The sequence below is a fragment of the Trichomycterus rosablanca genome, chromosome 4 (assembly GCF_030014385.1).
Source record: "Trichomycterus rosablanca isolate fTriRos1 chromosome 4, fTriRos1.hap1, whole genome shotgun sequence".
In the NCBI taxonomy this organism is placed as follows: Eukaryota; Metazoa; Chordata; class Actinopteri; order Siluriformes; family Trichomycteridae; genus Trichomycterus; species Trichomycterus rosablanca.
In genome coordinates, this window is record NC_085991.1 from 15355976 (window position 1) to 15426362 (window position 70387).

The 70387-nt window shown below is 38.9% G+C and overlaps 1 long non-coding RNA gene, 2 other non-coding genes and 2 gene segments (V, D, J or C); 3 read left to right on the forward strand and 2 right to left on the reverse strand.

The window, feature by feature from the left end:
• The first annotated feature begins 23389 nt into the window (after positions 1-23389).
• On the forward strand, positions 23390-23461 carry trnap-ugg (transfer RNA proline (anticodon UGG)). The gene has a single exon. It is a non-coding gene; the product is annotated as a tRNA-Pro (tRNA).
• An 8800-nt stretch (positions 23462-32261) lies between these two features.
• LOC134311418 (uncharacterized) lies at positions 32262-33440 on the forward strand. Its single transcript, XR_010011415.1, has 3 exons — positions 32262-32324; positions 32613-32661; positions 32819-33440. It is a non-coding gene; the product is annotated as an uncharacterized LOC134311418 (long non-coding RNA).
• A 13108-nt stretch (positions 33441-46548) lies between these two features.
• Positions 46549-47083, reverse strand: LOC134311844 (Ig kappa chain V region 3381-like). The segment is given in 2 exon segments: positions 46549-46871; positions 47017-47083. Coding segments are annotated over 2 exon segments (390 nt in total).
• A 1684-nt stretch (positions 47084-48767) lies between these two features.
• Positions 48768-51648, reverse strand: LOC134311845 (T cell receptor alpha variable 17-like). The segment is given in 2 exon segments: positions 48768-49120; positions 51570-51648. Coding segments are annotated over 2 exon segments (432 nt in total).
• trnap-cgg (transfer RNA proline (anticodon CGG)) lies at positions 50135-50206 on the forward strand. Its single transcript has one exon. It is a non-coding gene; the product is annotated as a tRNA-Pro (tRNA).
• Positions 51649-70387: the final 18739 nt, after the last annotated feature.

Here is a 70387-nt window from a genome sequence, read left to right on the forward strand (position 1 = left end):
TAAAGTATTTTGCAGACTAACTGTGCACTTTTCTTTTTTTTCCTCTTAAATAATGCATTGCATTTAAATATTCACCACAAATCTTTGTCCCCACAACAGGGCAGTGGTTGGCTGGTCACAATCCAAATTAATGTGACTGCACCTCTGGGGACCACTGGTACTCCGAGATCCCCTGCTGAATTAGCCTAGGTGCTAGTCACCCAGTTTCCATGAGCTGCCACGTGGAGGCACAGCAGGAGTCTTGATGATGGAGAGGCACTTAAAAATTGAATGACCTAAATGTCTATTAGTCTAGCCATAATAGAAGTGTGTAACATCTATGCTACATTTTATGGTGGATAAAAAGTGCTTCACATCACCCTGTGGTATAATTCCCACCAGCTCACAAAAAAAAAAAAAAAAAACGTGGGATAAATGAAAAAGAATATGGTGATGAATATTTAGATATGTGAACAAATCATGTCTCTATAATGAACTGCATCTTGGTTGTGAGGTTGAAGTGGATGCTGTTCATCATCCTCTTCATCCTGCACATCATCACCTTGGTCTCCTGGCTCCAAGCAAACATTGTGTAAAATGCAACAAGCTGACACTGCTGAGCTGATGGATTGGACATTTTTCATGTGCAGGCATTGGAGTCTCCTAAACTTTGCCTTTAGAATGCCAAAAGCATGCTCAATGACCACGCGGGCAGTGTTTAGTTTTCTATTAAAGCGCTTCTGCCTAGCTGTCAAGTGCCCATTGTCTCTGTAAGGCCTCATCAGTTGGGGCAACAGAGGGTAGGCCGAATCCCCAATTATATACATCCCGTGTGGGACCAGGGACAGGGGATCTTCTTCCAAAAGATGAGCAACCTCTGTGAGGCGAAAGGCTCTGGCATCATGCCAGCTACCAGGATGACCCACGCTGATGTGGGTGAACCGCCGGCGACTGTCACAAAATCCAGTGAGAATGATAGAATAGAACTGTTTCCTGTTAAAATATGCCAGGGGGTTTTCACAGTGTGGCTTCTGAATATGAATGTGGCATCCATCTACTGCACAAATAGTGTTTGGAAATCCAGCTGCTTGAAAGCCTAACAAAGAATTGTGCAGGGTTTGTCCTAAAGGCCAGGAAATGTGCTGTGCCATGTGTGTATTTACCAGAGTACAAAACTCATGGAGATGTTTGGCAAGAGTGGATTTTGTGATATTGAATCGGTCTGAAATACCCCTATATGACTCCTGGTTGGACAGTGTCCATAGACAGGCTAGGACACTCTTTGTCAGTGGCAATTTTGTTTGCTGTGGATTCATATAGACAGGGCCAAGGGTGTTTATAAGATCCTAAATAGTAAGTGAGAGAAAAGACAGTTATCATGATAACATTAAAACCATCTGAATGATTATGTGGCTTCCACATAGTCTACGTACCTCCACTTGTCCTTTGGAGAGTCTGAAATGACCTCTAAATTCTGAAAGACTGTAGAGGGGGACAACATCCTCTACAAAATGTTGTATTTTTGGAACATGCCTAAGGAAGGGTAAATGTGATTAAGTCCTTACATAGACAAAATAATTATGTAGACAGTTTGGACTTTGACACAATATAATTGCAGTCAATTTACCATATACACAACCACAATGATTAAGGTCTGATTGAGTGCACTTAATAATTTCCATCTAATTATTTCTAAAACACTTTTACATTGTTTATGATTATCATATTCACTGATTCTAACTTAAACAAATCGTATATTTGGAATTATGTATTCACACGTTTTCATGTGAAATGTTTCAATAGACAGTCTTGAAAAACAGACTACTTAGTTTAGATCTATTCATTTAAATTGTTGTAGACAAATATTTAATCTATTCAATAACATAAATATGTGTTTGATAACATGTTTGTTAGAACTTTTCTTTTTCACCAATCTACAAGATAAATGAATGATGAGTAAAACTATACTTATTTACAGATTTTACAGAAAATTAGTTTGACACTTTGTGGTCATTTAAAGTCACCACTGTGGATTTGGCAAACAAACGCGGAGCTTAATCTGCTCAGTGATCAAAAATGTTTAGTTTAGTTTATAGATGATTAAATAATCGCTGTTTCACCTTCGTTGTTCATCATATTCGATTTCACGCAAAAGCAAAGGGATTTCTATTGCATCCAGTTCATCAGCCGCGAAGAACGCAAACGCCGCGAGATCCGCCATAGCTCACGTTTGTTGCAGGTGGCGACTGTCCGACTTGACGGCTTTCTTTTAACCTCCTCCCCCAACTGCAACCTGCTGCTCTCGCTGACCACCAAGGCGAGGCGCAGTTCATCTCGAACAAGCCTAATGAAATGTGCTAAAAAGCCCAGGGCTCCGCCTCCCCCCCCCCCCCTCGGTAGGAGTCAGGAAGGGAGCATGGCCGGTGCCATTTTGAACAAAGGGGACATGGCCGGCGCCATTTTGAACAAAGGACCACGTGGGTGAATGCCGGGAAACTTCCCATATTAAATGTACGTTTTTTATGTTCCGAAAATCCTAACAAGCATCTTAATGCTTTCACATTAACTTTTAACTTTAGGTTAGGTGTTTCTAGATTCCAGGAGAAAAGGATAGCCGTCAGCAACCCCCAATTTAACCCCTTCTGACTTACATGGCCACTGGGCTGAATTTTTACAATAAAAGGTATCTAAAAATAAAAAGGCTACCAGTTAAACTAAAGGAACCGTACCTATCGCAACAGCTCCTAACCCTAAAACAAACAAACAAACAACAAAAAATAATAAAAACAGGAAATCAAAATAAAGTAATTTAAAAAATAGGAAATCAAAAAGAGAAGAAAAAATAAAAACAATGGGTGCGTAGCTTCTACAGGAAGTCCGCTCAGGTTGCCCTCCACCGGACGGAGCTGCAGATATTCAGAAGGGGCCCATAGCTCCTGTTTCTCTGCATAGCTTCTACTGTCTCATGGATTCTCCCCTGTCGGTCTTACCTGTTTCCGCAGCGGCACAAACATTTAAACGATGAAACACAGAGAATATCTTTTCTAAAAATAGCAGAGTACCAAACATATATACATCGTACACAATCCTGAGCTAACCCCTTGCGTTTTGTAGCTAAACTATGTGTGTTGTACTTAACTAGTGTTTTCAAAGATGATCTGCGTGTCTGCGAACTATATGTTTATGTTTTTCCCTCCTAGTCTAACCAAATCCTTTCTCTTCTTCTTGTTCCGGTGGCTCCTCTGGACTCTTCTTCCGCATGGTTGGTTTCGTCGGGCTTTCTGCTGTGTTTTGTTCCCTGTAGGCGGGTCCAGTTGGTGGCACTTCTGTCCCTCGGAGTGGGTCTTCCAATTCCCACGAAGTCTGTCTCTGCCAGTCCTTCCACGTCTCCTTCCTTCCTCACGGTGTATGATCCGTAGTGCTGGTCCTCTCTCCTCATTTTCTCTGGTCGGTTTTACCTTTAATTAAGCAGAGTTAGTAGCACTTATGCCGCTCGAAGTGGGTCTTCCGGCCCACCTTCAAGGGTATCCTCCTCATCATCATCTACATGATATCTAGACAAATCAGCCAACATCATCTGGATAACTGGTGGATCCTGCCCCCCTCTGCTTCCTCTACACACTACTTCTATCACAAATTTTTCTATTAATACCCTGATGCACGGGATACCACAACAACAACATATCACTAAAATTACCAATCCTACACATACTGACATCACCAAACTCGTAATAACTTCCTTCCATGGCCCAAACATCCCTTCTAGCCACTTAACCCATTCATTGTTTATCCCTGAATTTTCCTTCCATTCTCGTGACAAAGCCCTCAATCCTTCCAAAGCTCGTGTCACACTACCATCGGGTGCAGTATTATTGGGGATGAAGGTGCAACACGATGAACCCACAATCTGGCAAACTCCACCTTTCTCTGCCAACAGCATGTCCAACGCCATTCTATTCTGTATGGTCATAAGAGAAGTCTGGTCTAGCTGGTCTCTCAGTCCCTCAATGGCCTGAACACTGAAATTAACAAATCTCTGCTGATTGTAATAGAGATAGTTTATCCAGTCTACATTCTTATTGAAAGTTACCCACCAAAAGAGGGCACTTTCAAACCCTGCAGCAATCTGGTTCCTAGCCTTAAATTCATCTGGGACCCCCCTTGGGACCCCTATACCATCAATCCACACGGTCTTGTCGAAGGATCCGCCAGGTTTGACCTCTCGGGTGTCTCTTCGATGGTTGTGGTGATTGGTCAGGACGTCAGCGGCATCCTCCACTCCGTGCTGCTTGTAAATTCTGAAAGGCATAATCAGAAAGACCAACGCACACTCCCCAGACCAATTCCCATGCAACCTTCGCCGGATTCTCATATCTCCACACAACCATACTAAATCCGCCCTACTGAATTTTAGTGCATTCAGCTGGCTGCCTGTATAATTCCCATCACTATCCAGGATAATGGTTTCCTTACACCATCCTTCTGAAAAATGTCCCCTGTTTATCGGTCCTGGTTTGTTGCGCCTGAAACAGGTGTAATTGCCTTTATAGGCTTTGATGTTAGTTGGGGTTGGTTCCTGAGTTACTGGGTGGGACATGGACAAGTCCCCACACCCTACTGGCGCAATCTCATTGAACAATGAGATTAGGCATGTCCAATTACCTGAAATTACTGGATGAGTGGCCAAATTAGGTTTTGCAGCTGCACATACAAAACAATCTTTAACATCTATGCTCTTTACTGTAAATCTGACCCATTCTAACCACGTTAGGCTCCTCATACCCAGTTTCCACCGCTAACTGATCGCGCCAGGTCATTGTTCCTGTTGGCGCTATGGCAACCGGCTGTGGCTCCTGACTACTTTCCCCTAGGTCCTCTATCTTGTCAGTTATGTTGTTCGTAACTATGGTCGTCTTAGGTTTTATACACACTATGCCCAATGGGTCCTCGCCTTGTACATCTACTCCTAAGGTAAAATAGTAATTAAGTTGGGGACCCCACCCAAAGCTAGATAGCTTGGGTAGGGTTAGGAGAACTGTCTTTCCTCGCAACTGAAGTTTTGTGCCGAGATAGGCTCGGGGCTTGTCGTCCAAACCTAATGCATGCCCCCTTGATGAACGGGCCGTCGGGTCATAATGAAATTTATAGTTTGGGTTCGAATGTGTGAACACTGATCCCCAAGTGGGACAGTAGGGTTCTGGTGAGGGATAGGAGGCGCAGCCATAAATATGATGACCCCTCCACCTATTTTCTTTACCACAATCCACTACTCTGCACACATCAAACAACACATTGGTGGATCGGTTGTAATCTATCTCAATCTCGAAGCACTTGGTGGGGATTCTATGGTTTTGCTCAAGGGATCTTTTTGGTCTCGACCCCGGAGCAGTTATACTCGCAAAGTCGCACAATTCAAAAAGTCCCAGCAGGTGACACAGTCCTCTGAAAGTTAAACACCTCATGGTTATTACTGGGCTACTCCCGTATCTAAGGTCAAATCTCAATTTGCGTTATACTCACCACCTTGGTTAGCCTACCACTTTTCCCCTTTCTCTTGCTAGTCTGACCCGTCTTAAGCAGACTTAAGAATCACCCTCAAGGATGGGTGCCTGCAGATCCTGTCCAGTCTCTGCGAGGGTTCTGGTCGGAGGTTCAGCACGGACGCAGTGGCTCAGATGATACCAGTTGTTACCTTTCTTCCCTCTTACTCTGACTGCATGTGAAGTAGCTTCAGTCACTTCCCAAGGTCCGGTCCACCTCGGCTGATCCCACTTCCTTTTGTGTACCTTGATCCTGACCCACTGTCCTGGTTCCACCTCAGACAGCAATGGTACTCGTTCCTCTCCTTCTTTCGGTTTCTGGGGAGAGATACTGACAACAAACTTACTTAAAGCTTCCATGTAATTGTCCAACTCTTCATCCCACAAATCTAACATTTTGCCTACTGCTCTATCTCGTGGCGGACCTGACATGGGTCGACCAGTCAGCAGCTGGTGAGGTGAGTAATGAGAGTCCCCCCTAGGGGAGCTCCTCATGGACATGAGCACTAATGGTAATGCTTCAACCCAAGTCATCTTGGATTTATAGCAGGCTTTGGCCAATTTGGTCTTGATTGTTTGATTGGCTCTTTCTACAATACCCTGCGAACTCGGATGATACACTGAGCCAAATTTATGGGTTATTCCCAAGGCTTTTTCCACTTCTTGTAGTTGCTTGTTGCTGAAGTGGGTCCCATTATCCGACCTGATTGTTGTAGGTACACCATACCTTGGAATCAATTCGGTCTTAAGCCATTTCACTACAGTTTTGGCATCTTCACGCCTGGCGGGTATGGCTTCCACCCACCTTGTGTATCTGTCGATCATTACCAGTAGTTAACGATAACCCTTCACCACTCTGTCTGGACCCATGTCAGTGTAATCAATACAAATTTCCTTAAAAGGTGCGTCTGGTACTGTTTCCGATAGGTAACCTGTAGGTTGGTTTCGGATTATTTTCCTGGCACGCCCCACACTCTCTCACATGCAACTGAACCATGTCTGCTAGATTTGGATGCCACCAATTGGCCCTAGGGTGGTGCAGCATGGTTTTTGTCCCTACATGGGTGGGACCATGGGCTTCGATTAAGAGCAGCTTTAATACGGCCCCTGGTGCCACTATCTTCCCTTCGTGATTCCTCCAGATTCCGTCTACCTCTTTTGCCCCTTTCTGTAACCAACTATTCTTTTCATACGCTCCTGCCCTCTCTTGTATCTGTCTAAGATGAGTGTCTGTAAGTTCCGGCAGACTCAGTGTCGTCAGTGCTACCAGCTGTCTTACATAACCCCCAGCTGCTTTAGCTGCTAAGTCGGCTGCATTGTTTCCCTGGGCTACCTTCGTTTTCAAATTGGAATGTCCCTTACACTTTATTACGGCTACATGCTTTGGTAGGTGTACTGCTGTTAACAGTTCCTGTAACTCAGTCATGTGTTTAATAGGGGTGCCCTGTGAGGTGACTAGGCCACGTCGGAGCCACTGAGGTCCATCTACATGTATGGCTGAGTGTGCATAGGCTGAATCAGTGTAGATGTTAACCCTTTTACCAGCTGACAGCTTCAATGCCTTAGTTACAGCAGTGATTTCTGCCAGCTGGGCGGAAGCTGGTTGTGGTATGATTCCATCCTCTAAGGTCTCAAACTGTCCCTGTTTTTCACTTACCACCGCATATGAGGCCACCAACCCCTCATTGCTCTTGTAGCAGCATCCATCACAGTACAGGTCCATGTCTCTTTCTCCTAGAGGTTCGGTGCTCAGTTCCTCCCTAACCCTTAGCGCTTTACTAGCTACTAATTCACAGATGTGTAACTCATCTTCGTCTACTCTACCAGGAAGTGTGCTGGTCATATTAACCGTTTTTTGCAGGTGCAAAGGTGATGCTTGGCTGAAGCAGGGTGTCACTAATCTTTGAACGCCTAGCATTAGATAGTGTAAACGCAGCTGAGGTCAGGAATGCTACCACTCCATGCGATGTGTTGATTACCAAAGGATGACACATAACAATGTGGGCTGTTTTGTCCACTGCTGTGGCTAATGCTGCCAAATGTTTAGTACATTGTGGCTGTCCCTGTACTACGGGATCCAATTTTGAGCTATGGTATTGGAGAATTTGTCTTTCCCCATTGCTCCCCCCTCTCTGAAAAAGAACAGCATTTACAATGCCCTCTTTTTCAGAGACATCCAGATAAAAAGGTTTAGTGTAGTCAGGGGGCTGCAAATGTTCTGCAAGTGCGAGTGCCTGTTTTACTTCTACAAAACTGGCTTCCAGGTTGGTATTCCACTCAATTAGAGCAGTGAGGTTACGTTGACCCAATCTGGTCATTTCAGACCTCAGTGGTGAGGTTAGGCCAGTGTAATTTGGGATGTAATTTCTACTATAGCCTGTCAGACCTAAAAAAGATAGCATCTGGCTGACTGTTTTAGGTTTAGGGAAGGCTCGGATAGTTTGTACAGCTTTCAAAGTCAATGTGTGTCCCTTTGGAGAAATGCAACGACCTAAGAAGGTGACAACGGGTCGGCAAACCTGTAATTTGGATTTGTTGACTTTATATCCTGTTTGTGCTAGCCTACAAAGGACTGTCTGGGTGTCTGTCAGGCAGGTGCGTGAGTCAGTGCAGGCAATAAGTAGGTCGTCTACGTACTGAATTAGTGCTGTGTCAGTGTCCAGCAATTGGTCAGTCAGCAGCTGGGAAAGATCTTGTTTCAGACACTTGTTAAAAATACCGGGACTGTCCTTGTAACCTTGTGGTAATCTAGTGTAGGTGTATTGTTGTCCCCGATATGTGAAAGCAAAAATATTTGCTAAATGCGATGGTACTGGTATGCAGAAGAAAGCATTGGCTAAGTCAATAACTGTGAAGAACTTGTGTTCAGGGGTCAAGTTCTGTAGTGATCTGTAGGGGTCCGGGACCGGTATGTTTTCAGTGACCGTCACCTGATTGATCAGTCTCAAGTCGTGTACCATCCTGTATTCGTCCTTGTCCGGCTTTTTGACTGGAAGTATGGGTGTGTTCCAATTTGATTGGGTCGGGACTAAGACCCCAGTATCCAATAGGCCTTGTATAGTGGGGGCAATGCCAGTCTCTGCCTCAGCAGAGAGTGGGTATTGCCTTTTATACACGACCTCCGCCTCAGGTTTCAGAGAAATAGGGGCGACATGATGTTTTACATGCCCTACGTCTATCTTGGAGGTGGTCCATAAAGAAGTAGGGACAGTCTTTAGCATCTGATCAGCCAGGTGGTGATCTGTGTGTTCTCGTCCATGGTGACGTGGGAGGGAAACCTGCTCATAATGTACATTGTCCACACACTTACAGTCAATTTTCCAATACTTACTGTCCTGAGTTCGTGACAGATATGGAACGTCCGTCGGTGCATATGTCAGGGTCTGTGCAAGACATACCATAGGACCAAGGGATCTAGCTTCAGAACCTTTAGCCAACAGCAAGGAGACATGTGGTGCCTGAGAGATGTCCGGATGCATTCTGAAGTATTCTTTCTGCTCCTGGTTTAGCTGCACCGCTGCTGCTACTCCCTCTGGTCCTAAGAAAATGACTACACTACACAATTGGTTATTTAATCCTTCCATGTTTTGTTTCCATAAGTCATCATAGAGGTCATCAGGGTCTCTGGTGTAGTGCAAGGTACAATGGTATGTGTCTTGGGGCGGAACCAAGCAGGCTTGTGCCATCAACCAAGGTTTCCACATGTTAAATACATACATTAAATTGGATGTGTTACCTTGTTTGTCGGGTGCGGTCAATCTAGCCCAATAGATGTCGCAGGACTGAGGTTTTGGCTCAGAAACAGGCTGCATTACACAAATTCTGGCCTCTGGAGTAGGCTCCTGGCCTGGTAAAACTAACTTTGTACCTTGTGGGGTACAATAGACAGTGGCTGACAACTTGCACAATACATCTCTACCCAACAGACAAATAGGACAATTTGGGGAATATAAAAAAGAATGGGTTAGTCGTAGTTTTCCAATTTCCAGAACCATTGGGGTGGTGAAATATTGGGTCTGCGCTGTTCCCGAGTATCCAACGGTGGTGATTGTGTTTGACGTAAGCGGAGGAATCCAATTGGGCTTACCAGTGATGACCGAAGCTGTAGCTCCAGTGTCAATCAAAAAGTCAAATTGCTCACCACCTACACCACAGGTAACAATTGGTTCTGGGAAAATGTCACGACTCAGAGATAGGGAGTCGCAGATAATGTTAGTCACTCGTGACGTCACTTTAGCTCCGCCTCTTGAGGGTCGTCCAGGGCTTCCTGGTGGGACTCCTCCAATTCACTACTTACTGCAAAAAGGGAGCACATACAGTATCAACACTACAATGGAGGCCTTTAAACTTTTTGGATCACGTAGACACGTGTTTCCTAACTTCACAACCCCCACACTAGGGCTGGACAATATGGCTAGAATTTATATCACGATATAACTCCTAATTTCAGTCAATACGATATAATTCCGATATCAATATGAATAATACAAATTTCAGAAAAACTGCCAAAAACATCAACCTTGAAAGGCCTCACCTGTAAACCTCTGAACCCTGCAACAGTCTGTGAAATCTCACCCTTTACAACTACACAATATTGTAGAAATAATAATAATACATTAGCTTTTACCTTTTACTTGTATTCAGCATTTGTATACCAAGAAAAACACGACATCATTCTCAAATAAACATAAGCTTTGACAATATATAATCTAATACATTAACATATGTCTTAATCAGAGGTGGAAAGAGTACCAAAAATTGTATACAAGTAAAAGTACTATTACTTTAATGAATCTTTACTTAATTACAAGTAAAGTTACTACTCTAAAAATCTACTCAAGTAAAAAGTAGAAAGTAACTCATTTAAAACGTACTCAGAGCAAACAGCAGGGGGGGTCTCCTCTGTGCAATGCAAACAGGAGTGGATACAAATCTCACAACAGTTGTCTTTAATTCACAAGTAATAGAAGAAACATGTTGATACAACATTCAAAACAGTTAGGGATGTGTAATGTGTCATTTCAAATGACATAAAACTTTTTCAAACTGTATAGCCACTAGTGATGCGCCGTAAAATGACTCAAATCTATGAAACGGCTCTTTAGACTGAGACAAAGGAACCGACTCTTCCGGGAGTCGTTATGTAAATATACGGCTCCTCAAAAGGAACCGAGACAAAAGACTCGACTCCCTGTCGCAAAATTCACTGCAGCAGTTTCCCAGCCGCAACCTCTTTAGCGTTTTTATTTTACTCAGTAGCATATGCCATTCAAAATGTAGCAATTACTAATACAAAACATACTTAAGTAAAAGTAAAATTACAGTCTGTGAAATGTGCTTTAAAAACTACTCTGTTACATTAACCAGTGTAAACAGAGCCGTAACACTGAGCACTGGCTTCGTGTATGCGGCGTACGTCATCATGCACCGACGCATGCGCACCGATCGAATTTGCCCAAAAATCATATCACCGTTATTGAAACATTTTCCATCGCGATATACATCGACATCGAATCACTGTCCAGCACTACCCCACACATTAAACAAAGAAACAATATAACAATCTCTCAACAATACATGCACCAATACACCCAGCAAATCTCCTATCACGATTAACAAGCGCTGTGTTACTCACATAATTTTAATCTTATTCACTATAACAACTCTGATTAAGGAGATTTTCCTTAACTACTTGTGAAAATGTCTTACTCCTCTCAGTAGAGAGGGATAATACTTTTCACACATGGATGAATTCTACTCTAAGTGCTCTCCTTCCTAGTTTAAAATTAAAACCTATTGTTCGGATACAATTCACCAGGGCTTGCAAGTCAATGGATTCTTCCAGATGCTACCCACATTAAAACACACTTAATAAGGTACCATATCATGTACTTCATCTTAACTCATAGTTATCTTAAGCTTATAAAATTAAATAAAATTATGAAATTATCTGCAACAACTTACACACCCCAGGCATGCGAAGACAAAATGGCTGATGAACAAAAATACGGCAAGCAGCGCAGCGCTCCCAGAGCCAAAATGGCGGACAGACAGAAAAGCACGCGCAGCGCTCCCAGAGCCAAAATGGCGCCGACGAACAAAAGGACACACGCTGCACTCCCAGAGTCAAAATGGCCGACAGACAGAGATAACACGCTGCGCATTCAGAGCCAAAATGGCGCCGACGAACAAAAGGACACACGCTGCACTCCCAGAGTCAAAATGGCCGACAGACAGAGATAACACGCTGCGCATTCAGAGCCAAAATGGCCGACAGACAGAAAGCGTGGGCAACATGGCGGACAAACAAAAGGTTACGGACAAAGTAAACTGCTCACCCACGGTTTCACCCGCGGTTCGCAGACAAATACACACAGAAACACTGACAAACAGACTCCTGATGTACTATTTATGAACCGAATTTAGAATTTAGAGTAATCTAATTAAACAGACTCCGTTACCAAAACAGACAAGCCCGTTAAAATTTAGAACAATCAAATTAATCGAATCCCGTTGCCAAAACAGACAGATTCGTTAAAATTTAGAACACTCTTCTTAATCAAATCCCGTTGCCAAAACAGACAGATTCTCTTAAGATTTGTAACAATCGAATTAGGCGAATCCCGTTACCGAAACAGACAGACTCTCCTTGAAATTTAGAACACTCTTCTTAATCGAATCCCGTTGCCAAAACAGACAGATTCTTTTAAGATTTGTAACAATCGAATTAGGTGAATCCCGTTACCAAAACAGACAGATTCTCCTTTCACTCCAATAGTGTCCCGGGCCCGGCCCAGCCGAACACAATGGCGCCCTGTACAGTTTATTTAGACCGGTCTGGTTCAAACTCAGCAATCAGGAAACATACATTTTTTAGCTCCAGCATATATTCACAGTTTTAAACTATCTAATGATACTTTAGTAATTTAATCAGACACTTACGGATTCCGAGATTCAATTTTACACTCAATATGCTAAATAATAAATGCAGCTAATATATACAGAGAACATCTGTTTACCTTGTAGGTGCGCCTTGTACTGAGTACAAAAGATCCTCGGAATCTCGGTCTTAGCTCAATCAGCTGAATCAATTTTGCTGCTATTTCAGGCCTCTTGAACCGTCCTCTGCTACCATCTGTTACGACGAATCTTTTTGTCGAGAGGCCCTGAAGAAGCAGTCAGAGAATCCAGAAAGTACTCTTCAAAAACACTTTATTAAGTGTAAGAAATGATCTGTGAATATAAGTCTCCTGCAATCCAAAATGATCGCCAGCCAAGAAGAGAGAGACCCTTCGTCTGAGCGCGCGGTTGTTTTAAACTCAACTAGGCTCCTCCTCCTTCACTGCTGGTGGAGCCAATGAAATGTGCTAAAAAGCCCAGGCTCCGCCTCCCCCCTCCTCGGTGGGGATCTGGAGGAACTCTACCAAGGGATCATGGTAGGAGCCATTTTGAACAAAGGGAGCATGGTATGCGCCATTTTGGACAAAGGACCACGTGGGAAAATGCCGTAAAACTTCTCACATTGAATTTATGTTTAATAATGATGTGAAGTTCCAAAAATCCTAACAATCAACAGGCAGTGGAAATGTCTTGTTGACTAACAAGGTTAGCTTTTGGTTATTGAAATAATGAACATTGTTTTCTTCATGTCAAAAAGTGCAGTGTAAAATATAGTAAGAAATAACCCTTTGACATTAAATCTAAAAATATTATTATTTAAGGTAATGCTCTATATTAATATACCAATCAGGGGCGCCGCCCCCCTTAAAATTATTAAGATGTTAAAACAAGCAAATTATTTACTGCAAAATAGTTATGAAATTAGTCTGTTTGTCTAATGGTTTAATTAACTGTTTGTCTAATGGTCATGATAGCATTTTTTTAATAAATAAATATTGGTATTTAATTGTTTACATTATGCACACGTCCCATGCGCGGGGCGCCGGTCTAATGAGTGTCTAATGAACTTTTGGCAAGCACGTGGTCTGAGGCTGCTCTTTAATTGGTTGTTTTAAATTTTCCACCGGGGCGCAGCTCTCTGTGCCCCGTATACACCCACTCTTATTAGAAGTGTGTCACTATTGGCTTATTTTTTTTTTAACGCCGTGTGATTGGACAATCCCCGAGTCGACTCATTTACTGATTCATTCAGCTGCGGCTCGTCGGCTCGGTTCACGTTAAACAGTTAGTTGCAGATTGAAGCAGCATTTCTTCCAAAATGTTCAAATAGTGCTACTTTTAAAGGCTTGTTTTTTATTGGTTTGTTTTTAATTTGTTGTTTTGTTTGCGCCCCCCTCAAATTTTTTAGCACCAGCCGCCACTGATACCAATACTTCATTATTAATATACTATATGTAATACGCTATACTATTAACTAGCTTTTAGCACAGTATCTCTGCTGGTATAAACCAAAAACATTTAAGTTTGTTTCTAAAATTAATTTCAGTTTAAGTAGTTTACACAGCTCACAAATATCTGAGGCTGCCTTTGCTGCACAAACATTTAGATTGTTTTGACCTCTGTATTACTGTGGTTACTTCTTAGCATGTTTAGACTAAACACAGTGGTTAAAGTACATTTGCTTGGTAATGATCATTTTCATCAGAATTTCTTATTTTTGGAATATTTAATGTTGTAACATGACAGAGCACAACAGATTTGAGTATATGATATGAGAATATCAGTATTTGATTATGGTTTGTGAGGTGTGGCCCTGGGTTGCACAGAATTTACATCATAGTCATCATGTCTTTACCATGAAATAAAAGAAAACAATGTTCATTCAGGATTTAAGGAATCTAGTCTTTCTGCCAGAAACCACTAGATGCTTTCAGAAGTTGGTAAGTCCATTCCTAGATGGGTCAGGGCTGTCAGCATGAGGTGGACATATAAATTATAACAATCAATAAAATATACATTGTGTATTTATTTTGTTTGTTTTTAATTACTAAAATAGTTAGACATTGTAAGTAAACCTAAAATATGGGCATTAACTAAGAACAGTGATAATCTTAGTTAATGAGTGAAGATCACCGTGGACTGAGGAATCGACTCACTCAGCTGAACGAAGCTGGCGCAAGATGAGCTTAACAGGTTCTACGCTCGCTTTAACTACAATGGACATACTGTGTTGATTTAAATACAGTATGTATACTTTGACAAGTGTTAGCCTGGATTTTTTATGCATACTTTGACAAGTGTTAGCCTGGATTTTTCTGTCACAACACCTTTTGTTTTGATTTCATTAAGTGTCTTCGATGCTTTATGTTCCAAAAGTGTCCGCAAGTCTTTATCATGTAGCTCTTCAGTAGACTGCACACAGGAAAAGAGCATAGACAATTTGTTATTTATGACTACAAAAACAAGCTTGCATATGTACAATTCAATAAGTACAGTTTTAAAACAAGTTTGCAAAAAGTAAAAATTAGTACCTGAGCCAAGCAGACTTCAGTTGCTACAGGTTGTAAAATAAAAACACCTAAAACCTGTTGAAGTTCTTGATGTGTACATTTCAATATACATCAATAAATTCCTGAATATCTGTGTTATACTTAAGAATTCGTTCTACAACATATCCATGTTGCTCTGCTGCAGTTTTTTCAATAAGATGTTCAGTGTTCTGAACAAAATATATCTTCTTTGAAAATTCTTTCCCATTCTTAAAGATGTTTGCAAGAACTCGTAAAATGTCTGTTTCTGTCCTACAAGAAAGACAAAAAATATATCATTACAAGGTACTGTGATTCTCAGAGTCTTGTGTAATCACAATACAAAATATTAACTGAATTAGACATTTACAAGATTTAATATTTTGAATAACATTCTGATTAGTCAACCAACCAAATAAGTAATCAGCTAACACAACTAATATTCCTCCAAATTTGTCATCAGCTGTCTCTAATTATTTACATAGGCTGTTTAACAAATTATTAAACAAGTCACATGAAAACTACAGTTACAGCATACAAGCTAAAATGCTTCCTTTACCAGAATAAAGTAAATCAGATGATGAATTTGGGAAGAGTTGTGCCTTATCCTAAATATATCCACCACTACCAGCTTAAATGCTAATAATGTTAAGCAATGTTGCTAACGATTCGATTCAATTCTTCTGAACAACTCGTTTCAGTGAATACCTTGGCTTCCAGGGTGGATAAATAATAAAAATAACATTAGCTTTCTGAATTCATGCAAGTTATGACTGTGATATTTGAGTTGACTAATTATTTGAAGTTTTCGTTCCACCTTAAGTAGTTTAGCATTTACATCCAGGCATCCACTGTTGTACTGTTTAAGGTAGAATGTAAGCCAAATAAGCAGCTGTGATTAAGGAGTCAAACTTTCGATTCTTATGAATGCACTCAGCCTCTTAACAGTCCTAATGAATCAATCGAATTCAGTTGTTCTATTTGTTTAAACGGATGATTTAAAAGAACCGATTCAGTAAAACGAACTGAGCTAAACTAAGCTAAAAAAATGTTAAAATGATTAAAATTCGCTTCTCATGATGAGATTTAACTTAAATAATGTTACTCAATTGCTGTAATCACATAATCCCAATAGGTCAGTTAAAAAAAGATACCTTGAGAAAACTTGAGGAGAGGGTTGCTGAGGTAACCTTATCCACAGTCATTCTGTTTTGGCGCCATTTTGACCAAACTAAAAGTCCAATTTACGGTTAGCCAGTTAGCTAACGATTAATAATAACAATAAAAAGAAAGACTAGTCAGGTTTAATAGAACATCTATTGCTGAATAGGAACAGAAAAGCAAACTTAGGTTTATATTAATGTAATTCAGTGCCTCCTTTTTTACTTAACTAAGTCAATTGTAAGTTAAAACAGGTCACAGGGTTAAAACCTACTTTTTATAGCTTTGCTTGACTTCATAAAACACACAACAAAACACTGATAAACATGAACTAAATAAACATTAATAAAACATACTCAATACTAAACTATTTTGAAAGCCCACTGCTTTTGCAACTTACCAATAAGGACACTGAGATATACTTGATAGGATAAATGTGATTGGTAAAAGCATATTTTTATTTATTAATTTATTTTTAATCTTCCATGGGAAATAATCTGTTTCTAGTCAGAAATGCCATTATTTTATCCAACAAATGTAAGTAAAATTGAATAAATATATATTTTTACACAATGTATTTTCTCACAGTTCTACAATTTAGGAAATATGAAATTAAAACAAGAGAAATAAACAACATGAAAACTAAAAGAACATGAAAACTAAAAGAAAATATAGTAAAATATACACTACAATTTAGAGAATATGAAATTAAAACAGGAGAGATACATGTTATTATACAGGATTAATTGTACATATGAATGGGGAAATTACAGTACTAAATACTAAGACTATCCCACAGACTGACAGCAGACAAAGTAACTTATACTACCGGTCGTCACCAATAGTACAGTGTTCCAGTTCTACTGCCACACAATTGCCACTATTGGAGTTACTTTACACATGTTTGTGTAAAAAGTGGCCAGAAATGACACAAAGCGTGTTACAGACCACAGGCCACAGTAGTTGAAAAAATGACACATTACTTATTAGAGTGTAGCATGTTTTATCGCTGCCCCTTCTGAAGTACCATAATCACACGTGTAGTAACACCTACACTATGGAACTTTTGTATTATTTTTGTACAGTTACAGTATAATTAGCACTCTTTAAGTGTATTGATCACTAGTGTGAGAGCTTGCCCAAAACATGTCCCAGAGCAGTGAGAGTAACTTTGAACTTTGAATCGGTCAGCTTTTTGTAACAGTAATTTGCCACTGGATCTCTGTTATCACTGGATTCTCTCTTACAGTATTCTTCCAGCACAGTGTAGTTCCTCAGAACAGCATTCACAGCTTGGTACCGTGACAGCCATCTCACTTCGTTCAGAGGCCTGAATGACAGTGTATCCTCATCAAGAATCTTTGCTAGGTCTTCCAATTTTCCCCTGTTTACAGTGGATCTACGTAGAGAAAGTGGAATAAACCGTTCTAAGAAGAGTTTCCACATCACGCATCAAAGGTACATCTTTCGACGCATCATCAATGCCCAAGTCCTCTCTATGGGCCACACAGTGTTGTTCAGTTAGGTGTGGTATTTGCCGCTTTAATAATGCTAGGTTGTGCTTTCCTAGCATTACTGAGGCACCATCGGAAGTCAGCATCACCATTCTCTGCATGTCTAGTTCATGCTTGGTGTAAAATTGTGTTATTGCCTGCACAATATCGTGAGCAGTGCATGCTGTCAGCTGGATGATGCCGCCAAACATAATTTTATGGTTGACGTTATTTTCCTCCCTGTATTTAATATACAGGACTAGCATTTTGTGCACTGTTATGTCTGTGCTCTCATCTATGATCAGGGTGTGCCAAGGTGCATTTTTAACTTTACACATCGTCTCATTCTGCACTATTTGATTAATTGAATTCACAAACTCAAAGGCATAATTTTTTGCTTCACCAGCTTTCTGGTATACTCACATACTTTGCCATGTGATCGTGAATTTGTTGAACTAACAGCATAGAAGCATTCATGTTGATGGCTAGTAGAATATTGTCGATGAGAACTTTAACTTGCTCTGGGTTGGATTTCTTTACAAGTGACAGCTCGTTCCTCTTCTCTCGGTCTTTGGCGCTCTCCCCCAACAATGTACCGATCCCCATTCCCATCTTACATCTTCTTACAATTTCAACCGCTTTCAAATGACTTTTGTGCTGAATGTGACGCTTGAGGTAGTCCAGCTTCCATTCTGTCCACACTTTTCCCTCCGAAAACTCGCTTGCTATTTTGGCTTCGCAACACGTGGCCACGATCTCATTCCATTCCCACTCTAAGTCGTGGCCACGCGTTATTAATTTTTTTGTGCGCGGTTGGATTTTTTTGTGCGCGGAGACCGTGTCAGCAGTGAGCAATTGCGCATGCGCGCAGCTTAGAGGGAACATTGCTTGGGAGTGAGTCATTACTCTAGCCTACATTCATTCATTTATGGTTTTGATTACACACTTGGGTCACACAAACACTAATAAGTTTCTAGGTGGGACAAGTCACCCCCACCTCAATTAGGAGACCCAGATTATTGTATTGTATGTATTATAGGTTCTTGATTAAGGAGCTGGGACTGGAGGTTGTTATACACAAACAAGCTTCAAACAAATGGGAGAATTTGAAGAAAAAATATAAAGTGAGTTTGTCTGTAATATTTAAAAAAAATATTTAACTGTAGGAACTGAGGAAGCCTCCTTCGGGTTCTGGTACTGACCAAGGAGAAGAAACCCCAGCAAAATGGACTTACTACCTGGACATGCATGAGGCATTGGGTTCAAAACCTTCTATTTGCCCCCCTGTGCTCATTGACTCATGCATGTCAAACCCTACCATTTTCCCAAAGTCTTCAGATTCTGCACTCCCCAGCCCATCTGATTCATCCGCACACCCCAGCCCATCTGATTCCTCTATGTCTAGAGTCTGTACCCCAGCTGAGGCCAGGAAACACAAATAATGTACATATAAAAAACTGAACAATGTGGAAAACGTGAAACAAAAGTGACTGAGAAAACCACAACTTAGCAGAGCACTTCAAGAGTGATGCTGTTCATAGATAGTCATGTTCTTGCAGGTGCTGTGGAAAACATGTAGGCACTGATATACTGTACAAGAAGCAATTTTATCTCTGATATGATTACCATGACTTTTTAGTCCACCTGGTGCATCATAGCACTGATTATCTTGAATATCATTGAGGTTTATGTTTTCCTCAATGTCCACTGTCATTTGCCTCCAGGCATAGATTGTGCAAATAGGCACAGCATGCAATGACTTGTACAGCAAAGGATGGACTGACCTCGAGTGCCTTGAAGAGTGTGGAGCTCCATCATGTTTTCATCATTCTGAAAGTTCATTCAACTATACATCGTGCTTTGGAATGATGACAGTTATACCACTATTCAACCTGTTCTCGTAGAGGATGCTTGTAGGGTGTGAGAATGGTAATGGGCCTGTCCAGGCAAGGATATCCACCATCTCCCAAAAAAGAGAAAAAGAAAAAAAATTGCACCAACTGAATTTTGGAAAGCTGGACTTTGTGCAAGCTCACAGAATCATTGGTCTATGTTGGCCAGTTCCTCTTGAGTTGGGAATGAAATCAGTGTGCTGAGGATCTTTGTGATCTGTGGATTACTCAATGCACTGTGGACTTCGGAAGCCTAAATGCTCGAGACACCACAGAGAGTGAAAGACCATGGGCTAAGCTATGAAGGAAAATAAGTAATTCCAACTCCTGACCCCAGCCATGGTCCCGTGGATTATGGATCATCTTCAGCAAAAGTGTCACAGACTGACGGGTCAAACGGAAATCTATCCTCAAGCAGGTCTCTGGATTATTGTAGAGATGTAAAATGGACACTGCTGAATGTATCTGGATGTATAGCATCCTGCCTTGCTGCAAAGAGACATAGTGATGTTTTACATATCATACAGATGCTAGCCTGCCAATTTGCCTAATGTATTTTCTTTACCACTGAACATACACATTAGATTGTAGTGTATACATTAACTCTGTTTAACTTCATTATCTACAAATGCAACAATACTAACACTATACAAGAAATTACTGAAGAAAAAAAGTATTTGCAAAAAATTGGAGAAAATGAACAACATATGACACAACAGAAACAAATAATGATGAATGGACTGGAATAAAAGAATACTATAATCTCAAACACACTCTTTTGGTTTTTGGCAACCTTTTTATTGGAATTTATATTTGTACTAAGACTGCAAAGACTATACACGTATATACAGGTCCTTCTCAAAAAATTAGCATATTGTGATAAAGTTCATTATTTTCCAGAATGTAATGATAAAAATTTAACTTTCATATATTTTAGATTCATTGCACACCAACTGAAATATTTCAGGTCTTTTATTGTTTTAATACTGATGATTTTGGCATAAAGCTCATGAAAACCCAAAATTCCTATCTCAAAAAATTAGCATATCATGAAAAGGTTCTCTAAACGAGCTATTAACCTAATCATCTGAATCAACGAATTAACTCTAAACACCTGCAAAAGATTCCTGAGGCTTTTAAAAACTCCCAGCCTGGTTCATTACTCAAAACTGCAATCATGGGTAAGACTGCCGACCTGACTGCTGTCCAGAAGGCCATCATTGACACCCTCAAGCAAGAGGGTAAGACACAGAAAGAAATTTCTGAACGAATAGGCTGTTCCCAGAGTGCTGTATCAAGGCACCTCAGTGGGAAGTCTGTGGGAAGGAAAAAGTGTGGCAGAAAACGCTGCACAACGAGAAGAGGTGACCGGACCCTGAGGAAGATTGTGGAGAAGGGCCGATTCCAGACCTTGGGGGACCTGCGGAAGCAGTGGACTGAGTCTGGAGTAGAAACATCCAGAGCCACCGTGCACAGGCGTGTGCAGGAAATGGGCTACAGGTGCCGCATTCCCCAGGTCAAGCCACTTTTGAACCAGAAACAGCAGCACTGGACTGTTGCTCAGTGGTCCAAAGTACTGTTTTCGGATGAAAGCAAATTTTGCATGTCATTCGGAAATCAAGGTGCCAGAGTCTGGAGGAAGACTGGGGAGAAGGAAATGCCAAAATGCCTGAAGTCCAGTGTCAAGTACCCACAGTCAGTGATGGTCTGGGGTGCCATGTCAGCTGCTGGTGTTGGTCCACTGTGTTTTATCAAGGGCAGGGTCAATGCAGCTAGCTATCAGGAGATTTTGGAGCACTTCATGCTTCCATCTGCTGAAAAGCTTTATGGAGATGAAGATTTCATTTTTCAGCACGACCTGGCACCTGCTCACAGTGCCAAAACCACTGGTGAATGGTTTACTGACCATGGTATTACTGTGCTCAATTGGCCTGCCAACTCTCCTGACCTGAACCCCATAGAGAATCTGTGGGATATTGTGAAGAGAAAGTTGAGAGACACAAGACCCAACACTCTGGATGAGCTTAAGGCCGCTATCGAAGCATCCTGGGCCTCCATAACATCTCAGCAGTGCCACAGGCTGATTGCCTCCATGCCACGCCGCATTGAAGCAGTCATTTCTGCAAAAGGATTCCCGACCAAGTATTGAGTGCATAACTGAACATAATTATTTGAAGGTTGACTTTTTTTTGTATTAAAAACACTTTTCTTTTATTGGTCGGATGAAATATGCTAATTTTTTGAGATAGGAATTTTGGGTTTTCATGAGCTGTATGCCAAAATCATCAGTATTAAAACAATAAAAGACCTGAAATATTTCAGTTGGTGTGCAATGAATCTAAAATATATGAAAGTTAAATTTTTATCATTACATTATGGAAAATAATGAACTTTATCACAATATGCTAATTTTTTGAGAAGGACCTGTATACACTGTTATAACAACTAATAGTATTTGTATTTTCTTTTCCCCCCAAAATGTTACCAGGATTGTGTTACATCCTTTCTATTTGTATTTGTTCATATTGTGAAAAAAATCTAAATAAACACCTAAGTATTAAAAAGAAAAAAGAGATCCTGCAATATGTCTTTACTATTTTTGTTTTATGTTCAGCCAATACGAATGGCCTTTCTGTTCCAGGCACTTGCACCACTTTGAAGCAATCTGGAAACAAAACGATGTATGGTCCTTCATCCATGTCCTTGTTAAACACTCATTTCCTGGACAGCAAGTTTCAGCAAATCAGGGGCTGTAAATAATGGGAGTGTTTTCCCTCTTACAGGTTTTAAATCACGTCCATGTGACACCAGCAATCCTATGTTTATCTAGAAAAGTCTTATATTTATATGATTGCTGCATAGTAATTGCAACACCAAACTGGTCTAGTGATTAAAACATAGCCTAACTGTAAACCTATTCTCTGGCTGACAATAGTCATTTTTATATGATAAAACATATATTGTGGAACCTTACCTGAACTTGTCTTCTTTCTTGTTTGAGTCGTCTCTTTGGCCCACAGCTAAAGGACTGTCTTTCTTTTGATTTGATGTTTCTGTACTCCATCAACTGTTTATACGATGGACAAGGTTGTTCAGCTGGAATAAATAGAACTGATCATCCACACAATATGGACTGAAAGTTAGCAGTCCCAGCATGTGTTGTGGCAGGGCTGCCAACTCTCTCGCAAAAGTTTACACCCCCCCCCCCCCCCTTTTGCCAAACATACCCATCACCAGCTAGCATTTACATTACACTTACAATTACTTTCATTAACATTTCCAGGTGTTTTAGACGTCGCCTGTGCATCTCTTTCTACCATCTGCTCTTCTGAAAATTCTAAAGATTTACCACAAGAAAAACAAAAGAGGACCAACTGGCTTAAATGATTTCCACAAAATGAAAAAAAAAATTGTTAAGCGTTCCTGTCACAACTCCAGACACAACTCTGTTCACTTTACCCCCGCCAAACAGTTTGATTGACAACAGGTCAGCAACAAGCACTTCCTGTATATTGTACCTACCCTTTCTGTCTGATTGGCCGTAAATTTGTTTCGGCACTAGTAAAAGTGTTTTACGTCTTGTAAATCTGTTTCGGCACTGGTAATTTTGTTTTTACTTTTGTAATTTTGTTTTCTAAAATGTTAATTTGTTTTGCACTTTTCGGCCACCGTACCTGACAGTTGACTAATTAAAAGAAGTTTTTACTATTCGGAGCTTTAAATATTTTTCATGTTGTAACTCTTTAAGAAGAGGTTATAACCAGTCTATGTACTGATACTGGAGGTTTTGATAGTTTTGTAATGCAAGCACCGACCACACTTACCAGCTCAACCAGACAATAGTTTTGAAGGTCAGTCACGCAGATCAAAGTAAAACAAAGACTCTTGTTCCTGCTGGCTCGTTGGTCTAGGGGTATGATTCTCGCTTTGGGTGTGAGAGGTCCTGGGTTCAAATCCTGGACGAGCCCTCATTTAGTCGAATGCTTCGTTGAACTATACAAAAACTTATCAAGTGTTCCATTAAAATCTAATGATCAAACAAAAATGACACATGCTGATACACTGGTAGAAGTTGGTAAAGCTTATGTGGATGTAAATACCCTTCATGCCTTTAATGACACCTCATGCTTAAACTGTTAGAAATGCTTTAATGAAGCTCTGCATTGAGTTTAGTTTTGTCATGAATACACTTCCCAGTGCAACCAGTCAACCTGGTTTTGACGCTAAGCCACGGAGGTCAAAGAAATGCCCTGGACTTCATCCAGGCTGGCTCGGTCTAGGGGTATGATTCTCGCTTAGGGTGCGAGAGGTCCCGGGTTCAAATCCCCGACGAGCCCTGGTTTACCCACATTTAAGTCATCAACTGTGTCTTCCGGTTCTAATCCCAGTGTGCAAATGGAAATGAAACGGGGTGATTAAATGGTGAAACCTAAACAGCTTTCTGTGTGGATACCAGACCACATTATTAAAATTCTAACCTTTAGCTTAAACTTTGTCCTTATACAATTAAAACAAACAAAAAAAACCTTTATAAAATCATGCTGCCAGAGTTATTCTAAAAGCCATCGAGAGGTTTTGTGAATCCATGTTTAAATGTAAAGCACTGTCATTGTGAAGGAAAGTCAAACAGTGCAGAGTATAAAGTCAACACGACAAGGAAAATCTCATGTCAACGTAAATTTCTTTCAATCTTTAGTATTAATAACCAATAACACAAAACATCATAACGTTTGTTTTATGTAGAAAAAGAAATAAATATTACTAACTTTATTATTAGAATATTAAATGCTGATTTTTTTTTGTTGTCTCTGAACTAAATTGTTAGACAAGATCTGTTTTATTTTTTTGATTTGTATTAAAAAAAAAAAACACAAATTAAACCAACTGATCAATGACATGTAAATTAAAGTTGATTTAATTATTTTAAAAATGTTGACATAAAGAATTTTAGTCATAGTAGGATGGTTTGTCCAGGATTTGTCATGCAAGAACTGAATTCACTTCCTAGCTCAACCAGACAACAAGAGTTTTAATGCTCAGTCACGCAGCGTTGGTCTAGGCGTATGATTCTCACTGTGGGTGCGAGAGTCAGCGTTGTAAAAAATGTATAAGGTATATTTGTGTGGCGCTGCTGAGCTTGTAATGGAATAAGACGTGTTTGGTTTGAGCTTTTGCAGAGCTAGGCCTTGTGCAGCCTCAGCTTCAAGTTCCTCTGGCTCTCAGGCTCGATTGTCCACGCCTTCCCCAGACACCTCGGAGATGGATGCTACTGCTTTAAAATCAGAGATTCTTCTCTTACTGAAAGCTGACATCTCCGCAGTGATAAAAGTGGAAATAAAGAGTGCACTCGTGAAAGATTTCAGCTGCCTTAAAACTGAGCTACAAGCAGTTCAAATGGAAATCATGAACAACATGGCAGCGATTCATTCTGAATTCGACCAGATGAGGACCACCATTAAGGAGGTGGTAGATGGACTATCTTCCTGGTCAGACAAAGTCACAACTCTACAGGTAATAGTGGCTGACTTAAAAACGTGTGTTGTGTTGACATTGAGGGAAGGATGAGGAGGCGTGATATCAGGATCCTGGGGGTTCCCGAGACCAGTGGCTCGAGCTCAACTGCATCGGTCTCAAAGTTGCTAAGAGAGGTGCTGCAGTTAGATAAAGACGTGCTTGTGGATCGCTCGCACAGAAGCCACACAAAGTCATTTGCTCCTGGATGAGGTGAGGTGTTGCATGACTCAGGGATGGGACAATGATGTTTTGTATTAGTTTGGAGGAAACCCTGACAGAACGATTTCTCGCTGCAGAACACAGCAGAGCCAATGAGACGTATTGTGAGGACGGCAGCACCAGTACAGGGTGCACGGTCCAGCGACTCGTCCTCTTCAGCTTCAGCATGTATACCGGGGGAAAGGACACGCCTACCCAACACTATAAAAACCCTATGCTGCTAACTGCATATCAGAATATGCTTTTCACCTCAAGTACCATTTACTCGGTACCATGTACTGACCAACACTTGTCTCTAGTCTTATCTCCCTTATTTACTTTTTAGATTAGAAACGTTTTTTTGTCTATCTGCACTGTGTACTGTACTGTCTTGCACTTTTTGTTTTATCTTGCACCCTGGTCCTGGAGGAACGTTGTTTCATTTTAATATGTACTTACATATAGCTGAAATTACAATAAAGCCTCTCTTGACTTGACTCTTGACTTTTAATGTGCATGCTGTAATAAAATGCCCAGGTCTGCCACACGCAAGACATTTAATTGTGTCAGTAGTAGCAACTACTGTATAATCCTCATGGAAACTAAAGTACAGGTTCAATTCTGTATTATCATTAAGAACCATGTACACACCACGTCTAAATAGAACTACATGTTTTAAAAGTGGAGATTTGCTCCCAATCAAGATCTTTTTCATTGGGGAAACGATTTTTCCATATCGGGATAAAACTTCTGCTGTTCGTCTTTAATGAACGGCGGTACGTTTGATACGGTGATTCTTTTTGCCGGCGTAAGAAAGGTAAGAAGACTGATGTGTGAACCGCTTATAACTACACCGTTCTCCACTAGTTTGTTCGCTTTTTCTTTTGTTCTTAGGAAAACAACAATTGCGCTGTTCATTCTAGACCCAGATATAACACAGTCATGTCCAACAACTTCTGACGCCACCTTAACTGTGTGACGCCATGTGAAATCACCTGCACCTGCTGCCATTGCCACTCCGCTCACTTGCTCCCAGTATGCACTTCTACAGAGAGAGAAACAATAAAAGTCTTGTCTGTGTGTGCGTGTGGTTTTCATGTGAGTGAATGCTGATAACAAGGTGTCAGAATAAATAACTTTGATCTTCTAAGCTTTAAGGAACTTCAAATATGTGAGTTTTTGTACAGCATCTCAATAGTTTTGTATCACTGGGTGTCTTCATTAAGAGCACAGTGATAGAGAGCAGAATCTGTCAGCTTTAGATTGTTGATGATCAGTACAGTGGAGTCCCCAGTTGTTTCTGTTTTTAATCGAGGGTCATCAGGAGTGCTCTGATATGTAACACTTCTTGCACCTTTATGCAGTAAATATTGTGGTGCATTTTTAGGATTTAGTTTGTACCAGTAAAGCCGAATGTTGCTGCTGCTTGATTCATATGAACATTTTAGAGTAACAGTCTCTGTTTCCTTTGAAACAATGTTAGAATCTTTGTCTGTTGGACCAATTTTAGCTGCAAAAACACCTGTTATAAAGACAAAAAAAATGTTGTAAGAAAACTAAACTAAAATCTTAATTTTTAATAACATGGCATTAATTAAAATGGTAATAAATTACCTGATGCTATAGTAAGAATCAGTGCTGTGTATCTCCCAATGTGCAGTAAGTTACATAGTGGAGCCATTTCTAATCACAGCTTTGTGAGGACTCTGTACAATAGTGCTGAACTCATCACATGAGGAAACAAGTCTCTAGAAAGCCACACACAGGAAGTGCAGGTGTTGCAGTAACTTTATACAGTTTAGTCATTTTGAAGTATTTATTCTTTACCAAAACACTGTTAGACAATTTTCTATAAGTTTATGTGCCTTATTAATAGTCAGTATTTAAATATTAGTGTATATTAAACTCTCTCTTTATGTTTAGGTTATAAATCTGTTGCACTGCAATACATAATACTGATAATATTAGTTTTATTTGTGTAAGACTTTTAACTGGACTGTGAGATTCAGAAAACTTAGAATAACAATAATAAAAGTAAAGTTACCAGTACTGTAAAGAAATGTTAGAGATTCAAGCAGTAGTTTGTGAATGAAATGCTGAAAGACCAAGTTAAACATGGACTCATCAGTAATTCTTCTTCTTTCTCTTTTTCATCATTGGTCTAACAGTAGCATAGTTCTACCAGTACCCTGCAGTACAAGTAGCCATCATTTAACAGGGGCCGCTACCAAGCCAGTATGTAAATCTGACTTCTCATCTGCATATTTGATGTGGCACAGTTTTTAAACTAGATGCCCTTCCTGTCATCTATCTATCTATCTATCTATCTATCTATCTATCTATCTATCTATCTATCTATCTATCTATCCATCCATCCATCCATCCATCCATCCATCCATCCATCCATCCATCCATCCATCCATCCATCCATCCATCCATCCATGTGGTAAAAGCATGAACTTTTTTTGCACCTGGTAACAGCTGTATTTCTAATTGTAATTGAGACAGACAATGGCTTTTATTGTAATTTCCAAAATAAGTTACTACAATACACTTTAGTTTATTAATTTGGGACACAGCCCCTTTTTCTTGTGTCTAATCACAACATCCTGCCAGCGTCAGTTTAATATCCCATTGAATGTAAACAAAACACCTACGCATGGCTTCTTCAGGATCACCATACATGGTAGCACTTAAGCAGTCGCACCCATGAATCAAGTGTAGTTCTTTAAAGTGCATGATCTACTGACTTTCTACTAAGATTTGCTTTCAGGTGCATAGAAATAAAGATGTTATTAGCAAATACTGTATTTGGTCTGAAGGGCTGATGCAAGCTAGCAGAAATCCAAGACTGGACTTAACATGCTGACATTCACTCCATTGTGCTACACATCAAATTTACACAGTATACCTAGAATGCCATTTGTTTCCTATTTTTAATCCTCAGGGATTCCCACACAGTTAAAGGTTCCTTTGAGAGCAGGCTTCTAGGCATCGATTAGATCAAAAGACGCGTTGAGCAAAGCTTTGTGTTTAATGTTAATGCTACAGTAGAAACTGAAAAGGGCATTTGATCTTGCAGCTATTAAATAACTTAAGCATAAGCTATTAAAGGGCCCATAGCATGCTGTTTAAATGAGTTATGGAGTGAGATTGAGCAAAAGGAGCCAGTTACCACAGTCCTCTGTCTCCTTGGAAAGAGCTCACTTTGTTTAAGTGAATAAGAATGGTCTGTCATTAGTCTCTCCATCGATGCACTGAGACCATTTGAGGAAGCAACCAGGGAGATATCAACTGAAAAGCATGTTTCAATTTCAATGGTGACTCCACTGGTGTCACTTCTTCTCAGAACCATTAAAACGTCTCAGCGCCAAGGTAGCAAGCTAGCTGCTGAGCTGTCAGTGTAATGTCACCGTCGTTTTGGGACTATTGAAACGTTTTATGGTTTTGCTGTCAGCACCTACCTGGACATTAGATTAATAAACCTGGGATTCTGTGACTCTGCAAATGTTGAGCCTGTAAAAGCTCAACTTGTCACTGAAATGCAGTCAATGAGTCAGACTTCAGCATCTTCATCATCGGCATTAAGCTCAAACACTTTGCTGCATCCCCACCTGGTGGGATATGGACAGAATTTGACTCTCAAGTCCTTGCATCTCAGCAGCATTGGATAACTGGCACTGATGCCCTAATTGAAATGTGCAGGTACTCAGAAGAAAGGCCAATTCCTCGGGATCAGGATCCACTACTTTGGTGGAAAAACAATGCACCTCAAAAACATTCCCCTCTCTGAGCAAACTTGCCAAGAAACATCTGGAAGCAGTTGCAACATCAGTGCCAGCTGAGAGGATTCTTTCAAAGGCAGGACAGTTACTAAGTCACAGGCGATGTGCAATAAAAGCAAAAAATGTAAACATGATACTGTTCCTGAACCAAAACCTCTAACCAAAACCTTTGTTCTGCACAGGGGGACAGCGCCCACAGGAGGACTTCTGGGAATATTTCTTTGAACTCAAGCCTTTGGGGGTTGTTTAGTTATTTATACTTTATTTAATTTTTGTACCTGAAATAAAGAATGTATTTTAATTTGTTCTCGAGTGATACTTTTGTGCACTTTATTTATTTAAGAAAAAATCCAGACATGACAATGTATGAGAAAGAAATGGTTTTGTTACTGTTCTATTGTTTCTGGACAAAAACTTTTATTATAATAATAAAGTATTTTCAATTTACCTATAAACTTTACCTAAATTCTGTCCTGGATTTAAACTAATTAATAAAGTATCTGCAATAATGGCCCTGTATTTACTTGGTATCAAATCGATACCAAGTTTTGCAGTATCGCACACCACTACTGTGTAAATGTTTTACACTGATCAGTCATAACATTAAAACCACCTCCTTGTTTCTACACTCACTGTCCATTTTATCAGCTCCACTTACCATATGGAAGCACTTTGTAGTTCTACAATTATTGACTGTAGTCCATTTATTTCTCTAAATACTTTGTTAGCCCCCTTTCACTATGTTCTTAAATGGTCAGGACCACCACAGGACCACTACAGAGAAGGTATTATTTGGGTGGTTGATCATTCTCGGTACTGCAGTGACACTGACATGGTGGTGGTGTGTTAGTGTGTGTTGTGCTGGTATGAGTGGATCAGACACAGCAGCACTGCTGACACCTCACTGTCACTGCTGGACTGAGAATAGTCCACCAACCAAAAATATCCAGCCAACAGCGCCCCGTGGGCAGCGTCCTCTGACCACTGATGAAGGTCTAGAAGATGACCAACTCAAACAGCAGCAGTAGATGAGCGATCGTCTCTGACTTTACATCTGCAAGGTGAAACAACTAGGTAGGAGTGTCTAATAGAGTGGGCAGTGAGTGGACACAGCATTTAAAAACTCCATCAGCATTGCTGTGTCTGATCCACTCATACCAGCACAACACACACTAACACACCACCACCATGTCATTGTCACTGCAGTGCTGATAATCCACCACCTAAATAATACCTACTCTGTGGTGGTCCTGACCATTGAAGAACAGCATGAAAGGGGGATAACAAAGCATGAAAAGAAACAGATGGACTACAGTCAGCAATTGTAGAACTATAAAGTGCTTCTATATGGTACGTGGAGCTCATAAAATGGACAGGGTAGAAGTGTAGAAACAAGAAGGTGGTTTTAATGTTATGGCTGATCGGTGTATATCCACTGTATATTGCTACACTGTAAAAAATAAACATTTTTTTACAGGTTTTCCCAGTAAATTTTTACAGTTTTTCCCTGTATTTATAAAAGACAGAATTTTTTTGTAAAATTACAAGAATAAACTGTATATTGAAAAGCGTCATGTGATTTACCAAAAAAAATCTGTATAAATGAAATACATAAAAAATCAGTTTTTTACCAGTTTTTTGATGACACTTTTAACAAAACTAACTGTAAAAATAAAGTAATCTTCACTGACAAAAATAGCAGAATCTTCTGTAATTTTCAAAGAGAAACCTTTTGTTATGCCGATATATCACTGTTAAATACATAAAAATACTGTTAATAATACATGTAAAAATGTACAATTGCAGAAAAAATATGTGAGCAAAGAAAGAAATATTTTGTAATTTTGCATTTCTTAACCACTACTTTATATACATAAATTGGAAAAACAAAGGTATTGCCTACCTTATGAGACAGGCAACAATACAATTTAAACAGATTTTAACTTTAACTTCATTTATGCATTTGTATTAATTTAAAGATTGAATTGTTAAATAAGTGCATTTATACAAACTGTGTAAAACCATAGTCAAATTTAAAACGTTATTAACTGTGATTTATTCTCACATTTATAATATTTAAATCAAGCATAATTTACCCATCCCCACATCCCCCAATACACAGGAAAAATGTATTACAGTCCATCTGTGCAACATGTTGGGTGCACATTCCAACCAGAGCACCACAGATATAAAATGATGCTCTAACCTACCAGGTACACACTCAAAAAAAGGGTTTTGGGTGCCTGTTGGTTTTGCATAAAGAATATGTGCTGGTGTGACACAAATCAATTACATTTTAGATTTAAACATGACTGCATTGTGTTTATTTAACTCAAATAAATGAACCATTTATAACATTCGATGTTTTCTAGTGGACTCAACTTTACTTAGTTGCTTTATTTTCTTGGAACTACTTAATGCAATACGTTTACCAGGTGAAACCGGATATGACGCACCGGGGATTATGCAATACATCGTGAAGGCACATTGTGTTTCAATGGCGTCTCAGGTAATGTGAAGCTTTACAAAATCTTGTTTTATGTCTTATTGCATGCTAATCATGATGTTTATCTTATTATATTGTTTAATATAGCTCTTTAGTTGAATAATATTAAAGTTTTATTGTTGCGCAATCTTTATTTGTTTAAAAATGCTAACGCTAATTCGCGCGTGCTAACGCTAACGGCGGATCTGCTTATAGTGATTTATTTATTAACGTCTTTCCAGGGTTTCTGTGAATAATATTAAAGTCTTGAGGCAGATTTTAACAGATTGCCGCTGGCTGACTGTATATTAAGTCCGGCTGCGCTGTGTGTGATAACGTTGCACTGCTGTGGTGCTAGCTAGTGCTAAGCTAGTCAAGTTCAACAGCCAGTATTCTCAACTTGTGGCAGTAAGGTTCTTTCCCGAAAGGTAAAAATGGCTGAAATTACTTCGTTGCGGAAGTATATTAGAAGAAGGTAGAAAATAAAAAGATGTGTAATATTTGCGGTGCCAGTGCATTAAAAAACATGGACACAACCTAGCTAGCTAAGATGTGAGCAGGCAGCTCGAGCCTGAGAGGAACGGCTTTATGTTTGGCGCTATTATTATTCACAAACTAAAACAAAGTGATTCTGTAACGTTAGTATCATTAGAAACCTGAGTTTTGTGACTGTTATCCTCGAAAGCACACACATGTGAACAGTGTTGGATAATCAGTTAATTTGTAATGTTAAAGTCTTTACTATAGAAATAATATTTTAGTTATTTACAACAAAACAATTGATGTCTTGTATCTTCTGTTTACAGATGGTTGGAAATGTGTAGTTGCAGTTGGACTGACCTTTTACTGGTAATTTTTTTTTTCTACATTTTATGCTAATTTGAATATTGAGCTACTTTTGACTGAACACTGAGTTCAGTTTAGATTAACTGAAGAAGAAAAAATGTGGAAATTCTTATTATTTATCCTGTTTGGTTCTTTTACTTTTTTTTTTTGTTTTATGTATTTTATGTCTTTTTTTATTTAAGCTGGTAATTTCTTTGTAAATATTTGTCTTGCTGATTTTGATTTCCTTTAGTTTTCTTTAGTATTTTTTTATTTATATATAATTTTAAAAGTATCCAATTTCATCTACAGTTTAGGATTCCCCCAATCACGCAATACCATCAGCGCTAGGAGGGTGAAGGTAAGCACAAGTTTCCTCTGAGTTGTTACAGCAACCACCCCATCTTTTACGTCTGAGTTAAAATAAAGGTTAAAGTGAGATATGTTAAGTCCTAAATGGATATTTGTGTACTGTTAAGTTCAAGAAAGTGATTTTTTCATCCTCTGTTCCATTGTAGGATGGTGATATGGCTGCAACTGAACGGGGGATTGAGGAGACTGTTCTGGGGATCTGTGTGACTAGAGTTGAGGGAGCTGAAGCCATGGACCCCTTGCCAATACTGGAGTGGTATTAGAAGGTGGTGTGGTTCTAGAAGACCTGGGCAGTGTGTTCCTTGCCTTTGCAGTTCGGGCTGATTTATGCCTTATATATTTATAACCTTATGATTTAGAACTTGAGTTACCCTCCTACATTCAGATACACTTTTGATGTACTCCAAAACTGTTTGTTTCTGGAACTAGATGCTAACAAACTGTCATGAAGCTCAATTACTAAATACCAAGCTGTTCAGTGAGACGTAGTCCATACTGAGTATTACACTTGTGATGTACTGTTTATCGAATCCCACTGTGGTTGCACTTTCTGAAAACTTCAATGTTGGTACTGTGTTTTGTACATAATTCAGATTTATACGTGTTTCATGTTTTGTAGACATTTCACTTAACTGTATGGTGCTTTGTTAAACATTTTCCATTTAAATGAATTCTGATTGCACTTATTGTATTGTATTGTATGCTGTATTGTGTTAAAGACGTCTGATTCTTACACTGATCAGCCATAACATTAAATATATAACATTACCTCGTTTCTACACTTACTGTTCATTTGTGTGAAAATTATTTGGGTCAAAAATAGCTGAACTGTGGTGGATTTTGATCCATTTTGATGCTGAATTTAACAAAAGTTATTTATATACTGCATTTTCATACTGCAAGTTCTGTATATGTTCTAAAGTTCTATATAACATGTAAGAGCTGCAAAATTTCACAGTAATTTAAAGTGTTATGCAGACAAATCTTAACCTACTTCTAATTTTTTTGAGCTTATATTTTTAAATGAAGAAAAACAATTTAAAACTACAGGTAACATGTTTTAGGGAAAAATGCTTTTATTTTGACAGTTTATTAATGTATTTGAATAATAAAAAAAGACAATTTAACAGATAATTTTTGCAATACCTCTGACAGTTAATTTAAAATTGGGCTTTTGCTAAGTAAAATTACATGTTTTTTTTTGTTTTATATGCTAATTTCTTGTGATAACAGTAGAATATATCTGTACTTAAACTTTTCTTTATCATTTATAAAGAGAATTATTCTGTTTTTTTAGAGGTGTATGACACTGTTCTAACAATTAATATATGTTAAAAATAGAAGATTTCATGAAAATATAGGACAATTTCCTGTAAAATTACAGTGATAGATGTTAATTATGGTAAATATAATTACCGTTTTTTTACAGTTTATCTCCGTTTTAAATTTTACAGTATTTTTCCATTTTTTTACAGGCATTCTCTGGCGCCCCTGCTGCCAGAAAAATACCGTTTTTTTACGCTATTTTTTTTTTACAGTGTATGCCTGCATGTAACTAGGCTGGTTTTTGTACAGTATAGAATGATTTCCTGTCACTGTGGGCCGCAGAGCACAGTAGTAGAGAGCAGAATCTGATACTGCAGCAGAGGAGATGTTCAGATCCACTCGATTTTTAGCTTCATTTATTTTTGCAGAAAACCCAGAATCTTCAGCTTTATTATATTCATTTACCAAAATAATAAACTCTGGTCTGAATGTGGAGTACTGACGATACCACAGCAGGTAATTAGTTCCAGCAGATGCACTGTAATTGCAGGATAAAGTGACAGAGTTTCCCTCCAAGACATGTTTAGTGGTAGAAACTGGTTTAATTGTCTGTGCAGAGATATAACCTGGTAAAAAGAAAGAGGAATGTTAATGTTAGTTTTGTTTGTATGTTTGTTTATCCAGACCAGTAATGTGAGAAGAAACCTTGTAAAGATCAGATCAAACCATCAGATACTATTTTAAGATACATTTTAATTTCTATTTAAAGTTTGGATTAATTAAACAACATTGTGCTAACAAATATGTATAAACAAGTATAGTTTAAAACATGGTAAATGTGATGTTAGTTCTTACCTGTAACAATGGACAGAAGGCAAACAACTCCAAGCAGTGACATGACTGAACTACAGAACCATGAAGCTCAAAGCCTGGTGTAATACATGAACCGTTTCCTCTCTGTAGCTTCCCTTTCTAACAATACAGCAGTTACAGTGTTTAGTAAAATGAAGATGGAGTCATGGAGCCATCATGTGTTTATTTTCTCTCTCTACATGTGTGTGCAATTGTACAACTGATCATTTACAGTGGGGCCAAAAAGTATTTAGTCAGCCACTGATTGTGCAAGTTCTCCTACTTAGAAAGATGAGAGAGGTCTGTAATTTTCATCATAGGTACACTTCAACTATGAGAGACAAAATGAGAAAAAAAAATCCAGGAAATCACATTGTAGGATTTTTAAAGAATTTATTTGTAAATTATGGTGGAAAATAAGTATTTGGTCAATAACAAAAGTTCAACTCAATACTTTGTAACATAACCTTTGTTGGCAATGACAGAGGTCAAACGTTTCCTGTAAGTCTTCACCAGGTTTGCACACACTGTAGACTGGACATGTACTGGCTTAAGCAGGGGGACATGCCTGGCACTGCAGGATTTGAGTCCCTCATGGCGTAGTGTGTTACTGATGGTAGCCTTTGTTACTTTGGTCCCAGCTCTCTGCAGGTCCCTCCATGTAGTTCTGGGATTTTTGCTCACCGTTCTCATGATCATTTTGACCCCACGGGATGAGATCTTGTGTGGGGCCCCAGATCAAGGGAGATTATCAATGGTCTTGTATGTCTTCCATTTTCTTACAATTGCTCCCACAGTTGATTTATTCACAACAACATGCTTGTCTATTGTAGATTCACTCTTCCCAGCCTGGTGCAGGTCTACAATTTTCTTCCTGGTGTCCTTCGACAGCTCTTTGGTCTTGGCCATGGTTGAGTTTGGAGTCTGACTGTTTGAGGCTGTGGACAGGTGTCCCCACTGTATGCAGTTATATACTTGTTTCTGTCTGCAAAACTGCTTTATAAGCTCAATGTTTTGTATATTTCTGTGTAAAGTCTTATGACTGACAGTTGTGTGTGTGTAAATTCCAGATCAGAAGTTTTTAACATGCTTAATTAGACATCCGAGCACCAACAACCATGCCAACCACTGGATTTTTCTTTATTACATTTTATAAATATTTATGTTTGACGTGAACATTAACTGAAGCTCTTCATCCAAGTCTTTATGATTTCATGCATAAAAGAGGTTAAACGTGGTTAAGGTACTGGACTAGTAATCAGAAGGTTGCAGGTTCAAGCCTCACACTGCCAAGTTGCCACTGTTGGGCTTCTGAGCAAGGAAGGCCCTTAACCCTCAATTGCTCAAATTATATTCAGTCATAACTGTAAGTTGCTTTGAATAAAAGCGTCTGTTAAATGCTGCAAATGTAAATGTCATGCACTACGCTTATACCATAGTAAATATTTTGTATGAAAAAAACCCTGTCTGTACATTTGGATTGATGATCTAAATAAATAAAACCCAGTAATGATGTGATTTTAAACCGGTGATGTCAACAGGTGATGGTAATAATTATTTTGTCAACAAATGTTTGAGAGACTATTAAAATGCTTAAAATCAATAATCCTTAAAAACAAGGGATTTGCATATTTCTCCCTCTACAGTGCATAATATCATTAGACAATTTATGGAATTTGGAGGAATTTCATCCCTCAGGTTTGATTAAGCAGCCAACATCTGAATGTGCTGTGTAATTATAGACTGATATGAAACATTCCTTCTGTTTCAAAGATTCTAGAAGAAGCAACAATTACGCTCATACCTGCACAGAAATAATATTCATGGAACATTTTAATCAGGATTTAGACCCAACCATAGTACTGAAACTGCATTAAATAGAATAGCAAATTATCTTTAATATTAACTGTTTTCCTGATGTTTATGCTGAAGATGAGATTTTTTCAGGGCTGGTGGATATTCAGCCTGGCTGTATACATTATAATAATACGTGATCATACAGTGTAAGAGATATTCAATTACAGAGACAAAGAAGAGACATATGCTTTTGTTCTGCACGTGTGTGTGTGTGTGTGTGGTTAACTGATAACAAGGTGCAACAAGAAATAAACTTTAATCTTCTGTGTCGTGAGGAACTTCAAATAAGTGAGTTTTTGTACAGCATCTCAATAGCTTTGTATCACTGGGCGTCTCTAAGAGCACAGTGATAGAGAGCAGAATCTGTCAGCTTTACATTGTTAATAATAAGTTCAGTAGATGTATCATCTGTGTTTGACTTTAATCGAGAGTCATCAGGAGTGCTCTTATAGCTACTGTAATCTTTTGCGCCTTTATACAGTAAATACTGTGGTGCGCTGTTAGGATTTTGTTTGTACCAGTAAAGATAAATGTAGTTGCTGCTGGACTGATAGAAACATTTTAGAGTAACAGTCTCTGTTTCTTTTGCAACAATGTTGGCATCTATTGGCCCGATTTTATCTGCAAAACCACCTGTTGTAAAGAAAAAGAAAATTATGTGTATTTTAAACAAACAATGTAGTAAATCAATAACTTTTATTTATTAATAAATATGTTTATTATTACCTGATGCTACAGTGAGAATCAGTGTTATGTATCTCCAAATGTGCAGCAAGTTGCATAGCTGAGGCATTTCTGAACACAGCTTTGTGAGTATAACAGTTCTGTATGAAACTCAACACTTACATCTCCAGGAAGCCACACACAGGAAGTGCAGATGCTACAGCATAACTACACACATCAGTATCTGTTTGGATTTCGTTTGATAGTAGTGGAAAATGTAAATTAATTCCTAAATTTTTAACAGTGTCATGAGGAAGCTTTACGGAGACCCCAAATGAGTGAACCCAATAGTGTACTTAAATAAACCATAAATGTATCCCATGTAGTGGCAAAAAGTAGACTTAAGAATACTAATCTTTATTATGCACTATAAAGTGCACTATAGTGTACAGCTATAGTTAAAATGGAACAACTATTTTTGTATATAGTTGTATATAGCAATATATACTTTAATTATACTTTGTGTTACGTGTACTAAACTGTACTTGAATTAAGTATATTTAATTCAATTTCAAATATACTACTGAATATGTATTTAACTTAATACTTAATCAGTATTCCAAGTGCTCCGATTATGCTACTATGCTCCGAGTACATTAGAAATATTACAAATATCGACATCAAATATATTTAGTTTAAAATACTCTGTTAGTTAAAGTACACTTCTAGTTTCTTTCTTTCTAGTCCCCGATCATTTGTAGTACCTAGAAAGGTTTTTAGGAGTCACGCACTGATCTCCATTTTTACCTCAGTCATGGTAATCTTAGATTCAAACTCACGAGTTCAAGATGTCAGTGTTCGTGTGCTTGTGTGTTTTACTGCTGCGCCATCTGAACGCTGCAAGCATGTTTATTAATACCTACTAACATTTATACCAGCTTGTTGTTGAAGTGAATGTTTTTACATGTTATTAAAATCTGATTTAATCAGTAAGTTAAATTGATCTGTAATACTGATAGTATGTTTAATAAACTGTTTAGCATTATTGTGAGCAGCGCTTCAGACTCAGCAATAGAGTAATAGAGTCCCCACCATACGATCACAACAAAAAATCATCTCCCTCACCACACAAGGTAAATTAAACTATTAAATTATTGTATTTTAATAAAACTACAATTTTACGTTTTACCATTGTACCAATAAGTCACTTTTAAAAAAAATACACTTAACCTTTGTATAATGTGTTAATTGTGTGCTTTAAGTGAATTACTACAGCAGTTGTTTAACACAGAGGTGGAAAGTAACGAATTACATTTACTCGCGTTACTGTAATTGAGTAGTTTTTATGTTTACTTGTTTTTTTAAAGTATATTTTAGAACCAGTAATTTTACTTTTACTTAAGTATGTTTTGTATTGAGAATTGTAATTCGCTATATTTTAAATAACATCTGTTACTGAGTAAAAAAAAAAAAAAAAAACGCTAAAAAATTGCGTCTGGAAAACTGCTGCAGTGAATGCTGGGATGGATAAATTAACTGGCACTGAAATCTCAAGAAGATGGCAACAGACATGCCAGACACCTGTGTGGGCCCTTCTGAATCCGAAGTTGGATTTGAAGCAAGTGAAGCGAACCCCTGGCCATATCTGAGGGACCACTTTGGCTTCAAGCGCAATAAAGGCAACAGCTTTATTATGCGGTGTAAGCTGTGTTTGCCCAAAGAGACTGAACTAGCAGCTTATCAAACCTGCCAAACATGTAGAGGTAAGTTAAATAATACTTGTACCGATGCAGTCGTAGTTAAAATTGGTAGTATTCGTAGTTTAGTAGCTCAAATTAGCCATAAGAAATTGATGCCTGCCATTGCTAAGACATTGCTAATGTTAGTTGGCACTATTGACCTGGACTAAGTTAGTTAGCGTCCAACAAGCTATAAAATAATGCTAGCGTTAAACAGCGATTTATTGAGGATAAACAGAAATAGTTTCATTTTGAATTGATAACAACAGTTGCAAGTCTGTTAGGTGTGTAGAGTGGCTAAATCCACACATTAACTGCTAATATGCACTGCATGGCTGGTGAGCTGTGTGTAATCTGCTGTATAATTGATCTATTAACTTCTGTTGGAAAATAATGTCCCAATAAAATGACCACCTTTTTGAATGTATATGAAGTCATATCCCTACTTTCAGTTGCATCAAAATTAATTGTGTCATAATTTAGTTGGGGCAGCACGGTGGCTTAGCACTTATAGCAAGAAGATCCTGAGTTTAATCCCCAGGTGGGGCAACCTGGGTCCTTTCTGTGTGGAGTTTGCATGTTCTTTTCGTGTTCACATGGGTTTCCTTTGGGTACTCCGGTTTTCTCCCACATCACAAAGACTTGGATTTGCGGAATAGATGCTGAATGAATGAATAGTTCAGTTGTTTTGAAGTAGGGTTGTATGAGAGAGAGAGCGACACTGCTAAGCACACCACCACGACAAGTGAGACTTCTTTTAGGAGGATATAATAGCCTTGAACTGTCCATTTAATAGGAATATGACTTACTATAGTATAGAATAGAACAGAATACCTTTATTGTCATTGCACAGTGCACAACGACATTTTTTGAGCATCTCAAAATGTTTACACAGACATATATATACACATGTATTTACAAATAAACATATACACATCTAGAATACAAAAAATACACGTGTGGTTTTAAGAACTTTACAGAAAAAAAGAAGAAGGTTATTGCACAGTCCCTATAAATTGCACATTATTTTCTAGGATGTAAAGTTTGATAGTTTAGTGTTTTTATGGCGGAGGGGTAAAAGCTTTTCAGGAGTCTGGAAGTACGGGCCTTGATACTCCTATAGCGCCTACCAGAGGGCAACAAGGAGAACAGGTTGCAACAAGGGTGAAATGAGTCCTTAACCTCCTGAGACCAGGACTTTTGCATGGTGTGCATTTTTAATTTCTCCTAGCTATTTGGGATTAGTAGGACCTAACAAGCATAAAAACTAAACTTTGTCTTTGTACAGGATGTCGTTTTTGAAAAAAAACAATGTCCTCATATGGGGACAGTAGTTTATTTTAACATTTAAAAACGATCCTTTCCATTTGGGATCAGAAGGACCAAATTAGTCCAAAAACATAAATGTGATAAAATAAAGAAACAATTGGCTAACAAAGTACAAAACTGTTTATTTCAAACTGTAAACATGAGGATACAAAAACAGAAGTGTAAATAAAGTCTATTTCAAGCTCTAAACATGGCTATACAATAGTGCAAATTTGTTTTGGAAATTGTTACCTCTTCCAAAATGCTGCAAAACAGTTACAGATTGAGTTAAAACTGTTCATTTCAATACTTGAACACAGCTGTGTAGAAATGATCAGAAAGCAGTAGTTTGCATTTGTTCAGTGTAGCAATTGTTCTACTTTTGACATTCAAACTCTCCCTATAATGATAAAATGAAGCACAATCATTGGCGTAATTTAGTCCCAATGTCCTCAAACGAGTACTTCATTTTTATGGATGTTGTAGCTTCCTATTATTGCAAAAAATTGTCAAAAATGCATGCCATATGAAGCTAGAGATGTTATTGTACATAAATAAACTAGTTTTGAACATAAAATTTGATTCAAATTTTTACCTGGCCCATGTTTCTGTCTGGACTGGCTGTAGAAACTTTTTACTGGGATTCCCGCCATCTTGTTTTCAATCAATTGAGTGTAATATTGTCATGTGACCACTAGATGGTACGGGCAGTGTCTTCATATGAGGCCAAAGGGTCAACGTTTTAAAAAATTCAATATCATGGTGCAGAGAAGCAGAAATGTAATGTCCGCATATGAGGACGCAGGGTCGCAAGAGGTTAATGATGTTTGTGGCCCAACGCAGGCATCGGGTTCTGTAAATATTCTCTAGTGAAGGCAGCTCAGTGTTGATGGTTCTCTGAACTAATTTGATCACCCTCTGAAGAGCCTTCTTGTCAGCCTCAGAGCAGCTGGCATACCACACTAGAATGCCATGGGTGAGTATGCTTTCCACAGTGCTGCGATAGAAGGACACCAGTAGCTGCTTGGACAGGTTGGCTTTTCTTAGTGTTCTTAAAAAGTAAAGTAGAGCTTTTGTGCTTTCTTCACTAGAGAGGTGGTCTTGGTAGTCCATGTGAGGTCCTGGGAGATGTTTGTGCCTAGGAATTTGAAATTAGACACTCTCTCTACTCAGTGGCGGCTGCTGGTCTTTCAAAGAGGGGAAGCTCATTGTCGACTTACATTATAAAATTTGTAAATTTATTTATACATAAATTCTGCCCTCCGTTCCTTTTCAAGAAAATGTCCTAAAATGGGTTGCAGTTTGTCTTTCGACTTCACTCGCAAAATCCATGATGGGACTGAAGCTCCCAGTGATAGCTGTCAATCAAAACGGGATTCAGCCTTTCGACTGATCCTCCAATCATCTTGCAGAAGCTCGTAATGATAAACGATTTTATTCACAGAGGAAACATCCATCAACGCTGAAGGCCTTTAGTGACCTTGTGGCAACACGGAAGCGAACCCGGGAACCACCAGACACCCTTGCAAGCAAGCAAAAATAAATGATGTGATGGCAGTGGGTGCAAACAGACGCGTGCCACAGGCAAAGGTTGACAGGCTCATTATTAACTTTATTTGTGAGGGTCTTCATCAATTTATTCATCTGTGGTTGAACAACCTGCTTTTAAAGAATTTATATTGACACTGAACCCGCAATGCAAGGTCAATTCAACACCCACTGTGCGGACCAGAATAGAGGAAGCTGCCCATCAGATGAGGAAGACTTTGATGTCACACCAGTAAAGTCAGCTATGTCGCCATCACTACGGATTGTTGGACAGCACACCAGCAAAGTTACATAGGGGTCACAACTCACTGGATAGATGAGGAAACCTTGGAGAGGAGATCTGCTGCACTTGCTTGCAAGCGGTTGAAAGGGTCCCACACATTTGATGTCTTAGCAAGTGCCCTTGATGACATTCATTGCCAATACAAAATAAGGGAAAAAGTGGTAAAAACCACAACAGACAGCGGCTCAAACTTCATTAAAGCATTCAGTGTGTTTGGTGAGCAAAGCCAACCTGAGGAAGCAGAGTCAGACCAATTGTTTGAATCATGGTTTTAAATGATGGTTTTTCCCCCGTGTGGAATGATACCATTTCTTTAGCAAGATATTTTGTCACCGCTGATGTACACGCCATCCATCATACACTGTCCTTTCTGTATTTTGTGGATTCGGCGAAAGCTTCAATTAAAGTTTGTTGTGACAATCGGGTCGAGCCTTTTCCAGCAGTGGCCACATGGCTCTTTGAGGTCGACGACGTCTGTGCCACGATTGAAGGGTGCTTAGTTTATATATGAGATTGCATGTTCGATGTGTTTCCATCTTTGGCTAATACTGTTTTTAGGCAGATCTTGCATATTGGATCATCAAGGTTTGTTGGCTCTCCCTTTTCATTTGGAACGAATGCCAAACTGCAGCAGTGGCATTTTTCTTCAAAAATAGTTTGCCTACCTCACAGCTAATGCTAGCCATTGTGGCTTTTGTGGCTTGTCTCGCTGTGTTATCACCTCAAACAGTGAGCACCCCCACAACCAATCAGTGAGCTCCAACTGCCTACCACTCCCACCCCTCCCTTACTGTGGATGCGCAAAGTCTTAAAGTCTCAGTTTTCAAGGTAGACCTGAAGCAGAAATTTGGCTCTTCACATTTTTAAAATACCGTCACCATTTTAAAATACCGTCAACATTTTTAAATACTGTGGTATGCCCAACCCAATTGTGGTATTACATTTCGCTATAAAGAAAAGCCAGATGTACTTTATTATGTCTCCAAAAATCTTGTATCTCCAAAAATGTAACTTTACAGGACAAAGAAAAGCATTCTTAAGTTAATAGACATTAATGAAGAAATGCTTTGTTCTAAGTAGTTTTGAATCATTTTTGTTTTGTCCATTAATTAAATGTGATGCAACAGAAGGTGTAACTAGATTTTTTAAATTGTGTCAAAACTTAAAATGAGCAAAAATAAAGAAAAAGGTTTTAACAGTAATGATATACAACAGTGCTGCTTCACAGTGCTGTCTTAGTGTAAAGAAAATATGGTTCATTTGTTGATAGGCTAGTTATAAAGGCAACCATTATGTAAAAACAGAAAATGTACCTTTATATTACAATGTGCATTTGGAAAAAAGTATATTGTTTACCTTTAAATTGAAGAGTTACTAACCTCAGTATGATCAGCATTGTCAAAAATGTTTATACTTCTTTTGTCTAAACCTGGTCACAATACCAATGTTTCATCTATAGGACTTCTGTCTGTGTTTTCTTCTTGTAAGCAGAAGTGCAGTATTAAGAACTTTGTCACTCTTGGAGGTTCAGGTACCTTTCATTTAGTTCTTATCTAGATTGCTGGAAAAATAAGTACATAAACACTAAATTCATTCTGCACCTTCTGTTAGTACTAGTACTATGTTTTACTGGAATGATTTTACTACATCAAAAATACTGAGCAAAATCAGATTTGTGACTGCAAATTATACACCTACAGTTATACATGTCTGTGAAATCCTTACCTTTGGACGGTGTGTGTTCTAGCTGGCTGAATTTTTGAAACTTACCTTCATCTATTTGCTTCTGTATTTGACTTACTACCTTTAAACCCCAGCTCATAACCTATCTTGTCTCAGTTTACTTTAACTAAATCACTAAATCAAGTGGTAATATAAAATGACAAAGTTTCATTTATGTGTTTGGTTTTTGTACAGTATAGAATGATTTCCTGTCACTGTGGGACGCAGAGCACAGTAGTAGAGAGCAGAATCTGATACTGCAGCAGAGGAGATGTTCAGATCCACTCGATTTTTAGCTTCATTTATCTTTACAGATATTCCTGGAACTGGTGGATCAGCTTTTCTTTCAATATTACTCTCAGTAATCAAAATGAGGAATTCTGGTCTGGATGTTGAGTACTGACGATACCACAACAAATAATCATCATCACCACCATCACTGTAATTACAGGATAAAGTAACAGAAGTTTTCTCCAGGACATTTTCAGTTGTAGAAAGTGACTGAATTTCTGCTGCAGAATTATAACCTGTATAAAAGAAAAAAGATCAATCAGATTTCTTTCTTTTCTTTATTCCTATCAGATATAAATGTAAAATTAATGTAAAATATTAGTGTGTATTTAGCTGATGTGGAATATAAACATAAATAAAAATATTTAACAAAAGCTCATGATGTCTTACCTAAAATAATGTGAAGAACACAGAGATGTGTAAGCAGTGTCATGACTGAATTACAGTGTTACATTGTTCATCTTGCAGTTATGTAGGTTTGAACTCTTTACTTCAACTTCCTCTTCACATCTGCAGCTGGATCAGATTATAGTAAAATGTAGATGGATGCTGCCACCTTCTGTTTATTTTTTTATATAATTATTCTGATTGAACAGCTCACTAGCTGACTGTTTTATTCAATACTAATTAACACACAAAACTGATCCAGATCACAAACAGTATAATATATGTCTGGATGTATTTGATTAAAAACTTCATAGTTTTAAAACAGAATGTCACTGTTACAATATAGAATGGCAGGATGGTGTAGCTGATAGAATAAATGCTGCACAGCAAAAGGAGTCCTGGAGATCTACATCAAAGTTTTACCTCTGGTCACTGTTTATAAGGATTTCAGCATTATTTCCTGTGTCCAGTGTTACATTGTGAACAGAACAGATGTGTTTCATAACGTTTTAACAGTTAATCAGATTGTAGTATTGACCTGTGAAAATTCTTCTAATTGCAGCAACCAGAAGTCCTGTCATAGTGTCAACCAATCAGATATGGTTATTCCAAAGGTCTCAGTTTCCATATTTACTTTAATGAATACAGTATGAAACGTGGATGTAAGAGATAAAGAACATTTTCAACAACCTGTGCATTATTTTAATCATCATTATGTTACTCTTGTGTTTAAATGTTTTGGATTATAACAGAGAAAACTGAAAACTGCAACCACTCAGAAATGTTGCATATAGAAGTTTTCCAGACTCAAAAAATGGTTTACAAACAAAAGTGTTACAAAAAACCGAGCAAAACATTTGGTGATTTAAATGGTGATTCGCAAAATCCATCCAAAGTTAGAGAGGTCTTGTGAATGATGGAGACTCTCACACCCTGACCAGCTTCATCACATGTGCATGCAATAATCTTTATATCAGAAGTCCTACATAATCACACACACATTCGTAAATTAGGCATTACACCCATGTTATGTTTTCTTACTGAACATCATTTTCTTCAGTATAACCACTCAGGAGTCTTTTTACTACAGTAACATATTTTATTTTAGCTGTTATTCATTATTGTTGTTGCTGTGCTGATGCTTTAAATGCAGAAAAACAGAAAGTGAACATCAAAAAGAAGGAACTGATCATTATTGTTGGGTATCTAAAAGCTGATCATGTTTGGAGTGAAAAACAGTGATTAGTTGTTAGTTTACCAATAATGCTTTTAAATGTGTCACCCATACTATGAGCACTGATGAACCCCCCCATACCATGACAGATGTTGGCTTTTGTACCTTTTGCTGACAGCACTGTGTATGGTCTTTTGCCAAGGAGAACTGGATGTCCACCTTTGAAAACAAGATGAAACAAGATGAACCTCAGCTGACCAAAGAAAACGTTTCCACTGTCATTCAGTCAATCTGAGATGAGATTCTGACCTTAGATGATACTAGAGACACCTGCAGTTTTATAGCTGTTTTTCTAACATCTTTTGTGATTTACTGGACTAGTTTTTGTGAGATAATAATTGTTGATAATAACTCAGTAGTTCCATGAAGTTCCAGTCTTATTTACAAAGCTTTTTTTTAACCATTTATTTATTTATTAATATTTTTATTTTACAGGTCTAGGGGACACTGAGCTTGGTTGTGTATAATTAGCTAAAGTAGCATACTAATTTAAATACAGGTTAATTAACAGAATAGTTACCAATCACTTTTTACAAGGTTGGTATGGGTGTTAAATATCATGTTTTGTTAAATAATACAAGATACTAACCATCAATCAGAAAAAGCAGGTGCTATTTATATTGTACTTGTTATTTATTTATTCATATTGTGTGTGTGTGTGTGTGTGTGTGTGTGTGGTTAACTGATAACAAGCTGTGGGAATAAATAACTTTGATGTTCTGAACTTCAGCATCTCAATAGTTTTATATCACTGGGCTTCTCTAAGCAGTGATAGAGCGCAGAATCTGTCAGCTTTAGATTGTTGATGGTGAGTTCAGTAGATGTACTGGTTGTTTCAGACGTGAATCGAGGGTCATCAGGAGTGCTCTGACCTGTACGGCCTTTTGCACCTTTGTATAGTAAAAACTGTGGTGCACTGTGTGGATTTTGTTTGTACCAGTAAAGCCAAACACTGCCGCTTGACTGATATGAACATTTTAGAGTAACAGTCTCTGTTTCTTTCCTGATAATGTTGGTATCTGTTGGCTCAATTTTATCAGCAAAACCACCTGTTGTAAAGAAAAAAGAAAATAATGTGTCATTTATTACAGATAAAAATTGTCAGTGAAACAAACTGTTTTAACTCCTAATAATATGAGCATAAATTAGCATGTTTTTTGCCAAATATAACTAAACATTGTACAGTATTATTACCTGATGTTACAGTAAGAATCAGTGTTATGTATCTCCCGATATGGAGTAAGTTGCATAGTTGAGCCATTTCTGAACACAGTCTATTGAGGACTGTATAATAGTTCAGTATGAAACTCATGACGTCTCTAAGAAACCACATACAGGATGTGCAGATGTTACAACATCACTACACACATCAATTTAGAGTAATAAAAAGTGTTTCTATTGTGCTGTATGAACTGGAGGATGATACAGCAAGTTTGGGTAATTTTACCTGAATGTTTGGCAGGTGGCACCATCAGTAGAGTAAGAGGGGGGTACAGACTGAAGTGCTTCCTGAGACATTAGGAACAAATGTGAGTGAAGGTGTGTGAGTGGCCAGATGAGAGCAAGTTTTGAGTTTTATTTTTCAACTTTGAGTGGGTTCAATTTACCTTAAATCAATGAGCACAAGGTGAGAGTACACTCCTGACAGGGCGCCAAGCCATCACCAGGCTTTGGCCACTTCATCAGATATAGCCAATCATGTTTGTGTATATATCTGACCGGCTTGTTTGCAAAGCTTAGAACTGACATGTCTAACTCGTGCGTTTGAATCTCACGTCTGCTACTGGCTTATAACCTCCTTAAAACTAATGTAATAGTGACCCCTGCTGGTTGGTTGGTGGTGCCTTCATGCAAAACTCGAAAAGCAGAGATCAGTGCGTGGCTCATAAATTTATTGCTATGTACTACAAAGAATCGGGTCTAGAAAGACAGGAAGTGGAAGTTTATTTTTACTCTGAAGTAAATATATATAAAGTCCATTTTTAAAATGCACTTGGAATACTGATTAAATTGGATTTAATTTCACTTTAAGTGTATGTGAAACATGGAGGTAAATACACATGCTGTAGTAAACTTAAGTTTAAGTAAATATACTTTAAATAGTCTCAATTTAGTACACTGACTCACTCACTCACTTTCTTAACCGCTTATCCAATTACGGGCAGGGGTTGGTGCTGGAGCCTATCCCAGATTTTCAATGGGCACAAGGCACACAGTAAGACATACACATACACAACCTGACTGCATGTTTTTGGACTGTGGGAGCAAACCGGAGCTCCCGGAGGAAACCCACGCAGACACGAGAAGAACTTGCAAACTCTGCACAGAAAGGACCTGGACCGCCCCACCTGGATTGAACCCAGGACCTTCTTGCTGTCAGGCGACAGTGCTACCCACCAAGCCACCGTTCTGCCCCAGTATAGTGCACTTTACACAATTAAAGTTGAGCTTTTGTATTATTTTTGTACAATTAAAGTATATTAAGTACAAAAATAGTTGTTCAGTTTTAGCACTCTTTAAGTGTATTGATCATTAGTGTGACATTAATACACTTTAGTGCACTATAGTATATTAAAGATTAGTAGACTTAAGTATACTCTTTTCACCAGGGCATCATCACCTGTTTGGTGTAATTGGTTATTCATACACCAGACTATAATCCTACAAAATCCCTGACTTTGTGCAAGTGTACCTAGAAGAATTGATGCTGTTTTGGCAAAGGGTAATCACACCAAATGGTGCTTTGATTTACATATATTTTTTGTTAATTGACAAAAAAAACTATTAACACTTCTTTTTACACCTGCGAAATAAAAATAATCATCGTTTTTTAATCTTTTTGCTTGGGACTAGTTTAAAATTGACAGCAGAAAGATCGTGCTTAAGCTTATTTGAGATCATAGACTAAGAACTGAGAAAGCAAATGTTAAAAAATGTAAACATGCTTATAGCTCCTCCTCTGAGAGAAGGTATTTGTACAGTGTAGCTGAATTTCCTGCTACTGTGGGCTGCAGAGCACAATAGTACAGAGCAGAGTCAGATACTGCAGCAGAGACGATCTTCAGTTCTACTTTCTTGTTCTCTTTAGTTTTGATGGACATTCTTGGGTCTGGTGGTTGAGCCTTGGTGACAGTACCCTCATTAGTCAGCAGCAGAAACTCTGGTGTTGATCCAGGTTTTTGTCGATACCAGTGGAGTCTATTAACTGATGATTCATATGTGCAGGATAGTGTGATGTTGCTGCCTTCATCTGATGTTAAACTGGGTTTATCTGCTGTAATACTCTCAGTAGCTTCTGCTATAAAACATGTTAACAATACATAACATTTATTTCATTTTAAATTAAAAACATGTAACTAAAATTGTTATCATGTTTGTTATAGTGGATTTAATACAAACCCAATGAAATATGATACCTATTGTATAACACTTACCATTTTCATCATTAATGAGTAAAATGAAGAGAAGGAGTAACATCATTGTGCTGAGTGTCAGATTTACATCTGGTATACCAAAAGTTGTCTATACTGTATAAAAGAACATAACCCCGCCCCACCCCCAATTCATGTGCATTCATGTTAACCCTGCCTTCATAGGTCATGCATCTAGATGCATCTGTTTTCAACATCTTAAGTAATCCATGCCACGAACTTTTGGAAACCAATGTAATGAATCATTAGTGTTTCAGATGCAGATGCTGCACTTTCTTGTTTTATAGCTGTATTTACATCACAACCTAATGCAGGGACAAGTATGTTGACTTCTGACAAATGACTGTCATGCTGCTATTACTTCACATAATTGTGTTATTTACAATTCATTAAAAAGTCATTAAAAACGTTTATCCTGCAAAAGTGAAGGTTGTGTAGGTTTCCTGATCAAATCCGAGTGGATCCCTTCTTTAATCCCCTGCTCTTTCACTAAAGAATGTTGACTTATCAAAATGTCTCTTTAAAATGTAATCACAGTGTGCAATTAGAAATCAAAGGTGGCATTAAATTGATAAACATGTAAATTCTGTCTAATTACATGGGGTTACAAAAGTACTTCATGAAAACAGCACAGAGCTTTCAAATGCTTCCTAGTCCTGACAGTTGACTAATTAAAAGAAGTTTTTACTATTTGGAGCCTTTAAATATTTGTCACGTTTTAACTCTTTAAAAAGAGGTTATAACCAGTCTATGTACTGATACTGGAGGTTTTGATAGTTTTGCAATGCAAGCACCGACCACACTTACCAGCTCAACCAGACAACATAGTTTTGACGGTCAGTCACGCAGATCAAAGTAACACAAAGACTCTTATTCCTGCTGGCTCGTTGGTCTAGGGGTATGATTCTCGCTTCGGGTGTGAGAGATCCCGGGTTCAAATCCTGGATGAGCCCTTGTTTAGTTGAATGCTTCGTTGAACTTTACAAAAAACTTATCAAGTGTCCCGTTAAAATCTAATGATCGAACAAAAATGACACATGCTGATACACTGGTAGAAGTTGGTGAGCTTATGTGGATGTAAATACCTTTCATTACAATTCTTCCAGTCAGCTTCAAGTTTTTTTTTTCTACCGATTTTAGAATCTTTGGGCAAATTCAAAGCATTGAAAATGTTACGAAATCCAAACAGCAAGGAGCATGAAGTCAACACGACAAGATAAAATATCATGGTAATGCAAATGTTACAAAATCTCTTGTATAACTAACCGATTAAAGACAGCGTCACAACGTTTGTATTGTACAGTTTGGGTGGATAAACATACATAATGTAAACAGTGTGAAGCATAAAGTCAGTGGGACTGCACACAGCTCCTGTCAAATGCTTCCAAGTCTTTTAATCTGACAAAGCGAGTCTTTAATGACACCTCATGCTTAAACTGTTAGAAATGCTTTAATGAAGCTCTGCATTGAATTTTGTTTTGTCATGAATAAACTTCCCAGTGCAACCAGTCAACATGGTTTTGATGCTAAGCCATGGAGGTCAAAGAAATGCCCTGACCTTCTTCCAGGCTGGCTCATAGGTCTAGGGGTATGATTCTTGCTTTGGGTGCGAGAGGTCCCGGGTTCAAGTCCCAAACAAGCCCTTGTTTACCCATGTTTAATTCATCAACTGCCTCTTCAGGTTCTAATCCCAGTGTGCAAATGGAAATAAAACGGGGTGATTAAATGGCAAAACTTGAACAGCTGTCACAGAATCAGTTTCTTCCGTTCAAATCTCTCGACCACCATGGGCAAGACCAAAGAGCTATCAAAGGACATCAGGGACAAGATTGTAGACCTGCACAAGGCTGGAATGGGCTACAAGACCATCAGCAAGAAGCTTGGTGAGAAAGAGACCACTGTTGGCACGATAATTTGAAAATGGAAGAAATACAAGATCACAGTCAATCACCCTCACTCTGGAGCTCCATGCAAGATCTCACCTCGTGGGGTAAGAATGATTCTGAGAAAGGTGAGGTCATCCCAGAATTACACGGGAGGAGCTTGTCAATTACTTGATGGGCTGATGCTAAATGGAAAATGTTGTTATGTATTATGCTTACAGGAAACCGGGTGGAGTCCTGAGCATGTAAGTAGTATATGTGCAGAATGGGATGGGTTTGTGTTTGCTTCTCAGTCAAGTGGGAGGGGGAAGGGAGTTGCTATTTTGATACGAAGAGGAGCAGTAGATAAAGCAGTAGAGGTATGGGGGGATGAAAGGGGGAAGGCATTGGCGGTGCAGGTGGAGTTGGAGGGATGGGAATGCACATTTTGTACCATTCATGCCCCGAATAATGATGTTGAAAAGGGTGACTTTTTTAACAAGGTGGGAGACAGATTGAATGGGTGGAGGCATGTATACCTCATTGGAGATTTTAATACGGTGTTGGGGAGAGATGATGTGGTAAGTGGTATGGTTTATAGATCAGATGTGGGAAGGGATGTACTGGTTCACCTAATGAGAAAAGAAGGGTTGATAGATACAGTGTATCACAAAAGTGAGTACACCCCTCACATTTCTGCAGATATTTAAGTATATCTTTTCATGGGACAACACTGACAAAATGACACTTTAACACAATGAAAAGTAGTCTGTGTGCAGCTTATATAACAGTGTAAATTTATTCTTCCCTCAAAATAACTCAATATACAGCCATTAATGTCTAAACCACCGGCAACAAAAGTGAGTACACCCCTTAGTGAAAGTTCCTGAAGTGTCCATATTTTGTGTGGCCACCATTATTTCCCAGAACTGCCTTAACTCTCCTTGGCATGGAGTTTACCAGAGCTTCACAGGTTGCCACTGGAATGCTTTTCCACTCCTCCATGACGACATCACGGAGCTGGCGGATATTCGAGACTTTGCGCTCCTCCACCTTCCGCTTGAGGATGCCCCAAAGATGTTCTATTGGGTTTAGGTCTGGAGACATGCTTGGCCAGTCCATCACCTTTACCCTCAGCCTCTTCAATAAAGCAGTGGTCGTCTTAGAGGTGTGTTTGGGGTCATTATCATGCTGGAACACTGCCCTGCGACCCAGTTTCCGGAGGGAGGGGATCATGCTCTGCTTCAGTATTTCACAGTACATATTGGAGTTCATGTGTCCCTCAATGAAATGTAACTCCCCAACACCTGCTGCACTCATGCAGCCCCAGACCATGGCATTCCCACCACCATGCTTGACTGTAGGCATGACACACTTATCTTTGTACTCCTCACCTGATTGCCGCCACACATGCTTGAGACCATCTGAACCAAACAAATTAATCTTGGTCTCATCAGACCATAGGACATGGTTCCAGTAATCCATGTCCTTTGTTGACATGTCTTCAGCAAACTGTTTGCGGGCTTTCTTGTGTAGAGACTTCAGAAGAGGCTTCCTTCTGGGGTGACAGCCATGCAGACCAATTTGATGTAGTGTGCGGCGTATGGTCCGAGCACTGACAGGCTGACCCCCCACCTTTTCAATCTCTGCAGCAATGCTGACAGCACTCCTGCGCCTATCTTTCAAAGACAGCAGTATGATGTGACGCTGAGCACGTGCACTCAGCTTCTTTGGACGACCAACGCGAGGTCTGTTCTGAGTGGACCCTGCTCTTTTAAAATGCTGGATGATCTTGGCCACTGTGCTGCAGCTCAGTTTCAGGGTGTTGGCAATCTTCTTGTAGCCTTGGCCATCTTCATGTAGCGCAACAATTCGTCTTTTAAGATCTTCAGAGAGTTCTTTGCCATGAGGTGCCATGTTGGAACTTTCAGTGACCAGTATGAGAGAGTGTGAGAGCTGTACTACTAAATTGAACACACCTGCTCCCTATGCACACCTGAGACCTAGTAACACTAACAAATCACATGACATTTTGGAGGGAAAATGACAAGCAGTGCTCAATTTGGACATTTAGGGGTGTAGTCTCTTAGGGGTGTACTCACTTTTGTTGCCGGTGGTTTAGACATTAATGAGTTATTTTGAGGGAAGAATAAATTTACACTGTTATATAAGCTGCACACAGACTACTTTTCATTGTGTCAAAGTGTCATTTTGTCAGTGTTGTCCCATGAAAAGATATACTTAAATATCTGCAGAAATGTGAGGGGTGTACTCACTTTTGTGATACACTGTATATGGAGGAGGGGACGAAAAGGAGTGCAGGTGTACTCACGTAAACAATGGGTGGAAGGTTAATTTAAACAGAGTCGGATAGATTTTGTCCTCTGTCATCATGCAGACTACGCTGACGTAGCACACATGTCCTATATAGACACGGGACTAAGTGACCATTCCATCATGCTGCTTAGGCTGTGTGCGGGTGGGATTCAAAGAGGGCCAGGGGTGTGGGCATTAAATGTAGAATATTTAGAACATGAACTGTATCAGCATGGTGTCAAAGGGATCATATCGAGCCGGTTTTGTTGTCCAATGAATGAATCTGACATTGATTTGTGGTGGGATAATTTGAAGTGGGACATAAAATGTTACTCCAGGCGTTACGGGGCGGCTTAAAAGAGGTGGAGGGTACAGGAGGAGCAGATTTTACGTAAGTGGATTGATACATTAAAGGAGAGAAGTGAGGTGAACGAGCTTCTGCTCAAAGAGTTATTGAGTGATCTGATGGAGATAGAGGAGTTGAAATGTCAAGGTGCGAGGGTGAGGAGTAGAGTGCGGGAGGTGGTGGAGGGGGAGTGGTGCACGGCCTTCTTTTTTCAAGCAGAACACGTGCGTCAGCGAGCAGGGCTGCTTCGAGAGGTTCTGAATGCAGATGGACTGCGTGTAGGAGGGTCTGAGGAGATCCTGAAGGAAGTAAGTCAATACTTTAAAGATTTCTTTAATGAAAAAGGGGTTACTTGACCTTATCTCAGCCAAGGTTTCTGAGCGTGAAAGGGAGGACTGCGATGCTGCTGTCACCTTGTCTGAGATAGAGACGGCGATCGAGGCATTACATACGAGGAAGGCGCCGGGAGGGGATGGTCTGCCTGTTGAGTTTTATCGAGTCTTTAAAGATGATTTGATGTCGATTCTATGCAAGGTGTATTATCGGTGTTTTGTAGAGGGGGAGTATGTGCCCCTCAATGCGCATGGGCCTGATAAAACTAATATATAAGCACCAGGGTAATAGAGCAGTCTTGGGGAATTACAGACCCCTGTCCATGTTAAATGTTGATTATAAGATCCTAGCGCGGGTGCTCGCGTAAAATATATGAAAGCGAAAGGGGTGGGAGGATATATCCTACGCCTAGACATAGAGAAGGCCTTTGATAGCGTAGAACACACGTTTCTGTTTGGGGTTCTGCGCTCCTTCGGTTTTGGTGAGAGGTTTCTGCGATGGATATCTGTCTTATACAGTGGGGTTGCTGCACGAGTTAAGTGCAATGTTTTTTTATCAGATGCCTTTTTAATAAGGCGTTCAGTTAGGCAAGGCTGCCCTCTCTCAGCAGCCCTTTACTCTCTGGTAGCTGAGCCGCTGGGGCTGGCAGTAATGAGGGCGGCAGGGACAGAGGGAGGAATCAGTTTGGGACGAGGTTTTGCGCCCACTGTTTTTCAATATGCAGATGATGTAACAATTATAGTGCGTGATCCAGGAAGCGTAGAAAGGGTAATGGAGATGGTGGCACAGTTTGGAGCAGCATCTGGGGCAAAAGTGAATTGGGATAAGTCCCAGATGCTCAGGTTAGGCTCTGTTGAAACTCTGTCACCTGAAATAACTGTCCCTGAAGTAAAAGATTATGTTGTGGTATTGGGTATTACAGTGGGACAAGATGAGAGAGAGACTGAAAAGGTAACATGGGACGGAGTCCTTGAAGGAATGGAGCGAAAGTTGACATTTTGGAGGAGAAGGGCATTGTGTTTGAGGGGACGAGACCTTGTCGGTCTGCCACATGCCCTTGTGGGCGTATAAAAGACTTAAAAGGTCTATTTTAACATTTTTATGGAAGGGGAAGAATCCAAGAGTTGCATATGATACAGTGATAGGTGTGGTAGGAAAGGGTGGGCTGGGTCTCCTAGACCCTCTTGTGCGAATGAAGGCTCTGTGTGTGAAGGTAGTGTGCCGCTTTCTCCTAGGGTTGGGAGAGAAGAGCTGGGCGGATATTTTTAAACATTTTTTGAACAAGGTGGGAGGGTTGAATTTGGGAAGCGATGCCCTCTGGATGGTCCCTACAGGGGTAATGCTGAAAGACCTCCCAGCATATTATCATGAACTGTTTACTGCTTGGGGGGAATTGCTTCCAAGGCTGCAGTGCGAGTGGGGAGATTGTGCCGCCATATTAAATCAGCCTCTGTTCCTCAACCCAAGTGTGACTCGGGAAAGGAGGCTGATGTACTATCCATCATGGGTAGAAGTAGTGATAGTGCGATACAGAGACATACTATACAAAGGTGTTTCTGGATTCTTGCCTGTGCAGGCAGTAATTGATGCATTACAGTCGAGAGGGACAGATATCAGGTGGGATGTAGTGGAGCGGCAGTATGGGGCTTTGAGGGCGGCTCTCCCTGGGCGATGGGTGGAGGAGGCCGAGAGGAGTGGATGGGAAGGTAAGAAGGGAGGGAAGATAGAGGTGCATGTGCCTGGGGGGGAGAGTTTCATATCTCTGGAAATGTGTTCCTTGCGTTCTCTTTATTCTGTTTTCAGAGACATCGCGTTTATTCCGCCAAGGTCCGAGCTCTTTTGGGCTAGAATGCTTGGGGAGGAGGCGGTACTTAGAATGTGGAAGAACATCAGATTGCCTTGTGTTGCGGCAGAGGTTGAACAGCTGGATTACCTGTTGCAACATAGGGCATGCCGTCTGTGCACAATGGGATTGTGCGTGGATGCAGGATGCAGGGTGTGTGAGATAGAGGAGGAGGGCATTCTGCACTTATTTGTGCATTGCCCTGCACTGGAGCCTTTTATGGTCCGTATGCGTCGTCTGGCGAGGGTTTTATTGGGACATGCTGGGTTTGTAGAGCAAGAAGAGAAAATAGCGTGGGAGGGGATGTTTTTATTTGGTGTGATGGTCAAAGGGGCACATGGATACACACTAAACTTGCTGCTGGCCATGGCCAGGTGGACGGTGTGGGCTCGCCGGAATGTGGTGCGTGGGGGAGGAGAAGTCTTCTCCTTATGGACTCTTTTCACGGCGAAAACTAAAAGACTGATGAGACAAATAGGGGAATACTACACCTCCATGAACAAACAAAAAGATTTCTGGAGATTGTTTGGAAGATGTAATCCATGTGTGTGCATGCAGGGAGGGAAGGCTAAATTGAACTTGGATTTTTAAATGGTTATGAAGATATACTATTTTGTGTTACTTTTTGTAAAAGAGATGTATAATATGTGAATGGGTAGAAATGAGTAAGTGTGTGTACGAAATGTGTGTATGAGAGTGCATGAGTGTTTGTGTCTGTGGGTGTACGAGTGAGTGAATGTATGTGTAAAAAATGCAGGTACAAGGTTTAAAATATGAGTAGTTAAAATGACCTTAAAATGTTTTTTTTTCCTCTCTTTTCTGTGTGTTGTAGAGTCGCAGGAGAGGGCTGTCGCACCCCTGGAGAACCTTAGAGTCTGCGAGTTGGGTGATGATCCAGGGGCAGATGGCTCTCTTAGGCGGCTCCAAAAAACGGTTTGATTGTATTCTTGGGTTCGATGTGAATAATGAATGTAATCTTATCAATTTGAAAAATGGTTGTTGTATGATTGTGAAATTAATAAAAAAAAAAAAAAAAAAAGAACGCCTGATCTCGTCCGATCTCAGAAGCTAAGCAAGGTTGGGCTCAGTCAGTACCTAGATGGGAGACCGCCTGGGAATACTGAGTGCTGTAAGTTTTTAATTTTTTCTTTAGCCCCATTCATTCAGTGTCATTTAGCTTACCAACCAACCAACCAACCAACCAACCAACCAACCAACCAACCAACCAACCCACCCACCCACCTACCTACCTACCTACCTACCTACCTACCTACCTACCTACCTACGAAAGGCCTTCCTCTTAGTTCCAGCACAGACAGCTAGCTAGCTAGCACTCAGTTCGCTGGCTAGCAAGCTAGAACAGGCCTTTCAATCCAGCCTCTTTCAGTTCCAGCACAGACAGCTAGCTAGCTAGCACTCAGTTAGCTGGCTAGCAAGCTAGAACAGGCCTTTAAATCCAGCCTCTTTCAGTTCCAGCACAGACAGCTAGCTAGCTAGCACTCAGTTCGCTGGCTAGCAAGCTAGAACAGGTCTTTAAATCCAGTCTCTTTCAGTTCCAGCACAGACAGATAGCTAGCTAGCACTCAGTTCGCTGGCTAGCAAGCTAGAACAGGCCTTTAAATCCAGCCTCTTGCGCTTACGGCCACACCACTTTGAGAACGCCTGATCTCGAGCGCCTCCTAGTGGTGACAGGAAGTGAACTCTGAACTTTGCAGTTTGGGAGGGAAAGGCTCTCCCAGTGTGTTTGAAAGTTTTTGTTTAATGTTTCAGTGAAAATTATAATTTACTGCACTGAGTTAAAAGTTTGTTTTGAGTATAGCTCCCCAGCAGAGTTGCTGCTTGGGGAGCAGTTTATTTTGCCTATTTTTTCAAAATGGAGGATATACCCGACACAGACAACGGAAATGAACAAAGACAAGAAACAATGGACACTAACTTAACTGGAATTGAGAATATGGAGAACAACAATGAAGGAGAAAAAAACAATGAACAAAGAAGAGAACAAAAGGAGTCAGGAAAGTACGTCAAAGAACAAACGGTGATCCTGGAAACTGGAAACCTGGAGAATATCAGCTTGACGGATATAATGAAAGAAATTGTCAATAAAATAGGACATGGAAAACTACTGGCTTTTAGACCAAGACAGAATATGAACTAACACTGGTGGACAAAGAAACAACGGATGGAATTTTAGAAGGAATACAGATCAACGGAAAAGTGTGTGAGGTGAGACAGCTAGTAACAACTGACATACAGGGGTTGGACAAAATAACTGAAACACCTGGTTTTAGACCACAATAATTTATTAGTATGGTGTAGGGCCTCCTTTTGCGGCCAATACAGCGTCAATTCGTCTTGGAAATGACATATACAAGTCCTGCACAGTGGTCAGAGGGATTTTAAGCCATTCTTCTTGCAGGATAGTGGCCAGGTCACTACGTGATGCTGGTGGAGGAAAACGTTTCCTGACTCGCTTCTCCAAAACACCCCAAAGTGGCTCAATAATATTTAGATCTGGTGACTGTGCAGGCCATGGGAGATGTTCAACTTCACTTTCATGTTCATCAAACCAATCTTTCACCAGTCTTGCTGTGTGTATTGGTGCATTGTCATCCTGATACACGGCACCGCCATTGGATGCACATGGTCCTCCAGAATGGTTCGGTAGTCCTTGGCAGTGACGCGCCCATCTAGCACAAGTATTGGGCCAAGGGAATGCCATGATATGGCAGCCCAAACCATCACTGATCCACCCCCATGCTTCACTCTGGGCATGCAACAGTCTGGGTGGTACGCTTCTTTGGGGCTTCTCCACACCGTAATTCTCCCGGATGTGGGGAAAACAGTAAAGGTGGACTCATCAGAGAACAATACATGTTTCACATTGTCCACAGCCCAAGATTTGCGCTCCTTGCACCATTGAAACCGACGTTTGGCATTGGCACGAGTGACCAAAGGTTTGGCTATAGCAGCCCGGCCGTGTATATTGACCCTGTGGAGCTCCCGACGGACAGTTCTGGTGGAAACAGGAGAGTTGAGGTGCACATTTAATTCTGCCGTGATTTGGGCAGCCGTGGTTTTATGTTTTTTGGATACAATCCGGGTTAGCACCCGAACATCCCTTTCAGACAGCTTCCTCTTGCGTCCACAGTTAATCCTGTTGGATGTGGTTTGTCCTTCTTGGTGGTATGCTGACATTACCCTGGATACCGTGGCTCTTGATACATCACAAAGACTTGCTGTCTTGGTCACAGATGCGCCAGCAAGACGTGCACCAACAACTTGTCCTCTTTTGAACTCTGGTATGTCACCCATAATGTTGTGTGCATTGCAATATTTTGAGCAAAACTGTGCTCTTACCCTGCTAATTGAACCTTCACACTCTGCTCTTACTGGTGCAATGTGCAATTAATGAAGATTGGCCACCAGACTGGTCCAATTTAGCCATGAAACCTACCACACTAAAATGACAGGTGTTTCAGTTATTTTGTCCAACCCCTGTAGTTGTCTCATTCTTACATTTACCAGCCTATATTACGGATGAGGAAATTATGAACAAACTAAGACTGTGGCGAGTCATGCCATTACAACAAATAAGAAGACGTGTATATCCCGGAACAGATATAGCGGACGGGACTAGGATCGTTAAGGTCCGGTTTCCCAAGGACGTCACGTCACTGCCGTACAGTACAAGATTTGATACAGCAGAAAACCCTAAATACTTTAGGGTCTTACACAGTCGGCAGGTAAAGACATGCAGGATATGTATGAGTCCAGATCACGTGATGAGGACATGTCCGGAGTTTGTGTGCAGACAGTGCATGCAGCAGGGACATTATGCACATCAGTGCAGAGTTGAAAGATGCCCGGACTGTAGGAGTCTAATAACTGTCTGCAGATGCCAAAAAGAGACTGATCAAGGACAAACTGAAAGCCAAAACTTGAACGAAGAGGAACCAGAGACACAAACACAGGAAGAAGAGGATACAGGAAGACACCAAGAAGAAAAGACTGAAAAAATGGAAGAAGAACAAAGTTTCGAGGAAAAACGAAAAGAACAAACAGACTGATTTGAGCGTCAAGTTCAGTAATAGCAGTGTGGAGATGGAAAGAAGGACCAAAGACAAAGCAGAAGCAGGGACATCGGAGCAACAACAACCACAACAAGAAGAAATGGAGCTAGAAGAGGAAGAAGAGGAAAAAAAAAGAACAGTAAACATGAGGTAATAAGAAATAAAATAGAAAGTATAAGAAAAAGAAAAATGGGAATAAAACCCAATATAACAAAGGCTTTAGAAAAACAAAAAAAAAGAAGGGGAGAAAAGGGTATCATTACAAGGATGGGTAAATTTGAGATATTAGATGAAGAATTACTGAAATAAAAATGAAATGTTATACAATTTCCTTTCAACTTTTTCCACTGTTTCCACTTGCGACTACAGTGGTATGCTTAAATGCAAGAGGATTAAACAAAAATGAAAAATTCCAAATGATATTAGCCAATAACAAGAATGCTGACATTGTTTTCAAGAGACATGTTGGGATGAAGAAAGTGTCAAAAAATATAAACCACAATGGGATGGGAATATTTTTTATAATAATGGACAAGAAAAACAGAAAGGGGTGGCAATTTTAATTAAAAGAAACACATATGAAAAAGAAAAGGTTATTTTTAGTGATGGAATAGGAAAAAGCATAGCTGTACAAGTTGAAAAAGATGGAAGGAAATTAATATTATATAATATACATGCACCGAATGAAGAAAGAGAAAAAACTGAATTTTTTAAAACAATAATGGTTAATATAACTGGATGGGAAAATGTCTTAATATTAGGATATTTTAACACTGCATTAAGTAAACTTGAGGTTAACAGTGGGATGGTTTTTAGACCAGATAAAGGTAGGGAACAATTAAAGATGCTAATGGAAAAATATGAATTAATAGATATATGGAGATGGAGAAATGAAAAGAAAATGGAATACTCAAGAGAGCAAAATGTTCAAGGGACTTTAAAACAAAGTAGAATAGACCTGCTTTTATGTACAAAAGAGATGGCAGAGAAAATAAGAGGGATTTATGATAAAAAAAACAACCTTTAGTGATCATAATTATTTAATTTGGGTAATGGACTTTACAGAGGTTAAAAGAGGCCCAGGAGTATGGATGCTAAATGAAGAAATTCTAAAAGATAAATTATACAACTGTAACGGTTTGTGGGCTAGACGGACAGGATGGGCGGACACAAACGCAGAGATGTGGGATAGAAACGATATTTTAATAATGATCAAGACAAGACAGGGTTAAACTGACAGAACAGGACTAAACAGACTGAACAGGACTACACAGGACTAAACAGACTGGACAGGACTAAACAGACTGAACAGGACTAAACAGACTGAACAGGACTAAACAGACTAACAGGGTTAAACAGACTAACTGGGCTAAACAGACTAACTGGGCTAAACAGACTAACTGGGCTAAACAGACTAACTGGGCTAAACAGACTGACAGGGCTAAACAGACTGACAGGGCTAAACAGACTGACAGGGCTAAACAGACTGACAGGGCTAAACAGACTGACAGGGCTAAACAGACTGACAGGGCTAAACAGACTGACAGGGCTAAACAGACTAACAGGGCTAAACAGACTAACAGGACTAAACAGACTGACGGGGCTAAACAGACTGACGGGGCTAAACAGACTAACGGGGCTAAACAGACTAACAGGACTAAACAGACTGACGGGGCTAAACAGACTAACAGGACTAAACAGACTAACGGGGCTAAACAGACTAACAGGGTAAAACAGACTAACGTGGCTAAACAGACTAATCTAAACGTGCATGAACTAAGCTAATAAACAAAGGCTAACAAACTGAGCTAACAAACAAAGGGGCAACTGCTAAACACACTAAACAGTTTAAACAGACTTAACAAGACTAAACAGGACTGAACAAAGACTAAACGGACGAAACAGACTAAACTGACCGACAGGAGCTAGGAGGAAGGTAAAACAGAGTTACCAGGGGCAAACAGACGGAAATACCAGGCAAACAGACAGAATTACCAGGAGCTAACAGACAGAGTTACTAGGAGCAAACAGACAGAGTTATCATGACCAAACAGACAGAGTTACCAGGAGAAAACAGACAGAGTTACTAGGAGCAAACAGACAGAGTTATCATGACCAAACAGACAGAGTTATCATGACCAAACAGACAGAGTTATCATGACCAAACAGACAGAGTTATCATGACCAAACAGACAGCGTTATCATGACCAAACAGACAGCGTTATCATGACCAAACAGACAGAGTTACACTCAATAGTCTCCAACCAGCCTTTCCCTGAGCCTCTCCTAAATAGTAGCAGCTGGGGCTAATTAGCCCCAGCTAACCAATCAGGAGAGGGAGGCTGGCTGGAGACTGGGGAGAGAAGGGCGTGGCACACTGGAGCACAGGATCACCCTGAGGCTCCAAGCGTGACAACAACATACAAGTGAAGGACATGATCATGTGGAATAAAAGGGACAAATTGTATAATATTGATAAAAGAATATGGTGGGACAATTTAAAATTCGATATTAAAAAACTGACAATTAAACATTGTAAATTAATGCAGAAAATTAAAAAGCTAAAAGAAACAGGAGTGCAAAGAGAACTGGAAATAGAGCTTAGGAACCTTGAGAGAAACAGAAATGAAGGAAGCATGGAAAGGCTACTAGCAGTACAGGATAAAATAAAAACTGTTAAAGAAGAAAAATGCAGAGGGTTAATACTTAGGAGTAAAGTCAGATATGCAGTTGAAGGTGAAAGAAGCACTAAATTCTTTTTTGAATTAGAGAAAAGTAAACAAACTACATCCATAATAAAGGAAGTATTAAACTCTAAAGGAGAAAATAAAAAAGGAACAAAGGAAGTACTAAAAGTTATTAAAGAATTTTATGAGGACCTGTTTAGAAGTAGGGGTGTAGATAGAACAGCAGAAGAGAAACTACTAGAGCAAATTAAAACAAAAGTCTCGGAGGAAGACCAGGAAGAGTGTGATAGTGAAATAACAGAGGAAGAAATATTAACTGCAATTGAACAATTAAAGCCAAAAAAAAGTCCTGGTTTGGATGGATTAACAAATGAATTTTATAAAAATTTTACAATCATTCTAGTTCCAATTCTAAAAGAAATATATGATGGAATTTTTAACAAAGCCGAATCGAGTGAGAGCATGAAAATAGGAATGATTAAATTAATATTTAAGAAAAAAGGAAGTGTTAATGAACTACAAAATTATAGACCGATAACAATGCTAAATACAGACGTCAAAATACTAGCAAAAATAATTGCAAACAGATTAAAAAAAGTTATACCAATGATTGTTAAAACAACTCAGGCATATGGGGTGGAAGGAAGGGATATTGCGGATACGGTAGGTAGCTTAAGGGACATAATAATATACATAAAAGAAAAAAACTTAAAAGGATACTTGATAAATATAGACATTGAAAAGGCTTTCGATAGAGTGGAACACCAATTTTTATTTAACGTTATAAAGATATTTGGTTTTGGGGAAAAGTTTTTAAAATGGATAAAAAAATTTTTTATTATGGAATTGTAACATGTGTTAAGTGTAATGGTTTTATAACGGATTGCTTCAATGTCACAAGGTCAATAAGACAAGGATGCCCACTCTCGGCCCTCCTATATACAATGGTTGCTGAACCATTAGGGTTAATGATAAAAGAGATTAAAGGAATTACAATTGAAGGAAATAACAGGTGATGCAATATTTTTTAACCAAGTGTGGAGATAGTAATTTAGGATGCAATATTTTATGGATGAAAACAAAAAACTACATGAGGGATTCAATTCCATGTTTTTATAGAGAAGTACTAGAATCTTGGGGAGAGTTTCTGAATCAAATAGAGATTGTACCGAAAGGTAGGAATCAATTGTTGGAGTTTCCACTCTTTTTAAATAATAATGTCCTAATAATAATCATGTACATAATAATGAGACGATTTATTTAAAAAAATGGTGGGAAGGGGGGATTAAGCAAATAAAAGACATTTTATATGAGGTTAAAGAAGGACTTCTACCAGTACAAGCAATTATAGATGCAATAGAGTCAATAGGAGAGGAATATAAGTAAGAGACAATAATGAAACAATACGAGAACCTCAAAAAGGCCGTATCAAAAGAATGGATACAATCAATAAACAGAAACGAGGTCAATGAAAAAATGATCCCTGAAATATATAGGAATGTGAACAACAGTATGAACAGATTTGAGATGGAAACAACAAAAACGATTTATGTAGCTTTTAGAGACAGGACTTTTATTAAACCAGCAGCAAACCGATATTGGAAAGAAAAATATGAAAAGATTGAAGAAAAACATTTATGGAAGAATATAAGACAGAAATACATTGAGCCAAGGGTAGAAAATTTAATTTTTTTATTGAGGCACAACACTATTTTAACAGAAATGAGACTATGTAAAATGGGAATAGAACAGAATGCATTGTGCAAAGTGTGTATGCAGGAAGACGAGGGATTAAAACACTTATTATTTTATTGTAAGGAACTAAAAGACTTTATGGAAAAATTTAAAAGAATGATGAGAGAGATTCTTATGGATGACTATGATGAGAAAATGACACAGAGTGAATGGGAATATTTACTCATGTTTGGTGTAAAAGCAAAAAGGTCTAACAAATATATGACTAATATATGTGTGACAGTAGCAAAATATGTTATATGGATACGAAGAATGAAAAAAGAAAACTCAATGTATGGAAAATGTTTCAATATAAAATGGAACAAGTGGTAGAAGCAATATATGTGTACTGTGAAATGAATGATAAAATGGAAGATTTTAACAAAACGGTATTAGAAAAAAATTATTTTATAATAAAAACAGAGAAAATAGAGTGGAAGTGGGAAGAAGTGTAAAGATGACTAAAAAATAATGAAGTGTAAATGCAGTGTAAATGTAGATATTTAGTGTGATATTAATGCATTCATTATTTTATGTATGTATAGATGTATGTGAAGTATTTGTATGTTTGTGTTTGTAAGAAAATTTTATCTAGATAAAAAAAAAAAAAAAAAAGAACGCCTGATCTCGTCCGATCTCAGAAGCTAAGCAAGGTTGGGCTCAGTCAGTACCTAGATGAGAGACCGCCTGGGAATACTGAGTGCTGTAACCTTTTCATTTTTTCTTTAGCCCCATTCATTCAGTGTCATTTAGCTTTTTGCTAGAATGATGAACCCTACCTACCTACCTACCTACCTACCTACCTACCTACCCACCTACCCACCTACCTACCTACCTACCCACCTACCCACCTACCTACCCACCCACCCACCCACCCACCTACCTACCCACCTACCTACCTACCTACCTACCTAAGGACCACAGTATTTCAGGGTATTACATGACAGACAAATAAAGATGTGCCGAATGTGTATGAGCCCTGATCACATCATGAGAGACATGTCTGAATTTCATATGTCGAGAATGCATGGAGCAGGGGCACTATGCAAGATACTGCGGAGCAACAAAGTGCCCAGAGTGCAACCACGTGCTGATAAGCTGCATATGTACAGGCACTGAAACATCAGAAAGAGAGACTGAAACGGAAGAAAAAAGAAACCAAGAACAGACAAACTTAGAAGAAGAAACAGAACAGGAAAACACAGACAAACGAGAAAATAACATCTGAAGATCTGACGGAGAGTGGTGGGGACACCCCAAAAGAAGAAACAACAGAAATGGAACAAGAAACAGACAACAAAGAGGAAGAAGAGGAAACAATGGACACAGACAACATAACAGAGACAGACAGCAAAGGAATGGACAATGTTTTTAAAACAGAGCAAACGGCAAGGAAAACTGAAGGGACAAAAAGAAAGACTAAACCGCAACCAAACATAATAAAAGCTTTGGAAAAACAGGAAAAGAAGAGAAACAGCAAAGGAGAAAAGAATAGAAAAAATGGGTATGTTTGACGTTTTAAGCGAGGTACAGTTAGAATAATGGCGAGTTTTAGGTGTGTCACTCTTGAGTGCTTTTATTTTAACATCAATCAATGTAAGGGGGATTAGCGATTTTATGCATTTTAAAAGATTGACACACCTAACAAATAAAACTGATATTTTATGTTTACAAGAAACGTTTTGGAATAATGAAATAGCAGAAAACTTAAGTAAAGAGTGGGAGGGGGATTTAATACATAATAGTAGATAAAATAAAAGAGGAGGAGTAGCAATTTTAATTAAAAAATATATTTTTGAAAAGATAGAAAAAATTTACACAGACAAAAATGGACGTATTTTAACAGTTAAATTAACAAACAATAACAAAAGTGTAACTATATGCACAATACATGCGCCAAATAATGTAAAAGAAAAAGAAACCTTTTTTAAAGACTTGTGTGTTTTAATGGAAAAATGGGATGAGACTATTTTAATAGGAGATTTTAATACTGCTTTTAGTAAAATAGATATTAACGATAAAATGAATTTTAGAACAGACACAGGAAGAGAACAATTAAAAATTTTAATGAATAAACACAATATAGTAGATGTATGGAGACAGAATAACCCTGAAAAAAGAATTTATTCGAGGGAAGATATAAATCAAAACAAACGCAAGCAAAGCAGGATAGACTTTTTACTAAGCTCAGAAAAAATAAAAGCAAACATGGAAAAAATAGAATACAAAAAATACCATTTTAGTGATCATAATTTTATAACGGCGAAATTTGATTTTAACGAAGCAGTGCGAGGGCCGGGAGTGTGGGCTTTTAACTCAGAACACTTACAAGATGAAATATTTAAAACAGAAATTAAAAACATAGTTGAAAACAGTAAAAAAGACATTTTATACAAACAAGAAATAGGAGTATGGTGGGATAACCTAAAATATGACGTAAGGAAGCATGCAATAAAATATGGAATAAAAATGAGACGAATCAAAAGAAGCATAGCGATCGGCAGAACTGAAGAACTAGAAAATGAACTAAAAAAGTTAGAAAAGAACAACGGAGATGTAGGGAAAATCTTAATATTAGAAGAAAAACTAAAAGAACTAGAAGAAGAAAGTTTCAGAGGGGCAATGATCAGGAGCAAAGCACAGTATATGCTCCAGGGAGAAAAATGCACCAAATATTTCTTAGATTTAGAAAAAACAAAACAAAAAGCGGATGAAATAAAAGCAATCAAAATAGATGGGGGAAGAGAGGTTAAAACAATAGAAGGAATTTTAAAAGAGGTGCACAGCTTTTACTCTAATTTGTTCACAAAAACAGAAATAGAAGAAGAAAAAAAGAATTTTTTATTAACACATATTAAAACGAAACTTAAAGATGAGGATAGAGAACTGTGTGATAAAGCGATAGAGGAAGAGGATATAGAGGAAGTAATAGACATTCTAAAAAATAAGAAAAGTCCGGGAATAGATGGTTTTACAGCAGAATTTTATAAAGCTTTTAAAACCACTTTTATCCCAATTTTAGCTAAATTATTTAATGAATTTTTTAAACAAGGAGAAGTCACACAACAAATGAAAAAATAAATGATTAAACTGATTTTTAAGAATAAAGGAGAAAAGTCTGATCTAAAACAATATAGACCGTTAAGCATGTTAAACACCGACTACGAAATTTTAGCAAAGGTTTTAGCAAATCGTTTAAAAAAGATTTTACCGTACATCATAAAAACTAATCAAGCTTACGGAGTTTTAAATAGAGATATTACAGACACAGTAAGTAACATAAGAGATACCATATGGTATATGAAAACAAAAAAGATAAAAGGTTATTTAATTAGTGTAGACTTCGAAAAAGCATTTGATAAAGTGGATCATAAATACCTATTTGATGTTTTAACAGCTTTCGGGTTCAGGGAAAGTTTCAAACGGGGGCTAAAATGCCTATATTCTGACACCTACAGCTGCGTAAAGGTAAATGGTTTTTTAACTGATTTTATCCCAGTAACAAGATCAATACGCCAAGGCTGTCCTCTGTCCGCACTATTGTACACGCTAGTGGCAGAACCACTTGGTTTGGCCATAGGTGCGAACGAGGATATTCGAGGAATTCCAATAGAAGGTTTCAAAAAACAAGGGAAAATTTTTCAATATGCTGATGACACAACATTGATTTTAAAAGATATTGAAAGTATAAATAAAGCAATGAACATCTTAGATAAATATTGTAAAGGATCAGGAGCCTATGTAAACAAAGAAAAAACACAATACATGAGACTATGTAATGCTGAGATTTTACCGAAAGAAATAAATTTTAACGAAGCAAAAGAAAAGATAAAAATTTTAGGGATTTATATAGGGGAAAATGAAAACGAAATAAGAGACATTATATGGGAAGAAACATTAAACAAGATGCAGAAAAAATTGAATAATTGGAGAAGAAGGAATTTATTTTTAAAAGGGAGGGTCCTAGTAATAAATGCTTTGTTTTTATCGAAAATGTGGTATGCGGCAGGGGTGGTAAGCATGCCGATGTGGGTGATTAAACATGTAAAAAGGACAGTACTGAATTTTTTATGGGAGGGAAAACCGCCAAAAATAGCATATGATACTTTAATAGGGAAAAAGAAAGATGGCGGATTAGGACTACTAGATATTTTTATAAGAAAACAAAGTCTAAGGGTAAAAGTAATTAAAAAATATCTGAACGAGGAAGAACATATTTGGAAAAAGATTTTTAATTTTTATATGAATATCTGCGTAGGACGAGACATGAACACAAATGTTATATACATGAAAATAAAACAGAACATGTATCAGGATGTGCCGGATTTTTATAAAGAGGTTTTTAGAGCTTGGGGTGATTTTATGGAAAATATCAATTTTAAAGTGGAGGGGAGAAAACATCTTTTAGATCAACCCATTTTTTTAAATAAACAGATCCTTTTTAATGAGCGAACACTGTTTTTTAAAGAATGGTTTGAAGCAGGTTTTAAACAGATAAAAGATGTTTTATATGAATTTCACCCAGGGTACCTACCCACGCAGGCAATTATAGACGATATAGAAGAGAACGAACAAATAGAAAACAAAAATGTCATTGAAAAACAATATGTAATGTTAAAACAAGCAATACCTAAAGAATGGATTAAAAAGATAGAAAAAAACGAAGAAAATGAAAACATAAGAATAGAAGTGAGATTTGAAAAAGATGTAATACCGATAAATAACTGTGTTTTTAAAAATTTTAATGACTTATTTGTAGCCAAACATGGATAGAACCCAGGGCGAGATTATATTGGAACAAAATATACCCTGAACTAGAAATTAAGAGCATATGGGAACCCTATAAAGGACCAAAAGTGCTAATTTTAGAAAGCTTCGACTTCTATATAAAACATAACTGTATCTATAATGAACAGAGACTCCACAAATTTAATATGAGCGATAATCCAAACTGCAAAATGTGTAATGAAAATAAAGTGGAGGATATAAGACATGTTCTTTGTGTTATAAATGGGGTTTGAGAGAACCCATAAAGTGGGGAACCCAAGTATGGATACACAAAAGGGGACAAGAACTCAAATGACAATGAATATTTATTGAGATTCAGATAACAACAGGGAAAATGGTGATAGGTCCAAACAGAGGACACTGAAGCGGCTGGAGCAGTACTGTGGGTTAAGAGGAGCTATGATCTGAGTCCAGGTACAAGAGGGGTTGGTGTCCAACACCGTCCAGGGCTTAGGCAGAACAAGCAGGGGCAGTGGGAGAAGAACCAGGGTCACAGGAGCAAGGAGCCAAGTTCAAGAACCAACAGAAGCGCAGGGGTGGTAGTGGAAGATGAACCAGGATCACAGGAGCTAGGAGCCAAGTCCAGGAACCAACAGGGAAGCCAGATGATGAATGGATCGCTGGGCTAGAATCAACAGGAAAGAAAAAACAACAACGTTGAAAAATAGTTTGAACAGCAACAAGATAATGTCCTTCACAAAAGATTAGCTCAGGAGTCAGATGTCACTGTACCGCGGTGACAAGCAGACAATCTGGCAACGGGTGGTGAAAAAGCCGGCGTTTATAAGCAGTAGCTGATTAGATGGAAAATGAGGCACAGGTGAGTGAGGTCCGCCCTCCAGCGATCCATTGGCTGGCTTCCACTGCAATCTCTGGGAACAGTACCGCTCCAAGCCGCTGGGGGGAGAAGGAAGCCGGGCAGGCAAAAACACACGCACAGATCTAACTAGAACAAAAAAGCGAAAGTCCAAAATAAACTTTAACGAAAACAAAATAAAACGGAGGATAACAGAACTAACAAGGTACACAAGCGGAAAATACAAATGAAAAATAACCAGAGAAAACGAAAGTAACAAGGCAAGAGCGGATCTTATCACTTTGAGTGCAAAGAAGTTACGTGTTGTATACTGAAATTAAAAAGAATAATTAGAG